The sequence below is a fragment of the Rousettus aegyptiacus genome, unplaced genomic scaffold (genome assembly GCF_014176215.1).
Source record: "Rousettus aegyptiacus isolate mRouAeg1 unplaced genomic scaffold, mRouAeg1.p scaffold_m13_p_14, whole genome shotgun sequence".
NCBI classification, from domain to species: Eukaryota; Metazoa; Chordata; class Mammalia; order Chiroptera; family Pteropodidae; genus Rousettus; species Rousettus aegyptiacus.
Genome location: NW_023416289.1, coordinates 44,002,887 through 44,071,652, shown reverse-complemented (window position 1 = coordinate 44,071,652; position 68,766 = coordinate 44,002,887). Strand labels below are relative to the sequence as shown.

Genomic DNA, 68,766 nt, shown 5'->3' with positions numbered 1-68,766 from the left:
TAATTTAGTCGTTCATGCAATAAGCATTAATCGGGCACCCGCTGTATGCAGGGACTCGTGCTCAGGTGATGTAGGGAGACCATACTTTCCAACCGTCACCTGGTCATCTCCTAGAACAACCTGACTTTTGGATACCTTGTTCAAAGTTCCACCCATAGGAGGAAAAAGAATTAATGAGTTAGCCGAGACAATGTGTTCACTGGCGCTCGAACCACCCCGCCCCCCCTCCGCCGCTTGTTTAGAATAAGAGCCGTCATTCGCTTATGCTCCCCCTCCCCACTGCACCGCGATTGGTTGAGGGTTGGGCAAGTGAGTCAAGCTAGGCCAGTCTTGTCCCACCCGGAACAGAATGTAGGCTGAGCAAACGAGAGCCCTTTCCTGAGCTTACGGATCTGGAGTTTGGGGGCAGGACACCTTTTCCTTTTGAGTGGGGGAGCCTGTGAAAGAATAGGTCCGGAGGTATCTGTGGCCAATTTCCCACTCTCGGGAGGGGAGTATAAAACACACCGGGAGACGAAAAGAAGCATGCGGCGAGAGTCCTATGGGCATTGACTTCCCCGGTTCCAATACTCTTTGAGGCCAGCGGAACCCCATCATGCCATAATTTTTATGACGTGAGCCATTAAAATTTTGCTTTCAACTCAAGCTAGTTTGAGTTGAATTTATGCCACTTGCAACCAAAGAATTCCTGATGCATATGCGCTGGGCTAAACTTTGTCTTGGTCATCTGTACTGTCCCTGAATTGGAAAGCCGCGGACCCAGAAAAATAAGCAGATACGCAAAAAGAAGGCAGGCTCCTGTTCTATCTCCTCCTCCTCCCCCTCCTCCTCCTCCCCCTCCTCCCCCCTCCTCTTTCTTTTCTCTCTCTCTCGCTCTCGCTCTCTCTTATTCTCAATTTCACCAGGCAGATCTTCTGAATTACTTAAGGCTGCGAAATAACAACTACTAATGCCCTTGAGCTCTTACTGTGTTCCAAGCACTTGGTGGGTGTTATCTTTTTTAATTCTCGCAACCTCCTTACAGGCTCATTCCTTCCATCTTCTACCTGATGGCAATGTTTTATTGCACTGGAATTAGATAAGACCAGAGAGTTAGGGGGGCTTAAACAAGAACAAAGAAGTGAAGTAGCTTGGTCCCCTTCAGGTAGGAGGTAGAATCAGGATTTGAACCCAGGCAGTACGATGGAAGACTCCACACTCTCAAACACAACACTATCAGTGGCAGAGATTGTTTTCCATTATTCACTCTCCCTGTCTTCCAGAGTAATGGACTTTAACTGGGTACATTGCCACCGTGAATAAAAACTACATTTCCCAACCTTCCTTGCAGTTAGGGGTGGTCATCTGATTAAATTCTGGCCAAAACGGATGTGAGCAAGAGATGATGGATGCGACTTCTGGGCATGGCTTTAAAGGGCGGAGATATGCCTTCCTTCTCATCTTGCCCACTGGAGCAGCCATTGTGGGCATTGGATGAGAGACAAACAGTAAGCACACTCTCCGGGGACCTTGATGATTTCCTTTTGTTTAAGAGAGAAGTAAACTTCTACATTGCTTAAGCCGCTGTTGTTTCAGGTCACTTTGTCATAGCAGCCGAACATGTACTTGCCCTGCATCTCCGCTCATTTTTGGTTACTGCCTTTACTTTGGTGGAAGACGACTTTTGCAGGCACTTCAGTGAAGGGACATGTGGTTCAGTCATAAACCGATCAGCACATCCTACCTCCATGCCTCTGGTTCAGAGTCAGCTGTGTAACCCTTTTTTTTTTTTTTTTTTTTGCACCTATGGTTAAATTTACATTCAATAAAATGCCACAGATCTTAAGTACTCAGTTCGATGAGTTCCACAATTGCATACAACTCTTAAGTACTCAGTTCGATGAGTTCCACAATTGCATGTAACCACCACCCAAGACAGGCTCTAGGACACTTCCATCACCCTGAAGTTAGCTCCCTGTCCCCTTCAAGCGACTGCTGTTTTGGCCTCTGTCATTAGAGGTTCATTTTGCCTCTTCTAGAGTTTTATAGAAATGGAATCATATAGCATGTATTTTTATTTTTGTTTTGAGCTTCTTTTGCTCAATGTAACATTTTTGAGCAAAAGTTGAATGGGACATATTTATACCAAAATATCTAAAAAAAAATCGATTTTGTTGTTTATCTAAGATTCAAATTCAACTGAAGCCCTGTATTTCTAATTGCTAAATCTGGTGACATTAAGTTTAAAGTACCCCTTTTTCCAGGGTTGGAAAAGGATCTTAGTGACCTTATAGGGGATTTCCTGGACTTTTAGGCCTCAGGTTGTCCTATGCTACAGCCAGGCAAAAGTCTTGGAAGTGGCTTCAAACCTTCTGAGCTTTCAGAATGATCAGTAAACTAACGCTCAACCCCATTATAATCAGGAAGTTCAAATTAAAATGACCACAACACATCATTTGATATCTATCAGCTGGACAAATGCCGAGGCCAGGGGTATTATCTGTTGCTAGAACTATACTACAGTGTGGTGACCCCGTTATTTCCCTGACCTCACCTCCCTGCACCCTTCCCCCCGCTGTCTGTGTTCCAGCCACACTGGCCTCTTTGCTGGTCCTCGAACACTTGCAGTTGGCTCCTGCCTTGGCACCTTTGTCTTGTTTTCTCTTCACGTGCCCTCTCTGTCACAGCCCTGTGGGTTTTCCCCTCCTCGACTTCAAGTCTTTGTTCAAATGACATGTCCTCTGGGAAGGCCTACGATGACACCTCATTTACGGTTCTCACCCAGCACTCCCAATCCCCTTTATCTGGCTTTTACTGTTTTTCGTAGGAATACCCACCATCTCAAATATGCTATTTATTCTATTTATAGTTTGATTCGAGGTCTGATCTTTCTTTTTGGTTCACTATTGTATTTCTGGTGCCTAAAATGGAGTCAGGAACATAGTAGGTGCTCAATAAATATTTTTTAAATGAATAAATAAATATGAGGAGATGAATATTTTTCTCCAATGCCAGTGGGAGTATTTATTGATACAATCATTCTAGTGAGTGTCACAGCTGCAAAAAAAATCTTAGTGAATACAAAATTTCTCACACCAAGTCTGCCATAGGACAGCAGTCCTCTGTGTGGTGACTCAGTGATCCCCACTGTTTCTTCTCTCCTGGAGGTCTCTGTGTTGCCACCACAAGGAAAAATAGAGATCCAAGGTTCTTGTTGCCTCAGTCTGCAAATGACTCACGTGACTTCCGCTTACTTTTTATTATCCAGAATCAGTCACGTGGTCCCACCTCATTGCTTGGGGATGGAGAAGTGTATTTTCTCTTGTGCCCCAGAAGAAGAAACAGGAAACAGAATTTAGTTGCCATACCACAGTCATGGTCACAGAGAGCCGCTTGACAATCTTCATAGGCAGGTTGAACGTGTCCGTTTGCTTGGTCTCAATCTACGGAGTCTGTTCTTAAATGAGTCCTCGATCGGTGGCTTTCACACTCTTTTGAATGAGGTTGACAATAAGAACTACAGAGATGAAGTGCCATTCTTATCAAATGATGTCAAGGGTACATACTATCAGCATGACTTGTCACTAGTGATGTTAACCTTGGTCATCACCAGGCCAACATAGTATTTATCAGATTTCTTCAGTGTAAAGTCACACTTCCCCTCCACCTCCTTCCCTTACTGTCCTCTTTGGCAGAAAGTCACTGCACAGTCCAAACTTAAGAAGTGGAGAGTTTTGCTTCACCTCCTTGAGAGGGTAATATCTATATGAATTATTTGGAAAGCTTCAGTACAGGGAAGCTGCCTGTTCTCTCCCATTCGTTTATTTATTCAGTCGCTTTCTTTGTATCAGTATGGACTTGTGGATATTTATTTTATACTATAGGTTGTAATCCAATACTACATTATTTTGTTGCTCAAATTGTTCCAAGTTTGACCATTGGATGCTCTTTCAGTTGGCTCCTGTGTCCCTCTGACGTGCCCTCATAGCATGTGTGTGTGTGTGTGTGTGTGTGTGTGTGTGAGCACTTATTTTTCTGGTACTATAAGATGTTCCAGGCTCGTCTTGTGTATTTCCTGATGCATTCCTAGAATCAGCCATTTTTCCGAGGCACCTTGGTTCCTTTTATTGGAGAATGATGTTAGAAACCATGAGTGTGCTCATTGCTATTGATGACTGGTTTTTAAACTCTACTTCTTTGCATTATATTTTAATAATTATTCCATGTATCTTTAAATGGTCACAGTTGGTGACCTGTCTGCAATTTTTACCTCATATCGTTTCCTTTTTTTTTTTTTTAAGTATCTCCGTCTCACACCTGTTAGAATAGTTATAATCAACAGGACAAGTAATAACAAATGTTGAAGAGGATGCGGAGAAAAAGGAACCCTCATACACTGCTGGTGGGACTGTAAATTGGTACAGCCACTATGGAAAACAGTATGGAGCTTCCTTAAAAAACTAAGAATTGATCCACCATATGATCCAGCAATCCCTCTACTGGATATTTACCCCAAAGACTTGAAAACTCATATCCGAAAAGATATTTGCACACCAATGTTCATAGCAGCACTATTCACAGTGGCCAGGACATGGAAGCAACTGCAGCAACCTATGATAGATGATTGGCTAAAGAAGCTGTGGTACACATGTACAGTGGAATATTACTCAGCCATAAGAAGAGATGAAATACTGCCATTTGTGACAACATGGATAGGCCTTAAGATAATCATGCTAAGTGAAATAAGCTAGACAGAAAAAGTTTAAAATCACATAATATCACTTATATGTGGGATATAAACCTAAAAGCAAGAAATGAATAGGACAAACAGAGACTCATGGACATGGACTATAGACTAGTGGTTACCAGAGGGTAGGGATAGGGGAGGAGAAAGTAGGTAGACAGTTAAAGGGGTCAGATATAGGGGGGTAGGAGTAGGGAGAAGTGGGTAAAGGGGGTCAAATACATGGCAGCTGAAGGAAACTGGACTTTGGGTGGTAAACACACAATAGAATATACAAATGTCAAATGATAATGTACACCTGAAAATTATATAATTGTATTAACCAATGTTACCCCAATAAATTTAATTAAAATAAAAATTTTAAAAAGTATCTCACATAATAGAAGGTCTGAAGTCAGGGCCAGCTCAGGATGTGTTCAGTGACCCAATTATGTCATTAAGGACCCAGACTCTCTTTTTCATTCTGCTCTGACATCCTCAACATTTTCTATTTTCAGTTTCATTGCTTTATGGTTGCAAGGTGGCTGCCACAGCTCCAGACATCACTTCCTAAGACAGTAATCCTAGTCAGGATCGAAAGAGTAGGGTTCTTCTATTTCTCTTTATCATTGCCCAGAACGCAGCCCTATAGCCAGACCTATTTCCAAGAGGATCTGCGAAATATCTAGCTCTTTGCCCAAGAAGAAGAGTAAACAAAATTTGACGAACCCTGGACAGTCTCTGCTACAGGAGATGACCTGGACGTTGCAAACATCACTTCCACTCACATCTTACTGGCCCACATATTGTTCATGGCCACTCCTAGCTGTAAGGGAGGCTGATATTGCCAACCTAACCTTTTACAGATTTTTTTTTTAAGATAATTGTCTTAACTTTAAGGATTAACTTGGGAATAATTGGCATGCCTCACTTTAAATTTCATCATTTAACTTCTACTAATTTGGGGTAGATTTGTTCCTAGATATTTTCAACTTTTTGTTGACAATGCGAATGGGATCCAGTTTTTCACATTTTCTAGAAGCCCTGTGTGTATTAAAGTTATGACTTTTTACAAGTGCTCTTGAATCCAGCCTCCTAGTGAAGTTGGCCGTATCAAAGTCCTTGATAGCAAAAAGAATGTTTTTTTCCCCTTTAAAAAAAAACCTGGCCGGATCACATATTCCATTTAGTTGTCGTATTGCTTTAGTGTGGAACTGTTCCTCAGTCCTTTGTATTGCATGACACTGATAGTCTTTGAAAACTTTATTTTGTAATATGTCCATCAATTTGGGTTCATCTGATGTTTGCTCTTGACGAGATTCAGGTTGTACTTTTATTTTTTTATGGTGACATTGGTTAATGAAATTTGGTAAGTTTCAGCTGTACATTTTAACAGTACTTTTTATTTCAATAGAAGAAATATCACAGAGGTAATTCTGTGTCCTCAGGATATCTTAGCAGGAGGCCGATGATGTGATTTGCCCCGTTACTGGCGATAGTAGGTTTCTTGCTGGAAAGTTATTCTTCTTCCTTTTGTAATTGATAAGTAGCCTGTGGGAAGATACTTCAACACTGCATAAGTTTGGTTCTCACCAAACCTTCACCCGCTCGCTTTAGATGACTTCATCTTTTCACAGACTGCTTCTTCAGAACCATCCAGTCTAAACAATGGGGATCCTCGACTGACTCTTCAAAAGCAAGGCTGTCACCAGTGCCTTTTTGTCATTATGTGAGTTGTAACCCTCAGCATGTCTTTTTCACCCAAGAAATGTAGGACCACCTAATCTCAATCCTGTCACTGACCTTTCCCAGCCCAGAAGGGGCAGGGACCGTATTTGGCAAAACACTTCCGAGGGTCCTCATTCATGTCTGTAACCATTAGACTGCAGTGAACAAGGCCATTTGTACAGATTTCTGCCGCCTTCTTTTTCCTTCCTAGAAAGGGTGTCACAGATATCAGCTCCCTATGGGCGATGGCTTTGTACTCACCGAGCTCATCGTAGGTGTTGTTTTGGGTTACGCCGATGTAGTTTATTCCATTCACATGGTGCCCGTCTCCGCCTGTGGGCAGTGCTGATGGAGACAGGGACCAGGTGCTTGGATGACCCAGTTGTAGCAGCTCGTGTCCCCACGGGGGCAAGTAGCAGCTCTGGCAGCGATGGAAGTAGGTGCTAGTCACAGCAGGCCTGAGGTGCCCACCAGCAAGACCAATACTGGCCCAGATACCTGGTGCCTCAGACCTCACATGACCCCCCCCCCCACTCTGATAGCCTTTTGATTCTCATTTTACAAATGAGGAAACTGAGGTCGCAATGCACCAGAGAAATGCAGATCATGGTAGGCTTGGCTTTCGTGCTATTCCACCTCCAGAATCACCCACCAGATTGTCTGGAGGTCTTCTGTAAGTCCTTCAATAAAAGCCAGGTCTAGCCCGTGGATCCTTAAATATCCCTCCAAAGAGATACTCTTTCCCCCAAGGACATTATTTTCTTCAAAACAATTCTCAGGTTCTTGGATTCTTAGAGCTCCAAGATCAAGGTCATATGGGGTCTTCAGACACTCATCTTCCCTCGGTAAAACCAGAGCGCGTGTGAGGAGAGGCCAACTGAGTACCAAGTGGGAAGTTCCACTCTATTCCACGTTGACTTTCAGAGTTCTGCAGATTTTATTTTCCAAAGATAGCTGCGACAGTATCTTCCTTCCCGAGAAGCAGAGTGTGACCTAAAAGACACTCACTTCAGATTAAAAGACTCACACAGACTGGAAGTCAAGGGATGCACAAAGATATTTCATGAAAATGGAAATGAAGGGGAAAAAAAAGCTGGGGTGGAAATACTTATATCAGACGAAATAACAAGAGACAAGGAAGGACTCAGTGATCCCACTTCTGGGTATTCATCCAAAGAAACCCAAAACACTGCTTTCAAAGGGACGTGCAAATCCATATGTTCATTGCGGCCATACTCACAATAGCCAAGACGTGGAGGCCACCTGGGTGTCCATTGATGGAGAAATAGAGAAAGAGGGGTTGGTACACACATACAATGGAATCTTGCTCAACCTAAGAAAAGAATGATATCTTGCCACCCATAGCGACATGGGCAAACCTCGAGGGAATTGCGCTGAGCACGGTAAGTCAAACAGAGAAAGACAAATGCCATGTGACCTTGCCTACATGTGGAGTCTAAAGAACAAAACAAATGGAACAGAAGCAGACTCATAGATACAGAGAACATTTCAATGGCTGCGAGAGGGGAGGGAAGGATGGGAGATGGGTGAAAAAGGGTAAAGGGATTAAGAAGTGCAAACTGGCAGTGGTAAGATAGTTATGGGGATGAAAAGTACAGCCTAAGGAATATAGTCAATAATATCGTAATAACTGTGTATGGTGTCAGACAGGTGCTAGATTTATTGAGGTGATGGCTTTGTTGGTTATATAAATGTCTAGTCACTATGTTGTACACTTGAAACTAATATGATATTGTATACCTACTGTAATTGAAAAAATTAAAAAAAAAAGAAAGAAAAAGAAATGGAGCCTGTGTCTCCTTCCTGGAACCTGAGTGGGCCTTGACCATGGCCTCAGTTAAGAAAGTAGAAGTGATACCATACGACCCCAAAGCTAGCTCATAAAAACGTCACGCACTTCTGTGTCATCCTCTTGGGACACTTGCTCTTGGAAGCCAGTCCCCAGGCTGTGAGGAAGTCTAAGCAGCCAGAGGAAAGGCCCGCGTTGGGAGGCCTCAAGCCCTCTGTCCCCACTGAGCTCCCAGACGGATGGCTCGCCCGTGCAGATGCTGACGGTACCCAGCTGACACACCGTGGAGCAGGGCACTGTCACCGCCTTCTCCAAATTGCAGACTTGTGAGCAAGATAAATAATTGTTGTTTTAAGCTCCCGGGCTTTGGGGCTGATTAGTTATGCCACAATAGATAGCTGGAAGAGAAAAGAAGCAGCTAATTAGGAAACAGCAGGACTGTCACCTGGGCTCAGAAGGCACGTGCTGCAGAGTCAGGCCCATGCTGATCCCCATATCCTGTCTTTCATCCTCAATGGGTTGTAGAGAAGAGTAGAAACTTTGAAGCCAGGCGGATATGAGTTCATAACCCTGGTTCCGATATGTCCCAATTGTGTGACCTTGGGCCATTTAAGGGGCCTGTGAACCTCGGTCTCTTCCTCTGGGAAAGATAATTTTTCTTCCTAAAGTCAGCAGGAGGATTTAGTGAGATTATACATCTAAGGTGCTTAGCCAAGAACACGGCAGGTAACGAGGATTCCATAACGACAAGCCCAGGTTTATCATGACTGTTTTATAGCTGGATGTGGAAAGCCTCTCACTCACAAACCCGGTACTGGATAGTGGGTCTCGAAGGTAGATTAGGAGCCTTCTGGGTCCCATGACGCTCTGCGTTGAAATTCTCTGCTTATAGTCAAAGAGACCTGGCTCAAAACAACTCATGGCTCCTCCTGTGTCCGGCTGTGTGGCTTCAGGAAAGAGACTGAACCTCTCTGTTTTCGGAGTCCTCATCTGCAGAAAGAGGGAGAAGCTATCATTCCTTCTGTAAGGAGCTGCAGTGAGGATGGACTGTGCAGAGGGAACAGCACGATGCTAGGCACACAGGAGGTATCCATAGGGTGTGCTGGTCCCTCTGCAGGGTCTCTGGGGGTTCTGTCCTCGCTGCGCCCTTTACCGCAAGCCTGGCCAGGTGGGTGGGGGTGGCGAGCGCTTCAGAAGGAGGGGCCAGAAGAGACCCGGGCGTCTCCCAGCAGCGACCGTCCTGTTGTTCTCTTATTCCCCACCAGGGGGCGCTCCGGTGAAGTTAAGATCGCGGCTCTTCTCCACGTTGACCACAGCTACCCGCGTTTGTGCGCATCGGACTGCGCACGGGGCTGAGTAAATGACCCGGGGCTGAGCGCTTTGGCTCGTTTAGATGAGACAAGCCTCCCAATGTTCTTGTTAACATAAGAAATCTGGCAGAATCATAGGCTTCGATTTCCAGTACGTTTGTGCGAGAAAAGTGCCAATGATCCTCTTCTGTTTGAGAGAGAGAAAACCTACATGCATGTATTCCCTTCAATAAGAGAGAGATATGATGTTATCACTATGGCAACAAATGATCACGGAAGACGACGAATCAGCATTGCAGGCTTCTCTGGGAGATTATTTTTCTCAAGCTATGGCAACAATTTATTGGGGACTCTCACAAGCCTCTTTTGTTCAAATTATCCTGCCAAGGACAGTGGTAAATGAACAGATGAGATTGGTGACAGGAAGTCAAGCCTCCAGCACGCCCAGGAAAACAAGATGGGGTTTCTTGAAAATGGTCTCAGTTTGTTACCTTCTGGGGTAGATGCTTTAGAAAGGCTCGAATATGCAAAACAGTATCTTTCTGTCTGGAGCTGCAGAAAAGAGAGCAGATCCTAACCTCTTCTTTTGATTTAAAAAATGATCTTTATTTAAAAAAAAAAAGTATCGCTTTTTAATACCCCTTTTGTTAATAGCTGGGAACTTGCACTTTAAAAGCGCTGGCTCTGAATTTCCTGGGTTGACATCACAGGCAAAAGGGGCGGACGGCTGGGGGGAGGGGCTCAATTTTACCAGCAGAGCTTTGACCATTTTCTTTCAGCAGTTTACAGACATCCAAGCAGTTATTCCTCATGGTCTCCATGGTTATTCAGAGGAGCTATGCTCAGTGTGGCCACAAGCAGAGATGCTGGGTTCTGGAGCCAGACTCCTTGGGTGTGACTCCCAAGATGTGTGATGTTGGTTGGACAGGTTACTTAACCTCTCTGTGCCTCAGTTTGCTCATCTGTAAAATGGGCATAAAATAGTACCACCTTGTGATGGTTTTAGAACACATTCACAGGTTCTTCACGGTGCTCTCGTAAAAGCATGGGTTCCAATCTTCCCATCCTCTTGAATATGGGCCAGCCCTATTGACCCACTTCTCATGAATACAATGCTGCAGACGTGATGCCGACTGACTCGAAGGCTAGGCCAGAAAAAATGACACGGCCACTGCCTAGGTCTCGCTCTCTTGGGACTTGCACCCTGGGAGCCCTGAGCAGACATGCTGATGAGAACTTGTGGGGACAGAAGAGACACCAACGAGCCTCTTTCACCAGCATGCGAATTAAGAAAGCTTCAAGATGGTTCCAGACCAGGCCATCATTTAACTGCCACCTCCTGAGGGAGACCCTGAGCTAGGACTACCTTGCCGAGCTCCTCCACAGACCCTCTGAGAGACCGTAAATGCTCATTTGCGCCCACTAAGTCTTAGGCTGATTTGTTACACAGCAGGAGATAACTCACACACTATTTCAGGATCATAGTCCATGAGATCATGTATATTAACTGTCTGGCACACAGCAAATGGACTGAGAAAAATAAAAATGTATTATTATTATTATTATTGTCATCATCGCTTTCTGCTTACTCGAGTGTTATGGATTGGATGTTTGTGTCTCCTTCCCGATTCTTTTGTTGAAACCTTCTCTACCAATGGGATGGCATTTGGGGTGGTACTTTGGGGAGGTGGTTAGGTTTAGATGAGGTCACCAGGGTGGGGCCCCTCTGATGGGATTAGTGTTCTTACAAGAAGAGGCAGAAAGATGAGAGCTCTCTCTCTTCTTGCACACAGACTGAGGACAGGTCACGTGGGGACACAGTGAGAAGGTGGCCGTCTGCAAGCCAGGAAGAGAGCCCTCACCGAGAACTAAGTCTGCCAGCGCCTCGATCTCGGACTTCCCAGCCTCCAGAACTGTGAGAAGTGAATCTGTCATCAAAAGGTGTTGTACTCGGTAGAGACGTGGCTCCTTATGTCTGTTTTCTTTCCCTTAGCATCATGTTTTCGAGGTTCATCTACATCATAGCATGTGTCAGAGCTTTGCCCCTTTTTCCGGTTGAATAATATTCCGTTGCGTGGATTCTCTGACTTTATTTATTTGTGTGTTGATAGACATTTGGGTCGCTTCTACCTTTTGGCTGTTTGAATAACGCTGTGAACGCTGCAGTTTTTCTGTTTTAAAGTGATGAAAATGTTCTCAAAATGATTGTGATGATAGTTTCACAACTTGCTGAATATACTCAAAAGCATTGAATAGTACATTTTTAAAGCATGGATTTTACAGGATGTGATTTATCGATCGGTAAAACCGTTACAAAGGAACCCCAAACTGCTTTAACTTAATTTTACGTTTACTCACATAACTTACGGTAGGAGGCAAACGCACACAAAACACATGGTTTCTTCTTATAAGTCCAGGAGTTTTTCAGCCATTTTTACTCGAGGTGAGTTAATTGTCACTGAATTAACAATGATATCATCAGGGGTTAAATATTACGAGCATAAGGAATAAGTTCTATTCCCTGTCCAAAAATAAAATAAAATAAAACTACAATAATTAAACACACCTCCCTGTAGTAAACACGTAAGCCAAGCTTTGTGGTTACCTGGTCCTCAAGGTTAAGGATGAAGTTCCAGCATAGATGAACACAGGCAATCACTGTGCAAGGTGCCTCTCATTGGCAAGCCGCTGGCTAAGAAACCAGTCCGGAAATTCTGTTTTGTCACAAAAATGAAATCATTTGTATAGATCCAACTTTCAGGCATTTATGCTGTCAGGGACTGAGCAGCTACTGTGTGCTGGGCGCTGTTTTAGGACAGACTATCCCAGCTCCCCGCTCTGTTGATATTTGGGTCCTGTGTTAGTTTCCTATGGCTGCTGTGACAAATGACCACACATTTATTGTCTGGAAGCAACACTAGTTTATTCTCTTATAGTTCTAAAGGTCAGAAGTCCGGAATGGGTCTTAGCGAGCTAAAATCGAGGCGTCAGCAGGGCTATTTTCCTTTCGGGGGGCTCTAGTGGAGAGTCGGTGATCCGGTTTCTTGCCTCTCTCAGTTTCTAGAAGCCACTCGCTGTTCTTGGCTTGTGGCCTCTTCCTCCATAGGGCCAGGTCCTTCTCCTGCTGCCATCTCTCCCTGTCCCTGGTCCCTCTTCCACTTCCAAGGACTCTTGTGATTATACTGGGCCCACCCAGATGATCCAGGATGACCTCCCTATTTTAAGGTCTGTTGGCTTAGCAGCCTTAATTTCATCTACGACCTTAATTCCCTTTTGTCATGTAATCTAACACATTCGTAGGGTCTGGGGGTTAGAACACTGACATTTTGGGGGGCTTTCATTCTGTCTATGGTAAGGGCGGAGTCATTCCTCATTGTGTGTGTGTTGGGGGGGGCTGTCCTGTGCACTGTAGGACATCTGTGGCACCATTCCTGGCCTCTGCTCACCCCACCCCGACCCCGGCTGTGACACCAAAAAGGTCTCGTTGCCAAATGTCTCTCGGGGGACATAATTACCCCGGTCGAGAGCCACTCATCTAGGCCCTAGGAATCTGGAAGCGAGTAAAACAAACTTCTCACTCTCCTGCATTTCTATTTTTACAATTGAGCAGGCGCGTTTATTACATCACACTGGGAAACGCTGTGTCCCCAACCCCACCCCCACCCCCCGTTTATACCTCTGGGACTCACACCCTACGATTTCTACAGAATCTCAACCAAGGTCGAATGGGGCTCTGGCAACAGGGCTGGGCAGAAGAGCCACGCAGGGCAGCCATCAGCAGAGAGGTGACACTGGGACCTTCCCGGAGAAGTGGGAGCTCCACACTGCCTACATGAGTGACAGGTGTCAGCCCCTGTCAGCCCCTGTCTGCCATGCTCCTGTTCTCTCTCTAATTGCTTCTCAGGCGCCTCCCTCTGGGTCTCCTCTTCTGTGGTCTGGACACAGTCCGTGGCTGTCCCCTCGCCCAGGTCCTAATGCCATCTTCGCCCTTTCTCCCTGATCTCATTCATTCTCGTGCTTCTGTGGCTAATTACTTCTCCTGCCTGCCCACGTCTTTGTCCTCAGCCCAGTTCTATTCATTTCTGGTTGCTGCTATAACAAATCACCACAAACATAGTGGCTTAAAATAGCACATTGGTATTATCACACAGTTCTGAAGCATAGAAGTCTGACGCGGGTCTCATGGGGCAAAAATAAGGTGTCGGCAGGGCCTGCTGGACGCTCCAGGGGAAAAAGCCCTCTCTAACATCTTCTAGCTTCCAGAAGCCGCCTGCCTTCCTTGGCTTGCGGTCTCTTCCCCGCCTGCAAAGCCAACCTGTGCAGCATCTCCGAATCTGTCTCTCTCTCACCGCTACTTCCACTGTCACGTCTCTCCTCATCCCCTACATCCCGCTTTTCCTTATCATATCAGTGCTCTAGAGCTGCAGTGACAAAATCCCGCAGACTGGGCGGCTTGAATCAACAGATATTTATTGTCTCATGATTCTGGAGCCCAGAAGCCCAGAGTAGAGGTGTTGGCGGGGCCTCACTCCCTCTGAACCCTGGAGGGACCCCTCCCTGGCCTCTTCCAGCTTCTGGTGGTGGCCTTGGTGTTCCTTGGCTTGCGGCTGTGTAATGCACTGTCTCCCTGTACCTTTGCCTCATCTTGTAAGGACGCCAGTTACTTTGCCTTAAAAACCCACCCTATTCCAGTAAAAACTCATTTAAATGTGACCAATTACATCCGCAACAACCCTATTTTCAAATAACACTGCATTCAGAGGTCCTGGGGGATGAGTCAACATATAATTCTGGGAAACGCCATTCAACCCACAAGACTCATAAAGACCATTGTGTTTACAACGGGCCCACCCAGATAGCCCAGAACAATGTCTCCTTCCCAACAGCCTCAACTTAATCACAGTTGCCGTTCCCTTTTGCCACGTAGCGTGACATATCCAGTTTCTGGGGATTAGGACGTGGATGTCTTGGGGACCCATTATTCTGCCTGCCATTCCAACCCTCTCTCTCAACTCCAGGCTGGGTGGCCAAAGGCCTCTTGGATACCCTTTCCTGGATATTCTATGAGTTATTTTTAGTATAAGTATGTCCCTCTTATTCCCTTTTTCTTATTGGTTTGGACCTTGTTTTTCCCTTGGGGGTTCTCTTGTCTTATGAATCCTGGTGTCCTATAATCTTGTCATGGCTCCGGAGACAAATATTTTAGCAGGAGAACACAGCCAGGTTGATCATACCTCCAAAATCAATCCCAACTTGATAAACTTACCTTCCTTTGTCCCCAGCTCTATCCAAGTCACCACAATCTCTGTCCCAGTTGAGGAAATGACCTTCTCACCTGGAGCCCTGTTCCCGCCCTTTCCCTTCGGGGATCGAATCCCCACCCTCAACCAAAGTGATCTTTCTAAAGCAAAATCCAGATGGGTCACCCTGTTGAAGCCCCTCCAATGGCTCCCCATTTTGCATGTGATAAAGAGAAATCTCAATACCTTAATTTCACCTTGGCTTCATCTCAGGACTCTGTGGAGTCTGCTCACTGAGACTCCTCCCCCTCCTCTGGCCTCTCTCGGACCCTCCAGTTTCCCAAGACCTTCCGCTCTGAGGCCCTCTGCACTTTCTCTTTACCCAGCCTGGACCTCTCTTCTCATCACCTCTCACCCCTGCCATGGCCACTTCCCTTGCCAGGTCTTCTTAATTGGTGTCACCAACTCGAGACCTCTGGGACCCTGCTCCCTGGAGGAGCAGACCTCTGCTACCCCCAGTCAGTGCTTCCCACGGCATCACCTCGTTTGACTCTCTCTGCAGCACCTCGTTGCTCTATGAAATGATTGTGTTTCTAGTGACTTATTTCATGTCCACTTATCCCAGTGGAACAGAAGCCCCAGTTGAGCCTAGACCCCGTCTGGCGAGGGATGGGCCTCCAGGGCCTGTCTCGTGAATACCTGTGGAATCAGAAACGAGTTCTCCAGGGCCCACATGAGCGTGCGCCCCCCTCACCATAGGCTCCCTGTCCCATCGGCGATAGTGGCATTGCCCTCAGTGTCCAGGACTAGTCATGTGGGCTCAGCACCCCCGGGGCCCTCGATAGGAGAGGCAGGGCTAGGGTAGGATGGGAGTCCAGACGGCTGTTGCCATTCTCCCTAGGGGGTTCTTGGATCAGAATAGAAAGAAGAGATCATAGTGAATAAATAACTGGATCCTGCTGTATCTTGTGCACGTTCTTAGTACCCTCAGTCCAGAGCATTCCAGGGTTCATTCCCCAGGTTTTCAAGACAGGGGCATCGGTGTTGTAAATAAACAAGGAAGACTGTTGTGTAACTGTGCACTACCCTGGAACTCTGCTCAGTTGTGGGAGGACGCCTGGTTTGGTGCTCAGGACACACCCTTCCTTCCATTGTGTACTTGACTACCTGAACTACACATCAGCTTTAGCACCCTGAGCTATTAGTTGTCCCACCCCTATTGCTCTGAGGCTAAGAACGCAGCTTCCGCATTGCCACCTCCTCCGCTGGCTAACAGGCACTCTACCCTTCTGATGGGTCATCATGGCAACTGGCTATGAGCTTTTCCATTTGATCACTCCTGGTCATCACCATGACCTCAGCACTCAGCAAGGGACCTGTGATTCCTACGTGCTCTGTCAATGTTTCTCGAAGGCACCAAACACGTGAATGAGAGCGGGAAAGGCATCGGGGTGTGGGGCTGAGCTGTGTGAACTAAAACATCCCAGAAGCAGGAAGGATTGCTCTCCGGAGAAGATTCCGAACTGCAAAGCTCGAAAAAGCCTCTCACTTCTCCTATGGAATTTGTCTCTTCCAAGTAACACCGTTGTCAGATGGGCAGGTTTCCTGGGAAGCCCTCTTACTACCTCAGGGGTTATCCTCAACTCCATCCTTAATATCGGTCCTGACTCTCTTTGAGGTTAATAAAACTGCATTTTGGACCTTTTAATTTCTTTATTAAGTATTGCTAAAGCAATACCTGCTCATTGTAAACACTCATGTAAGACAGACTCGAAGAAGAGAATCTCTTCATTGTCCAGAAACCTCGGCCTTTGCACTTAAGGCCTTCGACTGATTGGACGAGGCCCACCCACCACCTTGTGGAGTGTTACCTACTTTACTGCAAGTCAACTGATTTCAGTGTTATCCCATCTACAAGATCTCTTAACAGCGATGTCTGGACTGATGTTTGACCAAGCAATGGGATACCATCCTTTGGTCAATGTGGCATGTAAAACGAGCCACCACCACACCAGAAAGGCAGGTATCTGGAGAAAACAGTAGGCAATGGAACCTAATGCTCTATCACCCAGAGAGCCATGTTGTGACCAAGGTGAGTTTATGACAGGAATGGCCCCAGATCAGAAAATCTGTCCACTTGATTGCCTGCTTTAATAAAGAGGAAAAATCATGTTGTTATTTCAGTTGATACAAAACACGCACGCTCGGGGACAGATCCGTGTATATGCGGGGATTTCACACACCATGGAGGGGGAATCACAATCTAGAGTAGTTACAGGATTGTTTTGCCTCTGAATCAGAAGAACTTTTTAATCCCCATCTCAAAACCATGGCCCACGAGGCAGAATGCTGATGCACCCACATCCATCTGAGCTCTGGATTTCTGCAGCGAACAACCCCACAGAGAAAGCCAGCAGACGTGACTGATTGGGAGAAGTCACGACTGTCTGAGGACTGCTGTGGACGACAGTGGTTCTCAATGTGTGATCTGAGGAGCCCGGGGGTGGGGTTCGCAGGACTTTCTGGTGGTCTGCAGCATCATGATGGTTTTATAACGATACTCAGACGTTATCTGTGCTTTCCTCTCTCGTTCTACGCGACAGGCTGAATGCAGACGCCGATATGAGGACCTGTCTTCTGTTTAGCCAGACATTCTGCAAAAATGGAAAGCAGGGCTGCTCCTCTCTCACAGATTCCGCCCCCCAGAAGATAGGGCCATGTTTTTCTACAAGTCCCTCTTTTCCGCTAATGTGTAATGGATTTATCGTTGTTATATTTAGGAGACTTAGTGGCCATCTTTTTCAAATTTCTCAGGTTTAATTTCTATTATGGAAAATACAAGATGAATAAATACATAAATAAAATATTTGTATAAATAAATTCTACATAAATATAATGCATATAAACAAAAGCTCTTTGGGTCCTTAATAATTTCCATAAGAGTATATAAGAGTCCCGAAGGTATGTGTGTCTGAATTTCTTTTCTCTCACAAAGACAGCAGGCACTGGGTTTGGGCGTCACCTAAATCTAGAAAGAATTCATCTTGAGAGCCTTGATTAATAACATCTTCAAATACCTTACTGCTGAACCAGAAGACTCTCCGATATTCCCAGTGGACATGAAATTTGTGGGATGCTATTCAGCTCATGTGCACAAGGTTAGGAACGCTCTGGATGAGAATAAAGAATGCGGTCCTCATTCTTTCCTGTGGGCTGGGGCCCTGTTTCTGTACAACTTCTTGCCACGTAATGAGGACTTCTATTTCCTGATTGTGACTATGCAGTGACTATGCAGTGACTCTTCTGTATAAAAGGAGATTGGCTTGAACCTACTTTAGCCAGAATCCAAAGAAATCCAGGCCCTGCACAATCTTCATTTACAGCTCCATGGCCAAAGTCCTGCTCCTCCTTGGTATGTAGTCCACGTTCCAAACTTCCTCCTCCCCACCCAGCCCCTGCTCCTAGCCCCTGACTGAAACTCATCTCTAACACAATCTCATCTCCAACCCCCATCTCACTTCATCCCCTTTAATCCAATCCCTTGGCACCTACTCTCCCAACCCCATCCCCAACTCCAAACCTAACCCCATTGCCAACTCAACTGCATCTCCAACCCATTTCTATCTTAACATCCTATCCATCTCTTTCTTTCCCTCCATTCCTAGCCCATCCCACCGCTAACCTTGTTCTCAGACCCTATCCCGTCTTTAACTTGCCCTTCTTTTATCTCGTCCTCACTGCAGCCACAGACTTCAGGTCCTCATCTTTTCTCTCCTCTAGCCAGCTTCTGCCTCCTGTTTTCCGGGGGAATTCATGTCTACGCCCAGAGCCAGGAGAAACCAGGTGGGTACTGGTGGTTGTGTCTTCGACGATTGCATTGACCCCGTCATGGCATTCAAGGGCCCTAGAACGTCTCAGGTTGGCCACCCCTTTGAATCCCTAACAGGGACAGCAACCGCTTAGGAGGCCAGTCCGGTCTTAGATCTCAGGGCCACTCCCTGAGATCTCTCTGGGGCCTCCAAATGTTGTAGCCACCAGCCCCCGAAAGGCACATGGACCACCAGAACTCAGTAAGTTATAGGAAACACACTCTTTATTCAGCCAGCTGGGTCTTCCAGTGGTACGCAGACCCCAAATGAAATGTAGAGATACAGGGTTTTTAAGCCCTAAACCCCATTCTTCATTCTGTCTGAACACAAAGGTCTATTTTTCTTCTATTTACTACCTGTCAACCCACAGGTCAGGTGCGCGAGCGAGGGTACAGAAGCAGAAAGCTTTTTGTTAGAATGTTATGTTCCTATGGGTGACAGCCTATGTTCCCATGGGTGATAGCCAAGCAGTAATTTTCCAGCCAGCACACTTTATAAATGTCCATTGGATTTTTGAATGTATAAAAATCCTTCTTCTCAACCACCTTCCTTTTAGCTTCTAGTGTCTCTCACTGTACTTCTCCATCACAACTACCCCATCTTCTTGATAACTCTCCTTTCTCACCTTGAGCTCCTATTCCCCACTTACCTCACCTGATACAGGTGATCTCCAGGTTTTGTCCTTGACCTTTTGGTATTATATTTTCTACCCTTTTCCCTAGGTGAACTCACCTGCCTCGATGGCTTTCTAAGCATAATCTTCAAATTGTTAAAGAAAATAGTGCTCATGCAAATAGATCATGGGTGCATTTAAAATTTTATTGATTATTCATGAAGGACCCAGAAGGATTATAAGCTGATCCAAAAGGGATATGAAAGACTGAGATTTATATAGACAATGAGAAATGATGGTGAATTAAGGTTGCTAAGTAAGATACAGAAGTATTTCATGTCTTACAGGGCAATTCGACTTTATCTCTTGAAGTTATCTTCTCTATTAAATAGACAAGCAATTTAAATAAAATCTGATTAGTGGTCTACAACTTTACCCAACTTTACCAAGTTATAAAACACCTGGTCCATATCAATTGTGAAGAGTAGATTTTTAAAAGTATATTTCCAGAGAGATTCTCAAAAAGGTTTATTATAAAATTTCTTAGCATGACATTGAAAATTATGTTTTAATCTTATTTTTCAAGTTTGAAGTAATTTCCCTGGACAGAGCTTCTGAGATCATAAGTTATCTCTAAAGGTAATTACTGATAAAGTAATGGGCTTGTCTAAATCTGTTTTGTACTCGCATCATTAATTAAAATATTGGAAGACCCACAGTTGTTATAGGAAATAGAATGCAATTTGGGGCTTAATTTATAGCATATATTCCTAATCCCAATGATCAACAATGTTTCTATATTATTTATATTAGTGTACAAATTCAGGGGTGGCTATGTCATGTGGTCTGTGAATTGTCCTTTTGTGTAATGTATGATCTGATTTACTTGACTTGATAATTTACTTAGAGAAAACAGAAATGTTAATTGGCATGCATATGACTCCTTGTTACATGTCTAATAAATCTAGAATCATCAATGCTGCTAAGACCAGAGAATTGGCTTTTGTCTAAAGATTACGTAAAGAACCAGGGTTGTATATCTGGACTGGACTCTGTTAGCCTGGAATTCTTGCTTTTACTGCCTACAATTGTGGGTGAGTTCTGCTGAAATTCCTGGTCCCACTTATTACTCGTAAGTTGAGATCCTATAAGTCACCATGTAGACACTGGTATACCTGATTAAATAGAGTTTATTATCAGATATGACATTCCCAGTATGGCCTTGGTTGTACAATTGATTTGTCCAATTATGTTCTCGCAAAAAGTAGGGTTAATTCTTATTAAACCTATGCAAACAGCTACATTGCCATAAAAAACGAAGTTATTTGTAATAATATCTGCCCACAATACTAAGCAGTTGTGCAGAAAAGGCCAATTGATATCTCTCATATCTCTCATAAGGAAATTTAGTTCTTTATAAATGAGGACCCTTTGTAGTTAAAAAAATAATTTAAGAACATAACAAAAGTCAGCATAGTAATGGGTTCACAAGTCTGTTTTCTAATTCTTTTTAAAAATCTCATGTATAAATGCACAATTAGAAATTGTCTAGGTGTTCAAAGTATTCATTAAGTAACTAAATATTAGCTCGAGGTCCTAAAGTGGTACAAGAATCTTTGGTAGTATGTGTTTAATCTGATAATACAAAACTTCATGCCTTATTTTCCAGAGTATATATTTCTAGGTTGAAAGTTACTTTTTTCCAGCAATTTAAAGATGTGAGACGTGGTTCCATAGTGTAGCAGTTAGCACGTCTACTTTACATGCAGAAGGTCCTGGGTTCAGGCCTCAGTGGAGCTACGGTCCACGGTCTATGGCCATGCTACCCTGAACAAGCCTGATATCTGATCTCAGAAGCTAAGCAGGGTTGGGCTTGATTAGTACTAGGGTGTGAGACCACCGAGGAAGACAAGGTGCTGTAGGCATAAATTATAATAAATAATAAAAATAAAAAATAAAGATGTGATTCATTTTCTTCTGGTTAAAAAATCAGCTGTCAGTTTTAATGTCGTTCCTTTGAAGGTAATGTGTCTTTTTTACCCGGCTGCCTTTAAGATTTTTTTTTCTTTGTCTTTGGCTTTTGGGAGTCTGACTATAGTCTGCTGATATGTGACTTTCTTTGTATTTAACCTATTTGAGGTTTGAAGAGCTTCTTGGATTTGTGGATTTGTATCTTTCATCAGTTCTAGAAACTACAGCTGTTATATCTTCCAACATTGCTTCTGCCTCATTTTCTCTCTCCACTCCTTTGGAGACTCTACCTGTGTATGTTAGACTTATATGTGTTGCGCCATGTATTTATAGTGCTTGTTTCTTTATTTTCAATTTTTTTTTTTGGTCCTTCAGTATGGATATTTTCTATTGACATACTTTTCAGTTAACTAATCCTTTCTTCTGTTGTGTCTTGTCTGATGATAAAACCATCTGGTAAGTTCTAAATTTCAGTTATTGAAAATTTTAGTTATAGAATTTCCATTTGAATCTTTTTACACATTTCAGTTATTTAATAAATTTACCTATTTCTATCTATTATCATCTTTTTATCTATTATCTCTATCTTTTCTTCTATCTTCTTGAACATATCAATTATAGTTATTTTAAAGTCTTTGTGATAACTCTGATATTTGGATATTTGTGGGGCTGTTTCTAGAATCTCTTTCTTCTTTTGGTGTTCTGTCATATTGTCCTTTCCTTGGCATTTCTTAATAATGCTTAATTGGGTGCTGGTCTTGGGTATAAAGTTTTTAGATATTTTAGATAATTTATCTTCCTTCAGAAGAGACTCAATCTTCTCCATGATACTACACTAATCGAGTTGTGGATGCTCACCTCAGTACAATCAGGAACTGTGCTAAGTCAAGGCTAGGTTGAAGTCTACCTTCGGTTCACCCATAACCTTTCCAGGTTTTCATCTGAGAATCTGGTATCTACTCCAGGGCTCTTCTCTGGTGAATCATAAACTCTATTTTTATCTGCGAAACCATGGTAAGTTCCAGTTTGCTTTTCAGAGAATTTTGGCTTAGGTTTTCAATCTCCTGTACTATATAGTGTCTGCTGGTGGAGCAAAGTGTAATGGCCGTTGTAATGAAACAGTATCTTCAGACTGAAAAACTATGTAGGCAACTCCATAGAATATAACAGAACTTATTATAAGGTAATTCACTTACAGGGAAGTGAGGTCAGAGTGGATAAACAACCCAGCAGTTTTGAACAAGTTAATCTCTGCTAACAGAGCTCTATTACCATACTTTTTGTCCCCCATAGTATAACTCAGGTACTAAAGATTGGTAAGACAAAGGGACAAAGAATGCAGTAGCGCCAGGGACCATATCTCCTGGTGGTCTTGCAATAGCTGATTGTGAGGCAGGATAGTTAGCCTTGTGAAGCTCCACTTCCCCTCCAGGATGAGGCTCTGGAATTTTTCCTTAGTCCCTTACTCAGCCCTCTCTCTGTTTCAATTTGGAGCTGAGACTCGGGCATAAGAAACAGGCCAAGGCCAGGAGACAAGATAGATGGCTTTGGAACATAGACTCTGAGGGTTCCCGCTTCCCCACTTGCTACTTCCCTGAAAAGACGGGGTTTGGTGGAATCCAGGTGGTAAGAGGCTCCGCTCTGGGTATGTCCCCCAGACTGGGTCTGGCCACTTCCTCTTGTAAAGAAGGGTATATGGGAGAATAAGGAAGGGGCATTGTAGGATAACAAGAGAAAGGAGTGGAGGGCGACTGAGGAGTCAGTGACTCTGAGTCTCTCATTCCTTCCTTTCTGGGCAATGGTGATCTTGAGAGGAGAGGGTCATCAAGGAGGTCAGTGCTGTCTGGTGGGGGAGTAACAAAGGAGGATAGGGTATAACAACTTCTACAAAAGCCTTGCTTCACTGGGTCCTATTATAGGGCCATAACAGCCTGGGTATAGGGGACTTCCATCCATTTGTTATTCTGTCTACAAAAGAGGTCTAATTGTAATGTTCGTTATAGCTTAAGGTCCTATTTTCTGGTCAAACCTCCTGATCTCTCAGTTTGTATTGGGGTCAGATCATATTACAGAATAAGATCAGCTTCTTCTGCTTTAAACCATCTAGATTAAAGGCTTTCTAATTCTTCAGACTGCAGCTGAGAGGTGAGTCTTCAGGTATAGATGCAGCATTTCCCGTGGAGCACCAGACGGAGGCATGGAGGCACCAAGTGATGATTAATGTTGACTAGTCCTGGCTGGCTCATCATGAATGATACCAAAGAGCTCAATGGGGCTGGAATCCAAAGAGGGACCCTGACTTGGAGCTCTAGTGACCAGGTTCTTGTCTTATGCCATGAGAAAAAGTTTAAGGACACGACAAACAACAAGCAGGTAGTATAAGTTTTCTTAAAGCAAAGGTACACACTTAAAAGTGCAGGCAAACTTGGACAGAGAGTTTGCCCTAAGTTGTCTGAATTACAGGCTCTTGTTTTCTTGGGGATAAGAGTGTCCCAAGGATATCTATACTGTCTTCCCACCTTGGCTTATTTCTAAGCCTAGAGTCTTGCACTTGAAGTCAAAACAGGGAGAGAGCGGAGTAAGGGACAAGGGAAAAATTCCAGAGCCACATCCTGTCCCCCTTGGCTAACTATTCTGCCTCAATTTTATAAAATACCCTGAATAGGCTAACTTATAGAGACAGAAAGCATATTAGTGGTTCCAAGGGACTGCAGGAAAAGGGCAATAAGAAGCTACTGATAATAGGTGTGGAGTTTCTTTTGGGGGTGATCAAAATATTCTAAAATGGACCATGAAAGCGATTGTACCATTCTATGAATATACTGAGAACCATTGAATAGTATACTTTATCATCATTTTATTTTGTTTTTTTTCTTTTAAATTTTAAAAAGTTAGACATTTATAAATGGATTTACAATTCATGAATTGTGTATTTTAAATGGATGGATTACATGGTATATGAATTTTAGCTCAACAAAGTTGTTAAAAATAAATTACAAGGGGGAAAAGGAAAGAAAAACTTTAGACTAAAAGAGATTTGAAACATATTTATCAAATGAAATATGTAAACTTTGTTTTGATCCTTATTGAAAATGATTTAGAATTGTGAGAAAATTGGACAACTTTGAAAACTGACTAAATATTTGCTAATATTATTAATAATTTAGGTGTGATAATGGTATTATAATTATTTTAATAGGTCTTATCTCTTGGATATACATACTGAAATGTTTAAAGGTTAATTATTATGCCTGGGATTTGCTTTAAAATAACCTAATCTAAGAGGAAGCAAGGGAAATACAAAGCGAGATTGACATATATTGACAATTATTGAACCTGGCTGATGGGTACCTGAGGGTTCATTATACAGTCTCCCTACTTTTAAATAGTTACAAATGTTCCATAACAAGAAAGAAATAAAAATAAAAATCTGAACGCTTAAAATTATAAACAGAAGAGATCATTAGGTATGAGATTCATACATAGAACTGACTAGAAAAAAATGAACCCCAAACCCATCCAGTGTTTGAAAGAATTTTATTATAAAAAAATCATAAACCTGTTTTATAGAAGACTGTAATTGCTCAATATCTCAGAAAAGTAAGCTGACTTCTGCAGCTGCTTTTACCCTGGGGCATTTGCAAATTCTGGATGTGAGCAGGAAGCTGAGAATCTGGGTTTTGCACCAACACAAAATTACTGCTAGGGGACAGAGCTATAAAATTGGACACTTTGGCAGAGAGTTGGGAAGCTTCAAGGACACAGGTGTTTTTTCCCCTTAGGCTGTTTGTGAATACTGGATCTATGTGTATAGATAATATGTGGTCTTCCATATAATACGTGGCCTTCCATGACTTTTTTCACTTAGCATAATGTTTTCAAGATTCATCCAGGTTATTACATGGATTGTTATTTCCTTTTTTGCCATTTATTTTTTGGGGGAAAAAACTCCCGATTCATTTGTCCTGTAGTATCACATTCTGAATGTTGCTGACTGCATCCCTGTGGGGTCTGTTAATGTATTCCCCTGTTCCCTGTTTATCCTGTAAACTAGTGATCAGAATTAGAGGCTTGATCAAATTTTAGATTCCATTTCTTGGCAAGACAACTTAACAGATGATGCAGTGAGACTCTGAGGTGTCTATAGGTCATTGCTAACTCCTGTGATCACCTCATTTTTATAGTTGCTATTGAGGCCATTGGAAACAACAATATTGTGCGGAATGATATATAAAATCTGACCTTTGCTACTGATCTGTTTCTTTTTTCAGGTCATGAAATCTTAATAGTGATGTTAAAACAGGCTTTGAGCCTATCACTTGCTATTAGAGGGGTGATCTTGTCAACCTACAGGAGTACATGTCTCTGAACTCATAATAAATGTAGATTTCACACTAAAAGACGAAAATGCCTCCTCTTCCTTTTGATGAATTTTATTTCTGTCCACCTGTTTGCAAAGTGTCCAAGTGTCCAATCTTGCCTGGGATCATTTCTGACCTTTGACTTGTTAAAAAGATCTGGAAGCAGCCAGCATACACTCATTCTCTGTTTTTTAAAAACCATTCTCCCGTAGACATATAGAACAAGGGAATAAAAATAAAAGTCCAGAAACAAACCCTTACATTTATGGTCTATTAATTTTTGACAAGGATTTCAAGACAGTTCAATGCAGGGAAAGAATAGTGTTTTCAACACATGGTGCAGGAATAATTGGATACTCATATGCAAAAGAATGAAGCATCCTATACTTTACATCATATATGAAAATTAACTCAGAATATTCAAAGACCTAATTGTAAGAGCTGATACCATAAAACTCTTAGAAGAAAACAGGAGTAAATCATCATGACCTTAGACTGTGTGATGGTTTCTTAAGTACGGCACTAGAAGCACAAGCAACCAAAGAAAGATAGATTAGACAGCATCAAAATTAAAAACGGTTTGCTTCAAAAGACGCCATGAAGAAAGTGAAAAGAATATACCGAATGAGAGAGAATATGCGCAACTTATATATCTGGTATGAGTCTAGTATCTAGACTATATGAAGAACTCACAACTCAACAACAAAAAGAGAAGTATTGCAATTTTAAAATGGAAAAGACATTTGACTAGACAAAGAAGACATACAAATGGCCAAGAAGCAGAAGAAAAGACGTTCAATATCATTAGTTCTTAGGGAAATGCAAATCAAAAGCACGATGAGCGAGGTAGGTGAAATGGGTGAAGGTGATTAAAAGTTATAGACTTCCAGTTATAAGATGAATAAGCCCTTGGATGTAGTGTACAGCATGGTGACTATGGTTAACAATACCATGCTGTATATTCGAAAATTGCTAAGAGAGTAGATCTTGCAAGTTCTCATCACACTCATCACATACACACACAAATTGTAACAATGTATGGTGATGAATGTTAACTAAACTTATCGTGGTAATCATTTCACAATATATACAGATATCAAATTATTATATTGTACACCTAAACATAATACAACATTATTTGTCAATTATACTGCAATCAAAAAATGTAAAAGCCCATGAGAAGTACTTGAGGACTTGCTTCCAGGCAATGTCATCAGTTTGGCTCAAAGAAAATCTTATAAAAATTCAAAAATAGTACAAACCCCATGAGATACCATGTAACATGCCATGGGATGCCTATAATCAAAATGACGGACAAGTCTTGGCCAAAGTGTGAAGAAATTGAAAATTTCTTACCTCGATTGTGGGGAGATAAAACAGTATGGTCACTTTGGAAACCATTTTTGCAGTTCTTGAAAAAGTTAAACACAGATCTACCATATGACACAACAATTTCACTCCTAGATATATGCCCAAGAGAACTAAAAACATGTTCACAGAAAAATTCATACATGAAATTTCACAGCCGCGTTATTTATAATAGTCAAAAAGTGGAAAACAGAGAGAAGTCAAAATGGTGTAGATGATAGAGGCTTTTTTTCCATCTGCTATTAAGACCGCATCAAAGTTGAGATGGAAACACGGAGCAAACGGTGAGCAGAGTCACCTGGGGTCTAGGTGAACAAGCCACATAACTAGGAAGAAATTAAGCTGCAATGGGAGGAGGTAGGGCGAGGCTGCGAGGCTGCCTGGTCCTCAGTGGATGAGTGGGACGAAGCTGTGGGCGTGGGGCAGCTGCAGACGCCTTTTAAAGGGGCCAAGTCCACAAGCGAACTTTTGCAGGGAAAGACCTGCTTGCTCTGAGCACCAGCACAGGGTTGGCTGCTGGAGGTGGAGGTGGGAGGCACCAGGGACTTACAGGGAGACACGGAATTGTTGAAGCAGGGCGGGAGGCAAGGCTTTCTCCTGGCAGAAGCACTGGCAGTATCCATGGTTCCTCTGTGGCACCCTCCCCGCTGCACAGTGCCACCATAGCTGAAACATCACCAAACTGGACAACAGAGGTCACTCTGCTCAGAGGATTCCCTGAAACTCGCCTCCCCACTCACAGCCCCACCCAAGCCACATCCAGGCGTGTCCTTGGCAAGTCAGGTGCTCCTTGCTGAGAAGAACCAAGACTCACACTGGTGGCAGCTAGTTGTGTTTTCTGGAATGGTTTCTTGAGGTAACTTTAGGCACAGCATCTGTAATAAATATGTAAGGGGATATATGGCCATGCCACCCTGAACAAGCCCGATCCTGTCTGATCTCGGGGGAAGCTAAGCAGGATCGGGCCTGGTTAGTACTTGGATGAGAGACCACCTAGGAAGACCAGGTGCTGTAAGTGTAAAAAATAAAATAAATTAAATTAAATTAAATTAAATTAAAAAGGATCGCAAGCTGACGAGGTCCTTGCAATCTGTGAGGTCAACCAAGGGTTGCCTCACCTAAAATTTTATTTTTAAATTTAAATATGTAAAAGGGAAGAGGGGTTTTAGATTTAGTGGGGGTGATCACTTGAGCTCTAATCACTGGACTATACAACTGAAACTAATATATTACTGTATGCCAACTATAATTTTAAAAACTCATTGAATCATACAATGTAAATATGAGCAACTAATTGTCTATTATATTTCAATAAAGCTAGGGGAAAAAAAAACAAAAAAACCCCCAAGTTTTGGGGGCACTATTAATTTGTAAAAAAAAAAAAAAAAAGGAAACAACCTAACTATTCATTAACTGATAAATAAATTAACAGAATGTGGTATATCCACACAATGAAATATTATTCAGCCACAAAAAGGAATGAAGTACTGACATCCACTACAACAGATAAACCTTGAAAACACTATGCTGAGTGAAAGAAGCCAGACGCAGAAGGCCACTTATTATATGATTCTATTTACACGACACATCCAGAAGAGCCAAATCCACAGAGACAGAAAGTAGGTTAGTTACTGCCAGAGGATAACAAGGAGTAACTGCTAATGGGTACAATATATTTTGGGGGATGTGATATTCTAGAATATTCTAGAATTAGATAGTGGTGATGGTTACACAATATTGTAGGTGCAATTACTGCTACTGAATTATACACTTAATATGGTTAAGATGCCAAATGTGTGTATATATACACTGCCATGATAAAAAATTATTTCTAAAAAGACCTCTAAATCACTACTTTACAAGCACGCAGCCTGTCTTCTATGTCATCATAGATGACTGTTCTATCAAATAGTTTTATACAGCCTCAAAGGAATATTTGCCTTGCAGTCTGCAATATCTGGTTTTTTATTGCTTGCTGCCTGGTGGTTAAGCCAATCTCAAATACTTTAGGTTTTTGTTACAGCAGTGCCTCAATTCAAGGTGCCAATTTTGGTATCAGGGTAGAGGCTAAGTTATTAATACTAAAAGACCTCCAAATACAGTGACTAATGCTTCTGGATTTGTTGGAGTAGTTTATAGAATACCAACAGTGCTGTCAAGAATAATTTGAAAAGCCAATTAAAAATGCTAAAAGCAACAATGTTTATCTAAAGCATTGATGAGCTAGTGAGGCAACCTGGAGTTGAAAGAACAAAATAACAGATAAGGAAAGATAGTACGGAGAAGTGAGATGAGCCAACATTTTGCAGTTCCTTCTGCCTTCAGGGTATTTGATGTTTCTGGGCATGAGGCAGGAGACTGAGGATCTGGGCAAAAGAGTTGGGTAGAGGAATCCTTCTAAAAGACAGAAAAACAGCAGAACTTTGGACATCTCATGTGGTTGGAGAGACGAAATTAGAGATTCAAAGGACAAGTATTCTGGTAAGAAAGAAGAAATAGTGATTTTTCCCTCTCAGGCAATGCAGAATTCTGAAGCCGCATGAGGCAGAGTCTAAGAAGTTACTGAAATAAACCTCTGGAAACCAGAATGGACTTTTCAGCAGACTCATGATGATGAGAAACAAGGAGAGAAATTCAAGAGCTTCCAGGACCATGGAACCCCAGTTAATATCTCAGACTCCAAATTCAAAATCCATGAGCAAATCTAAACTAGATATACACGGAGCCCTTCCAAAATGCAATCCAGACTAGATTTAACCCTATTTTTGACTGGATTAAAGTGATATTTCCCACCCTATCTGCATGAGAAGAAAGGGAAAAACCTTCTCTGGAGGATATTCCTCCAGAGCCTGTACAATTTTTCATAAACAGTGCCTGGCACCCAATAACCAAGCACACTAGAGTCAAGGCCAAAAGATTGAAAATCAAGAGAAAAATACAGATGGTATAAAGAGAGCACAGGTAATCCAGAAATTAGAGTTAGCAGACAAGGATCTTAAATCACTATAACTAATAAGTTTAAGACAAATGAGTAAAAAAGCAGAAGTGAGATAAAGGAACGGGTAACTTTACCAGAGAGAAGGCAATTAAAAGTACCATAACTAAAATTAAGAATTCAGTAGATGTATTTAATGACAGATTAGACACAATAAAAGATAGCATCAGTGAACAGAAATTAAGACCACTAGAAAATACCCAGACTGAAGCACAGAGTAAATAAAGGATGGAAAATACAAAAGAGAGTTTAACGCAGTAAGAACGTCTAAGAAAATATTATGGCTTAACTAAGGCAACCATTTTTTCCTCCTCTCTTTCCAAAAGTAGGTGGCTGGTCTGGGGTGAGTAGATCCCTTTTCTCTATGAGGTCATTCAGGTGAATGAATTGGCCTTAATCCCTTCAACAAATGGCTTCTATTTTTTAGATATGCTCCTTTTGTAATTGTTCCTCAGCCAGGAGAAAGGAAGGAAAAAAAAAATGAAGGGCCAGCATCTTCATTTAAAAGAAGTTGTACACATCACTTAGGTGGATGAGGGCCTGACTTAGGCACACAACCACACTGAACAGCTCTGGGAGGGAGATGGCAGATGTTACTAACTGGGCCACCATGAGCATCTTATTACTAAGGGATGGAGGTGGAGAATAAATTTTAATGGACAGAAATCAGTTTCTACCACTGGTTTGGGTTGCTGTGTAAAAACCAGACATACAAGGCTTTAGACTGCAGCAATAAGTGTGAGTTTAAGCTGGGGAAGGAGGAAGTGGGAGTTCCAGCAGAAAGGAATCCTAATTGTGCAGATTAGGAACTTGCCCCTTGGGTCTCACACTGGCTGTGGTTTCCCATTTCCAGATTCGGTGATGGCAGTCAGATTCCAGAGATGGCGAATCTGTGGAATGATGGCCCTCGACTTCACCAACTCTGATGTAAACTGTTGTGGGACACAGCAGGTCTTTCACAGACCCACCCAGCGGTGCTGCCCTGTGAACAAGGGCTTCTTTGTCATCCAGAAGGACCCAGAGAAGACTGAGATTGAGGACTGCCGTAGTTACACTGAGTAAGACACCAGATACACCTCTTTATACTCTTAAAGACTTCTTTCCTTAACATCTCCCTTCTGGGTCCTGTCTCTCCCACTGCTGCCATCCTTGGACTCCTGTCAATAAGTGGTTAAAGGGGCTTTGGGTCACAAGGTCTTGAAGAATTCTTTTGACAGGGCACTGGGGAGGTATTGATTAGGACTACTGATACTCGGAAATCTTTTATTTCTGTTTTCAGGTAACCATGAAGAGCTCAAGGCTCTGAGAAGTAAGGCTGCTGCTTTGGTCTACCAAAAGCTCATCTCCACTTCTCCAAGAGCTGCCTGGCTTGCAGACTATGTTTTCTATCTCTGAGCTTGGCGTCAATTCCTTAGATAAAACTTTATTTTCTTTACTGCAATCTCTTGTTTGTGTCTTGTTAGGCTTGGATGCGCGCAGGCAAATGGATACTTTGAGTCTCAGTGACACTGGCTATGGACACATGGCTGGCTTTTTCCTGATGGCATGCAAGCAGAAGTGACTGATGCAACTTCCACTTTACTCGCTTTCTAGGGAATCTCTTTCTCTGAACTTTCTCGTTTCCTGGAGTTCATAGTGACCTAGCATCCATTATGCAGATCATGACAGTGGCACCGAAAGTGTGCATAAGAAGAACCCAGAGGGTTTATTAGAGCCGTTGGACTCTACCTGTAGAGTTTGTAACTTGGTAAGTCTGGGGTGGGACCTGGGAATGTGCATTTCCTACACATTCCCGGGTGATGCTGCTGGTCCAAGGGCTACACTTTGAGAAACAACCAGAAAGAACCTGGGTCCCTGAATGATTGCCAGACTCAGAGCTGCCCTGCTGCCCTAGGCCATCCACCCTGGAACTACCATGGGAGAGAGAAGTCAACTTTTTTTCCCCTTTAAGCCACCAAATTGTCTTACAAAAACATAGACAGTGACTCCCTTATTCTGCTTCAGATGGTTTCATTTGAATTTTTGTTGTTTGCAACAAAGGATTCCCTGATTAATACAGGTAACACTGCAGGCTATGGGGGAAGTGTTTTTGCTACTGGATAAAAGAGGAAGGGAATGAGAAGAAAAAATTGTCAGGATCCTGTCTCTGGGCTTTTTGCCCACTGTGTGAGAAGGTGACAGTCATCTCATTACCATGAGGCAACAAGTTGAAAGGCAAAAGCCAACAAATGGAGGAACAGAAAGATTCCATGTCTCAATAACATGCTTGATCTGCTAATTCAAACCAGAAGCCTCTTTACTCCAAATTTTAAGTAAGAAGCTAAGAAATATTTTGATGGTTAATGCTTGTTGTCAATTTGGTTTTCTGTAGCCAAACTGGTAGTGAAAATATCCATGGCTTACCCATGCTCCTTCCCAGATTGCACTAGAGCAGGGTCCCAAACTCAAATATCCACAGAGACCGAGCAGCTGATGTGAGGAGAGAAGTCATTTTGGACAGGGATTCTGACAAGTGAAGGATTTTTTTGTCCTGTGGAAGGGGGACCCTGGACTCGGCTCAGCAGAAATGCAGGCTTGGTATTGGGCATCTTTTAATTTCCAAATGTTTTCAGTGAATTCAAAATTTAAGAGCACCGTATGGCAAAGAAAACTTGTCTGTGGGCCATCTCAGTCCAGCCAATGTAGTTGGGCAGCTCGCGATGGGTAGTCATGCCCCAGGCATATAACTTCTTTAGTGAAAGGTTATCTTTGCATTAAGCAAGCCCTGCCCATTGTTCTTGTGCATCTAGGTTAACATGCCTTTGAAATGTCAGAGTAATCCTGTTTTCCAGACCCCTCGGAAGCATAAACGCCCTCGAGAGAGCACATAATCTTAACTATCCTGTAACTCGATCCCTGCCTTACTTTCTCCCACCTTTATGTAATCTTCCTTACCTTTCCTCCTTAATTCCAAACGCATGAAAGAAACTGCGAAACTCATTCAGCATCACTGTTAGATCATTTCACAGATGAGGTTATGAAGTACAGAGTGGGTTCCGGACAGGGCAGCCCTGCTGTTCTGTCGCCGTCCAGCAGAGGGCGCGCCACACACAATCATCACCTAAGAGACCTTCCCAGCCTCTGGCTCCTAACATCCTCATAACCAGGGCCTAGGTTTACCATGTGCCCCGGGCTGTGCTAAACGCCTTGCGTGAATGATTACACCTGAACTTCAGAAGAGGTTGAGTTTTACATCTGAGAACGTTGAGGTATGGCCCAAGGTCGCACACACAGCCAGTGGCGGTGCGAGACTCAGTTGAGGACAGTCTGATCCCAAAACTCAACGACTGCACAGCCTAGTGGTGGAGACAAGATCTGAAAAGCCACAAGAGAAGAGGTTTTGTCTTTGCTGTGAGGCGGTGGTGTGTTGGATTATTCTATCGTTCTAGCCACTGCCTCTCTAAGGAGGATACACATTTCTAACCTTTGCCGTGTAGCCGGCAGAGTCCCGCTCGTGGGAAGTATGCATCCGCACCCGAAAGACACAGCTGGCTTATGATTTGCATCTGTCCATATCGTATGAGGGGACGTGCTGAGCACCCCATGCAAGCAGAAGTTGTGACAGCCGCTGGAAGGTTCAGCCATTAAACTGTTACCACCAGAAGAACATACCCGAAGGAGGTTGCCCCTTTGGTCGCTGGAATAAAGAAGACCTAGACCCACTGTACTAATGTGTAATAACACACGTGAGAAATAAACTTTCGTTGTTGCGTGCCACCGAGATGTCAGGGGTGTTTGTTACAGTGACAACCACAGTCACGGCTCTCGAGGTAGAACGAGTTGGGAACCGAAGCTGCTCCACACTCCACTGTGTCTCTAGCAGGTCACAAGAAAGGTCCTGCTAAGCCAGTATCCAAGTCAGTGAGGGATGCACTCAATATCATAAACCAGCGTGGATTCAGAACTGCTTCTTGAACAGCCACGCTCTCACCTGCTTTCCTTGTAATGTGCTTTCTGGAAAGAGCTGGAGAAGGCGAAGATACATCCAGAGGGCTGGGAGTTGCTGAGCTTAATGGCTAGGTGAGGTTTTGGAACCCAGTAAATTCAGGTTTAAATCCCAGCTCTGACGTGCACCCAACATGTGATGTTGGGGACGCCTCTAAATTTCTCTGTGCCTCACTAACGCGGGGATTGTGGTAGCTCCATGGTAGGGGTGCCGCGCAGATTCCATGGGATCAGGCGGGAAAAGCGCTCACACCACTTGTTCGGAGTCCCCGCATCAGTTAGAATGGTTTCCCTGGTAACGGCCAGCGCTGACTTGCCAGACACGTGAGTGAGGCATCTTAGAATCCTTAGTTCTCAGTAGAATCACCCCCAGCCAATGCCACGTGAAGAGACGAGCCTTCCTGTTGGGCCTTGCCCCAATTACATTTTCGTGCAAATAAATGTTGATTTAAGGCACTGAGTTTTAGGGCAGTTTGCTATGTAGCAATAGGTAACCAGAACATGTATGACATACTGTTTACTGCCCACCCACAAAGCTATCGCCCACATTTTTTCTTCCTAACAGAACCTGGGTTTTGTTTAGTTATCCAGGAGAGCTTCTTTAATGAGCCCCACCCTTGGTAAAGGGGTAGCCATGTGACTTAGTACTGGCCAAGGAGATATAAAAGGTCTGCTTGGGGGTTTTGGTAACAGACATTCCCATCCTTAAGGGGGAGAAATTTCCTGCTGTCTGCTGCTCTCTGCTTTTTGTCATTGAACAAGGAATGAGAACATGTCTTAGCACTGCCGCAGCCATCTTGTAAGTATGAGGAAAGGCCAGGAAAATTGCAGACTCTGAAAGTGATACTGTCACACTGCTAAACCAACCCCAGTGACTTCCACTGCCTGAGTTCTTGCTATGTTTAAGCCACTATTAGCTGAACATTCTGTGACTTGTCCCTGAAAATCTTCCTAATGGTGCACTAGGCTTCCTTTGTGCCCTGTAGTGAATCTCTGCTATAATTTCACTGCCCGTCTCCCTATTCCTAGATCTAGGAACTGTGTAGATTCTTAAGCAGCCAGAAGGTGCTGTTCAGAAAAGAAAGATTTTGCCCAGGAGCCAATTATATGCCTTTACCTTTTAGCCCCAAGTCAGATCCTTATACACATGACTGTGCTGGAGTGGACAGTGGAGAAAATCCACTAGAACATTGCTCTGCCAGGAACTACCAAGAGAACGATTCTTTCTCCTATGCATAAGCTGCTTTCATTTTTATGGGTTTGGGAGCATATGAGCCAGGAGACGATGAAGACCTCCCTGGTAGTTTTGCACTATGTCCACAAAACTTTGATACTCTTTCCTTCACAAGGTGGAGCCTAATTCTCCTCTTTTTGAGTGAAGTCTGGATTAAGAAACTCACTTCTAACAAACAGACTATGGCAGAAGTGGAAGGGTCTGACTACTGAGAGTAGGTCGTGTAAAGCATTATGGCCTCTAGGCTCTCCATCTGTAATCACGTACTCTGGGGGAAGCCAGCTGCCCCCTTGTGAGGACACTATAGCAGCCCTGTGGAGAGACCCACATGGTTAGGAACTGAGGCCTCCAACCAACAGCCATGAGAATGAGTCCTCGTGGAAGCCCATCCTCCCGCCTCAGTCAAGCTTTCAGATTACAGCAGCCCCAGCCGACATCCTGACTGCAACCCAAGAGAGACCCTGAGCCAGAACCAGCCAGCTAAGCTGCTCCCCTATTCCTGACCCTCACTCACTGTGAAATAATAACTGTTTGTTATTCAAAGCTTCTAGGACCCTTGGTAATTGCTAAACTAGAAATAGATGCTGAATACAAGCAAGTTCTTTAGGGTGCCCGTCCTATTTCTTGGAGGATATGCTCCTTTAATTTTGTATCTTAGGAGCAAAGTGTTAAAGTTGATCATCCTCCTGGGGGATATATGATCTGTCGTTCTCAGTCCATTAGCTTGTTTTATTATTGTTTCCTTCATCTCTCATCACCCACCCCCCTCCCCGCCCCAAAGAATCCATACCTGAACTCCATGAGACCATCAGCAACTGGATGCCCAGTTGGAGTCAGTGATGGCTGAAGGAGGCACAAAACCAAGCCAAGACTTTGACATTAACTGGACAAATCAGATCTCTGTCTGCCTACACCTCCCTCCTCCCCATCCAGTACAACCAGGAGCAAGATCACCAAAGAGGGGAGCAAGGAAGAAATGAGGATGTGCCTGCTACACATCCCAGGGCCAGAGCTGAGGGAGGAGAAGAAGGGAGAATGGAGCTTTAAACAGGACGGATACACTAGTTTCCCCTCCTCGCCAAATGCGGTTGGGCTGGGCCTCACATGTCTCTGAGGGATGGGCAAGGAAGATTCTAGGTGGCCCATATGGGCACAGAGCGCCTGGAATAAAACTAAAATGTTTCATGTCTCAGTTAATTGTTGGGAAGAGAACTGGCCCCTTCTGCTAGTTATGGTTCTTCTGGAGGAGACAGCTGGAGGTGGAATGTTAAAAATTTTTAAACCGGTATGCTCAGGACCCGGCCTCAGAGACTGTTGGCTGAAACCAGCGCTGTAACAGGACCCAGGGACCCAGGTGGACTATTAGACTGGACTCTGGGGCTTCTTACACTGCAAATTGCAGCAACGCCCCTGCTCTTGGCCTTTCTAGGGCTGGGCTGGGTGGGATGATTCTAGGGGTGGGGACTGAGGGCTGGGAGCGGGGGCACAGGCACCGAAGCAGAAAGAACACCTGCCGAAAATCAGTGACAGGGCAGTCCCAGGATGTTCTGGCTGAAAGTCACAAGGGGCGGGGCATCTCGGACGCTCCCCGGCCCCGCAGCCCGGAGGACAGAGAGACCAGGCCGGGATACTTAGTTCACTTTCCTGGGGAATCCTGGGTGACTCGAGTGCACGAAGAAAGGGGCCTAAACTGCCCCAGGAGAAGCAGTCGCATGCGGGACCCTGCCCAGTCCCGGCACCTCTGGAGGCCACTGCGCCCAGGGCCAGGCCCTGAAGTCCATGAGACCCCAGGGAGGCGGGGCCTTTCTCCCCAGCCCCACTCTGCCCCCATCCATGGTAAGCTCGTCTCCGTCAGAGGGTGGTGGTCCCTGCAGCCCAAAGGGGCCGACTCCAAGAGCCCCGAGTCTGCTTCTGCGCCTGGGCGTCCCAAGGTGGGGCTCAGCTCAGACAGTCGGGTTGGGCAACGAGGACACGCCCAGGCCCCGAGGACCTTCCCAGCATGATGGCCGGTCACCTCCCGGGGACGGGAACCGGGACACAGATACACACACAGCCCCCAAGACTGGTGGGGTGTCTAGTGGAGGTCGCTACTGAAGGAAAACATTGAGAAGGGCAGAGAGGGCCGATGCACACGTCACCACACGGACACTGAGAGGACACGGAAGCAACTGCATTTGGGACAGCAGGTGACGACCCCAACGTCATCGGGCCAGGTTATTGGGGGGCGGGCGGAACTCCAGAGTTGACTGCACCTCCCTCCCAGGGGCGTTTCCTCCCCTTTAAACACAGGACCTGGGGCAGATTTTACACTGGCCAGGACCAGCCCAGTAGCGCGTTAAGCATCGGTTGTTGGTGTTAATCATTCTCATTATCATAATTCCTATCTGTAGAACAGGCTGTGGCGCTGCATTAGGGATTTGCTGGGTCAGTGCGCCCTCTGGTGGGCACAAGGAGACACAGCTCAGGGAAGAAAGACGGAACCAGAGGATTACGTTTTAGAGGCCCTCCTTTCCTCTCTCCCCCTCTCCCCGTCTCCCTTCCTTTCTCCCTGCAGTCTTTCCTTTCTTCCTTCTACACACATTTCCTCAGGACATGCTCCCACCTAGCTGGAGACCCAGAGATGACTGAGATATAGTTCGGCCCTGCCTTCCCAGGGTTCGCCACCCAGTTTAGGGGGGGAGGTGCGTGGGGGACACAGCCATCCCTTCTGGATAAAGCTTAGCACCGGAGCCGGACCCTGCAGGCTGGACAGATACCCTGGAGGAGTGCGGGGCCTCAGTGTGCAGGACCTTGGAGGCCGTGGAGAGGAGTCTGCGCTTTCTCCCCAGGGCCTTGGGGAGCCTCAGAAAGATTTAGAGTAGGGGAGAGGCAAGGCCAAGTTTGTGATGTCTTGAGGAAAATGAGTGGGAAGAGATGGAGTGAGAATGAATCCAGGGAGGAGGCTGGGCGGGGGGCAGGCTGGGGTGGGGGTGGAGCAGGCATGGGAGGGAGCAGGAAGAGGGCGTCAGGATCCCACCTCATTGGAGGGAGGAACCCCCTCTTCCTCCCTGGGATGTCGTCCTATGTCCAGTAGTCTGATGGCGGGGTCCCTGATACACACCCCCAGCCCCGATGTCCCCATGCAGAGCTCCTTTTGCCAGTGGTGCCACTTCAACCCGAGGTGGGGGCAGGGTCGGAGCTCCCACACAAATCAGCAGTGAACTTAACTCTCACGGTTCAATTATAACCCAAGGGAGGGCCCCCCCAATAATCTTTTTCTTATTTGAGAAACATTGTGCTGTAATCTCTAACGCAGCGGTTCTCAAACTATTTATTAGGTGGTCAAGGACTGCAAGGAGCTTCTGATTATGTGGGTTCAATCTGTCAATGTTTATCGTATTAGGAATTCCAGCTGAGAAATTAAAAGTATTTATTTATGAACTCTTTTTAAAATAGCAATAACAAGCATGTTACACATTTATGCAAATAACCCATATATTTAAATAGCTATATTTTCCAAAAGAAAAACAAATTGAGAAGAATAGTATTGTTTTACGTATCTTTGTAAATCTCTTTCATGTCTGACTTCACGGAAGATGGCTGGATCTGCGTACCTGCGTCTACATTCAGTCGGTTGCAGGATTGCACACCATGTAGTTCCTGGAAAATGCCACTGAACACTTGTGAGAGAATAAGAGTGAAAAGGGCAAATGTTGTCTTAGCATCATAATGAAAATGGGCTTGGACCCATTTTCAGCTTGGTGGGGTGTCCCAAGGTCATGGAAAATGTGTACTGACTCTAAGTTCATGACCATTCCTGGGCACCCCACACACTGGGCACCTCTGGAGCGCCCACCCGGGGACTGTGGTGCCCGGAACATGTTTGTAAATTGCACCCCCAGGAGGTCAAACTGCTCCAGATAGGAGTTCCTGAAACACACACACTTCAGGTACCCTACACAATCTGCATGCACCCCAGTGTGTTACACCGTCCTGTCCCCCGGTGAGAATGAAGCCTTAGTCCCAGTAACACTCAGGGCTGGGCATTGTTCCAACACACATGCCATCTCCCACGCCATCTCCTAAGTTCTTGATAAAGTCCCCACTTCACAATAAAGTGGGGACACCGAGGCAGGAAGAGATTGAGTGACTTGCCTGGTTAGTGGCTGCACATTAGACAATAGGGCTGCCAGGCAGCAAGACAGCACCTTTGTGAGGAGGTAGAAAAAGGCCCCTGCTCTGAGCCGACTCTTGGACTCTTGTAAAAAGTGCCCCTTCAGCTCCTCAGCTGGGTAAATAGAGTTTCCATGTGACTGAGCAATTCCGCTCTTAGGTATTTCCCACGAGAAATGAAAATGTATATCTACACAGAAACTGGGACGCGAATGTTCGTAGCAGCATTACTCACAATGGCCAAAATATGGAGACAATCCACATGTCCATCCACTGATGGATGGATAAACAAAATGTGGTATATTCATATAATGGACTATCATTCAGCCATAACAATGAATGGAGCACTGACATGTACTGCAATATGGGTGAACCGTGAAAATATGCTGCGTGAAAGAAGCCAGGCACAAACTCACCACGTATTGTATTCCATTTACATGCCATCTCCAGAACAGGCAAATCTACAGACAAAAGGTGGGCCAGTGGTTGCTAGAGGTTGGGGTGCAAGGGAGAGTTGGTGGGTGATGGTTAAAGGGTACGGGTTTCTTTTGGAGTGATGAAAACGTCTTAAAATTGATTGTGGTGGGAGTTGCACAACTCTGAATACCGAAGCCCCCGAACTGCACACTTTAAATGGGTGAATTATACGGTCTATGAATCTTCATTTTCATCAGCACCTTGCCCAAGTGACAGCTTCCTGTTTCTCCTTTTGTTAATGGGTTTTCCAATCATGCAGGGCTATATATAACACAGGATGAAGACACGCGTGCTGCCCATGTCTGTACACACACACACGCACACACACACTCTTACACATGCATCACTAATAAATAAATTCCCAATGGCCGTATGCAGCTGCCAAGCCCCTGAATGTGGCTGCTCCAAAGGGCCTTATTATGAAAAAGAGAATGTTCAATATCTCATTAATAATCGTTTTATATTGATGACAAGTGCAAATGATAATATTTGGTCTGTTTGGGGAGAAATGAAATCTATTCTTAAAACTCACGTCACCTGTTTCTGTTAATTGAAAGCAACATTGCACGTGCAGCTCGTGTCTGGGGCCCGCATGGTGTTCCTGTTGGGCAACGCTGTTCCAGGCAGAGAAGGCTCACATCCATTTGGGGATCAGGAGGGTGAAAACGGAAGAGAAAAGCAGGCAAATCAGAGCTGCAGCCTGGTCAGTAGGAGAGTGAATAAGCCATTCCGTTTGCCATAGGCCTAGTTGCCATGGTAACCTTGCAATAGACTCTTCTTCCCACATTAAAAAAGAAAATGCTTTGGTTATTTGTTTACTTAGCAAATGCTAACGTAATGGTTTAAGTTCTCAATAAATAGTTCCCATAACCACCTTTTATGGAGCACCAGCTCTGCGCCAGCCTCTCCAACAAGTACTTTCCTGGGTCATGCCCTCAAATCCCCCCGTAGGAACCCTATGAGGTCATCACTGCCATTTCACAGAGGACAACAGCGAGGCTTAGAGACGCTGGGGAATCTTCCCAGAGTCACAGCCTGGGGGAAGCGGTAGGAACAGACACCCAGCATCTGTGTGTGGGAAGAGGGGACAGGGCGAGGGATGGGGGAGGAAGACGGCGAAATGAAAGTGTCCCCATGTCCCAGTCGATGGACGCGGTCAAGGCAAATGCTTCCTTGCAGAACTCATGTCTGACGTCACTGATGACCAGATGCCTATAGAAACCATATCCGAAAGCATGGGGTTAATTGCACGTGCTTCGTGGCGAATGCAGGAACGTAGGCGAGAGCGAGGCCTGATTTTCTCGAATGAGACCTGCACCGCCTTGGCGAGGTCCGCGCACCCTGAATGGTGCCTGCATCTCACAAGTGATACATTGTATATATCCTTACTGAAGTCTGTTTCCACTGAGTGACACCCGTAAACTCCGAAGAATGAGTCTCAGTCCCATCGTGTGAAGCTAGAGCCCCATGCTTTAGGTCTCTACATCTTCGCCCCGCCCGTGAATTTGGCCTTTTTCGGCCCATCACTGAAAATGGTGCTGCCGACGCCTACATCTTGGTTTGGTCCTGCGGGTTAAGGGCTGCTTGCCAAACCCCCACCCGGCTCTGGCCGCGTTCCCATGGAGACCGGGCCCCGCTCCGGGAGGGGCGATCCCGTGTGCGCAGGCGCGGGGCCGAGCAGACGCGTCGCAGCGGAACTGCTGAGGTTGGAGCGGAGGGTGTGCGCCCAGACGCGGCTGGTGTCTGGCCCCGGAGGCTCCCCTCCCCCGCGCCGCTCCAGGTGCCACAGCGCCGCCCTCCCCTGCACCTGGCCCGGCGCTGCGTCACTCAGACCGGGGACAAAGGGCGGAGCAGCGGGGCCCGCGGCATCCCCGGGTCTGACACGTAAGCCCCCTGCGGATTGTCGGACAGTCCTGGGGAGGGGACCTCGGGAGAGGCCGCTGCGTCAGCGGGCCAGAAGGTGCGGGAGCCCGGATCCGCGAGCCCTCAGCCCAGCCACTCACCTGAACTTGAACTCCAAGCCCTGCGGGGCGCTGTTCCAGGGCACTGCAGCCTGCGTCCGCCTCGGGCTCGCTCCTGCGCTGAGACCAGCGCCAGCGGGCGGCACCATGGCCGTGAGCCTTTTGCAGGACTGGTGCAGGGGGCTGGACGTAGACGTGCACAGGGCCCTACTGGTCACCGACATCCCCGAGGGCCTGGAGCAGGCGGCCATCGAAGCCGCCCTGCAGCCCGCCTTCCTGCCCCTGGGCACTTTCAAGCTGCGGAACACGAGGGCCGTGAGGGACGAGAAGGCTAAGGCGGCCCTGGTGGAGTTTGCGGAGGACATTAATCACTCCGCCGTCCCTAGGGAGATCCCGGGCAAGGACGGCGTCTGGCGGGTTCTGTGCAAAGACCGCGCGGAGGACACAAGAGTCTTGACGCAGATGAAACGCTTGCTGCTGGATGAAAGGCCCTCGCAGGCGGAGGCGGCCAGGCCCCCCGCGCACACGCCCACCCCTCCCACCTCGGAGACTGAGGCCCAGGGCTCAGAGCCCACGGCCAGGGAGGCCGGCCTCCCTCCCGGTGTAGCCGGCGGGGCGAGGAGGGGTCGTCGGGGTCGCAGAAGCAGAGCCAGAGGCAACAGGTTGACCCGGAAGGGCAAGAAGAGAGGCCGAGGAGGGCGGCCGTGCACCGCGGCCCGGCGTGAGTCTGAGGACTCTTCCAGTGACTCCTCCGATGACAGCCTGGGCATCGTGATAGAGGAGATCGCCGAGGACGACCTGAGCGGTGACGATGACCAGAGGGCGCTGTACGCCACGCTCCAGGCTGCCGCCAAGGAGCTGGCGAAGAAGTGGGCCCTGCAGGCAGATGCAGATGATGGCGACGGTCCCCGCGAGTTCCTGGCCCTGGTGACGGTGACGGACAAGGCCAAGAAGGAGGCGATGGACCAAGCGCCCGCTGGGGCTGAGTCGGTCAGCCCGAACGTGGCAGACCCGAGGGCGGTGCCTGACTTGGTGGCCCTGCTTGCTGTCAGGGACACGTCGGACGAGGAGCCGATGGAGAGCGACGCTTCCGAGAGCGAGTCGCAGGAAAACGGGGACCAGGACCGAGAGGGGGTGGGCAACCCTGAGTTTGTGGCCATTGTGGCGTATACAGACCCCTCAGACCCCTCCGCCCGGGAAGAGATGTTGAAAATCGCTTCGGTGATAGAGTCGCTGGGCTGGAGCGACAAGAAAGACACAGAGGATGTCCTTCTGGAGGTCTTGTCCGTCATGTCCAAGGACACCTCCGGACCGCGCGTGACGGTGGAGGAGGCAGGCCGCCAGGTGGACGCCATGGTCCTCAGGAAGGCCAAGGACGACGGGAACCTTCTGGAATGCATTTCTACCTTGGCCGAGCCGGAAATCACGCCCAAGGGGAAGAAGGCCCCGCATGGCCTCCTCGGAGGCTGGGGCGACGATGAGGAAGATGAGGGGGGCCTCCTGGAACTGGTGGCGCTCCTGGCTGCCCAGGACACGTCTGAGGTGATGAAGGACGGCAAGGAAGAGGCCTGGGAAGGCGGGAAGTTCAAATGCGCCAAGGGCAGCCTGCGGGAGGTCCTGGCGCTCCTGGCCGCGCGTGAGAACAGGGAGTCGGAGGAGGAGTCCGAGGGGGCTTCAGACGGGGGCTCGGACGAGGCGTCCGAGGACACGGAGAGCGAGGAGTCAGAGCTCGAGGACCGGGCGTCCAGGAAGCCCCGGGCCAAGCGCGCCCGCACGGCCTCCAAGGTCCTGGGTCAGGCCGGCGCCTCCTCGGGGCCGCGCAAAACCCGACGCGGAGGCCGAGGCCGCGGCGGGCGGGGCGTCACTCCCGAGAAGAAAGCCAAGGACGAAGCGGCGGGCGACAAGAAAAAGAAACGGCGTGCAGGCGCCGGGGCGCGCGCGAAGGCCGGCGACGCCAGAGGGCAGCCGCCCGCCGGCTCCAAGTCCGCCCGCGGGAAGAAGGCTCGTCGGGGCCGAAGGCTGCCCCCCAAGTGCCGCTAGCGGCGCCCAGAGACAGCGTGGCAGCGGCCGGGGATGTGGCCTCTCCCTCCGCGCTCCCTCCGCCCTCCCTCCAGCAGAGGCCGGTCTCCCGCTTAACCGTGCTCTCTGTGCTCTGCTGTGCGCGCGGCGCGCACCGCGGGTCTCACCTTTACCTTTCGGTTCCTCCTTTGCAGGTGGCGCGAGCGACCCTGACGGACGAAGGAGAGAGACACCGGCACCCCTGGGGGCAGAGGCCCCAGGCGATGGGGTCTTGTTTTAGGGGCACCAGGCGGGCGTGGCTTTGGGTGGCCTACGAGTGTGTGTCCGTGGACACGGGCACCTGGGAAGGTCAGCAGTGCCAGAGAGTTCTTTCTGGTTCCCTGTGGGGCTTCAGTGGTTCCAGGCATATGCTTTTGGCCACTGTCCCTCCGCCCCAATCCGTTGGAGCCTGAGGTCTGTGCTGAAGGCTTGGCCACCTGCTGGGCAGTGGGTGTCGGGGTGGAGCCGTGTTCCCTGCCTGGGGGAACAGATGATCCGGGATATGCCTGGGCTAGGAAGGGCCCCGCGTGTAACTGCTTCAGAAAGAGAAGCCTGGGAGGCAGAGGGGCCCACTCCTGGGAAAAGAGAGGAGAGGTGAGGAGGGGAGGGAGGAGCGGGGACGGATTTCCAGGAGCTGGAGAGGAGGAGGAAGAAAGGGAAGGACCAACCAGCCCGCCCACCTCAGGTGCAGCTGAAACCAATGACCCAGCTACTCAAGGCGAAGGCCACCTGCTGGTGTCCACAGGCTGGCTCTGTCAGTCAGATCGCAGAGTTTTCCAATGATTTGCCAACGTTTTCAGTTTGGGGCAATTCACACCCAGATGACTGGCTTCTCTCTGCAGTGCCAGGCGGTGTCCCTCCCACAGACCTGCCACAGGCGTGCCCGCCCCCTCCCTGTGGGCTGGCCAGTCCCTGATTTAAGATGATAAGGTCTCCCAGTTCACCTGCTGAGTGAATTAAATACCAGAGGGGACCCGAGGGGACCCCTGAGGGGTGGAGACTGGTCCAGCCAGCGTGGGAGCTGACCAGGGTCCTGTGTTTAGAGAAGAGGAAATGCCCCTGGGAGGGAGCTGCCGTCCAGTCCTGGAGTTCCCCACTCCCCCCCCCCAGCCCCCCAGTAACCTGGCCCGGCGCTGTTGGGGTCGTCACCTGCTGTCCCAAATGCAGTTGCTTCCGTGTCCTCTCAGTGTCCGTGTGGTGACGTGTGCATCGGCCCTCTCTGCCCTTCTCAATGTTTTCCTTCAGTAGCGACCTCCACTAGACACCCCACCAGTCTTGGGGGCTGTGTGTGTATCTGTGTCCCGGTTCCCGTCCCCGGGAGGTGACCGGCCATCGTGCTGGGAAGGTCCTCCCTGAATGTCGCGAGGAAGGCAGAGGGGCCTGGACGTGTCCTCATAGCCCAACCTGACTGAGCTGAGCCCCACCTCGGGACGCCCAGGCGCAGAAGCAGACTCGGGGCTCTTGGAGTCGGCCCCCTCGGGCTGCAGGGACCACCACCCTGTGATGGAGATGAGCTTACCATGGATGGGGGCAGAGTGGGGCTGGGGAGAAAGGCCCCGCCTCCCTGGGGTCTCATGGACTCCAGGGCCTGGCCCTGGGTACGGTGGCCTCCAGAGGTGCCGGGGCTGGGCAGGGCCCCGCGTGTGACTCCTCTGGCTTCTCCTGGGGCAGTTTAGGCCCCTCTCCTCGTGCACTCGTGTCACCCAGGATCCCCCAGTAAAGTGAACTAAGTATTCCGGCCTGGTCTCTCTATTCTCCGGGCAGTGGGGGCGGGGAGCGTCCAGGATACCCCGCCCCTTGTGACTTTCAGCCAGAACATCCTGGGACTGCCCTGTCACTGATTTACGCCAGGTGTCCTTTCTGCTTCGGTGCCTGTGCCCCCGCCCCCAGTCTCCTGCCCTAATCCACCCGCAGAAGTTCTGCCGCATCCTCACGTCTATCTGCTCTGTCCCTGGCCTCCCCCTGCTCCAACCTCAGCTGTCCCTTGCCCTGTCATATCTTACCAGGTCCCACCTGCCCATCATCTTTAGGTCGCTGCCACGAAACCCCCTTTGCTGGCCCGCCCAACTACACCTTCTGGGGCCACAGCCCTCACCCTCAGTCCTGGCGTCTAGCTCACCTTCCTTCCCATGTCCCGGTCAAACCTCTGCCCCGTTCACTAGCTCCCGTGTCAGCGTCCAGCCAATCCTACCTCTGACCGCAGCTTGAATACACCCCACACCACCCAGCTCCCGGCTCCCCACTCAGCCCGCTCAAGGCCGGCACTGCGCTCAGCTCATGCCACCCTCATTCCTCTGATCCTGTCACTTACCTGACACTTCTCTGTGTCTGTCACCTCTGCCCAGCCCAGCTCCTGTGCTTCATCTTAAAGACTCCTCCCTGGACCTCAGACTAGGAGGCCTCCCCTCCTGCCTGGCTCCCAGTCATACCCCTATACATGGCTACAGGGCTGCTGCAGGGGTCCTCTTAGGACTTACATCTGACGTCCGATGGAGTTGCCCCCCTCTTCCAACCCTTTAAAGACATCCAGTGTACCCACAGGTCAAAGCCACAGACCTTATGATGGTCCAGATCTTCTCTGTCTAACGCCACTGGCTAATTTGGGCCATTTAAACTTAAAATTAAACTTGGACATCCATTTCCTCAGCCACAACAGGTGCTCAAAGGCCGCACGTGGTCAGTGCAAGTAGAGGACATTTCCACCACCACAGAATGTTCTCTGGGACAGCACTGGTCTGCTCGCTCTGTCCCCATGTCAGCTCTCTGCCTCGTGGCCCACTCTCTCTGACTCCAGCCACCCCCTTGCTGTTCAGGGAACACGTGGAACATGTTCCTGCCTCAGGGCCTTTGCACTTACTGTCCCCACTGCCCGGAGTGCCCATCCCGGGACATCTGCATGGATCTGTCCTTCGTTCTGTGCGGGTCTTTCTTCACACGTCACATGTCCAGGCAAGGTCACCCTGACCGCACCGTTAAAAGTCTCACTCTTCCCGCCCATCCCCGCCTGATTTTTCAGAGTCCCTTTGTTTCTAAATAGCGCACTGACTGTTTTCGTCGGGGGGCTCACTAGAGGGAGTTGGTGACACGAGTTTTGCAGGCAACGTGCAGAAGGGGAAGCCGCTGCCCAGAGCCCAGGGCACGGGGCGGCCGAGGCTCCGCGCACAGAGGGAGGAGCCTGGAGAGGGACCCAGGAGCCCTGGCTCAAGTCGCTGCTGCCGCCACCGCAGCCCCAGCCGCCTCCACACAGCGTCCCGCCTCTATCGCTTCCAGCTGCCACCAGTGCCCACGGGCCACCAGCAGCCGCGCGGCGGGCAGAGGAGTCGGGACGTAGCTGAGGCCGAGGGTCCCAGCCAGTGATGGGGCGGGGGTGGGCGGGTGAGCGAGGGGAGCTGGGCAGGGACGCTCCGGGCTCCGGAGACGAGCGTGTGGTGCGCCTGGCGCGTCCCCAGCGCCAGGCCAGTGCCCGCGCACGGGGGCCGCGCAGTTTCCAGGTGTCGAAGGACTGACGGACGGACGGGCTTGGCGAACCCGACCCACAGGCGCTGGCGAGGAAGGCGCTGGGACGCTGCGCCCTGGCGGGAGGGAGCCGAGCGGCGCGCGCGCCAGCGTCTCGGGTCCAAGGAGCAGCCGCGTCCAGGCCCCGAGACCGCACGGGAAAGCGCGGCGCGCGGGGCCCACGCAGGCCCCTCAGCAGCGCGGTCGTCCCCGCGGGAGCCCGGGGACACGGTGGAGCGCGGCTGCCTCCGGAGGGAGAAGGCAGCGTCCGGGAGGAGGCGACGGCCCCGCGCGCACCTTAAAGGACGCGAACCCAGGCCCGGGGCTGGGCGCTGCGGCCGCGGCGGGAAGCAGCACGGACAGACGCAGGCGCTCGGGAGCGTCACCCACCGGGCACAGATAATAAGTCTCCTGGAGACGCACGGGGTCCCGCATTAGACAGCGACGTCCGCGCGGAGAGCCATCGTGTGGGCGGGGCCTGAGGACTTGAGCGCGAGAGGAGTCGCGATCGTCACCTGTTCGGCTGTGCGGGGAGCCCTCACTGAGAAGGTGACACTGGAGCGAAGACCCGAAGGAGGCGAGGGGTGAGGCAGGCGGACCCCTCAGGGAAGCGCTTCCAGGAGGCGGGAACGGCCGGTGCCAACGCCTCGAGCCGGGGCTGGGACGGTGAGGGTTGTTCCGGCGTCGTCACTGACCCTTCCGTGCCCGGCCTCGGTGTAGGGCCAAGGGGGGACGGCCATCAGCTTTCATGAGGTGGCCGTCCAATTGGATTCCTTGTGGCTGGTGTTCAGAAGTGAGCCAGGCTTGAAATGAGCCTGCAGTCACTTGGCTCGGGGAAGGGGTCGGGGCGTGTGACAGGCAGGGAGTGCCTCCCGGACCCTCTTCCCACGCCCCCGCCCCGCATGGGCCAGCCCCAATGGAGACGGGGTCGTCCCAAGATCTCGGGTTCCAGAACGGCCCGGAGAGAGAAGTCAGAGTCCGGGAACAGAAAAGGACATCCTTTCCTCTCCCGAGGCTTCTCCAAAGCCTGGTGTCCGCAAGGCCCCGCCTTCCTCAGCGCAGGCTCCGCCCCATCACTTAGGACGCTCCGCCCCCCTCAGGCTCGCCCTGGGGAGTTAGTCACCTCACGCGAGTTGCAGCGCCCCACCTTACCACCAGGAGACGCTCCAAGACCGCTGGTTAAAATGCCTCACAGCCCCGCGCCCCCTCCCCCGCCCCCCACGGCTCTCAGGGGGAGCCCACGGCCTCCACCAGGAGGAGTTCCGGGACGCATGCGTAAAGTCGTGCGGCGGTGGTGCGCGTCCTGAGTGCTCAGGACGTGTGGGACACTGGTCTAAAGTCTCAAAACTCCAAAGCCCTGACTGTTCTTTGACAGAAAGTGGACTTTCCTGTAGAGCAGAGGTCTCTCAAAGTGAGACCAGCTGCATCAACACCTGGGAATCAATTAGGCACCACCCTAGACTTATTGCGTCGGGATCTGCATTTTAACAAGGTACCTGGATAACGTAGATAGATACACATAACCCTTTGTGCATTACCACGAGTTGCCAAAAAAAAAAAAAAAAAGGAAATTGGCATGTGGCTGGACAAAAGATCTAGTTCGCATTGTGTTTCTGTAAAGAAAGAACCAACAGCCCAGTGGTCAGGAGTCTAACGTCTGGAGGCGGGACCTGGGTTTGAGTCTTCACCACCCTACTCCCTGGCTGTGTGACCTTAGGTGAGTCATGTCACCTCTGCAGGCCAGGGCTTCCAATCTGATAATGGAGCGACGCAGGAAGTGGCCCCTCTCCCGCGGGACCGCTGTGAGGTTTCGATGAAGTGTTAAGCACGAAGGACTTCGGACTGGACGCAGCAGTGAGGAGTCCACACATGCGGAGCTGCCCATCCCTCGTGCCACGCTCATTTTGTCATCAGGTATAAATAGTATCACAAAAAGCGAAACTTCCGTCATGAAGAGGTTGACTCTTTTTTGAGGTGTGACCTTTGATAACCTTTAACTTTCCCGCCCCAGCTCTGGGAAAACTGATCAAAAAGTTGACTGGCTCCCACCTTTGGCGTGGGTACGAAGGTCAAGACTTGCAAACAAACCAAGGGCCAAGCCTCCAGCCACTACAAAAGCCCAGCCCCTTGCCTCTGATTTGTTTTCAAGCCACCAGGATCGGCCTGAGCTTGCCCCTGTCTCCCCAGAAAAACCCCATCCCGAGAGTAATAAACCTTTTGGTTCCTTTTTGGTGCATGTGGCGCCATAGGTCTCAACATCCCAACCAATTTTCCGGAGCGGCGCATCCGCCCAACTACAAAATGACCTATCAAAATCATGTGCTCATCCAGGATCCTGTTTGTACTCACCAGAGACTCATAAACTCATAGGATGTCACAGCAGGGAGAGAGTTAACTACCACTGAAGGCAGTGGTTCTCAAGGCGTGTTGCCCTGAGCAGCAATATTTGACTGGGACCCCCTCCCCAGAGACCAATGACTCAGAATCAGAATAAGGACAGTGGTTCTCCACCTTGGCTACATGTTCCAGTCCCTGGGGTATATTTAAAAAGTGGGATGCATCTAGAGTTTGAAGCTATAGTCTGGGGTGGGGCGTAGGCATCGAAAAATTTAAAGGGCCTCCAGGTGACTCTAAGGAGCAGCCAGGGTGCTGAACCATTTTTACTCCAATTCTCCATTTCATAGGCAAGAAGCTGACACCAGATTGGCAAAGGAATTTGCTGAGATCACAGGGCAAGTTGGTGACAGAGCAGGAGTAGAACCCAGGGGTCCTGAATCCCACTCAAAGCTTCATATGGTGGCCTTGGGCCATATTAGGTAATAAGAATAGTTATTATAATTATAATCATAATAACAATTATTATTAATGGCCCTGGAAGGCTGATATGACTTACTTTAAAGGCTTCCACGGTCTTTGAATTAAAGCCAATGTTCTAACTTTAAGAAGCAAAATGTTCCATAATAAAATGTTAATTGTATGTGTGGAAAAATGATGGGCAAGTTTTCCATATTTATTGAGGTTTTTCTATATTAATCACACATCACTTTATAGTCTGATGAAGAATGTCTATATAGACACCACTGGGGAATAAAACAGAAACAAGGTGACTAAGCAGGGTGAAAGGGACACAGAGCATTTTCATGGCAATGTTAGCTCTAGCCAGGAAAAAAAAAATGTGTACAAATGATTCATTTTCCCCATCAACCTCTAAGCTGAAAACCTTCCTGGTGTGTGAGGGGGTGGCCCCAGAAGGCAGCCTTATTCCTGCATAAATCTATTTCAGTTGAATAAAATTTTTCTCCTCTGAGCCATATGTATGTTTCTCACTTGGATAATCTCTCTGACCTAACAACCTACATATCCCATTTCCTAGCATTCGGGGCTCTCATACGTGTGATTTTTGTCCCCTCCACATGACACGTCCCAGGCCCACAAGAGAATGCCATCTCCTTCTGTAACAAATGGTGTAGAGACCCTCTCTTCACTCTATTTATTAAATTTGGTTTACCCGTTGTTTTTCTGCCAAGTTGCCATTTTCAAGTAGATATTTATAACTTTTGTCAAACATAAAAATACGTTTAGAATTCAAAGACTATAATAGACATCTTTCTTTTTAAAGTAAAACAGTTCATTCTCTTTCTTTTTTCTTTTTTTAAGTCTTCAGACAAAAAGCAGGATTAGTCACTAGCTAAAACTATTCTGACCATGTGACATTTTCCAAACACCAGGAAAACATACAATCAGCTTCCATAACATACATGAGAGAAGCTTCGCCTGACTATTCTGTGCATTTAGTTTATGAGTGTTTTGAAAATGGGCATTTGTACTACTGGGTTCAGATTTTCATCCATGGAACGTTCTAGAAAATAGGTATAACATTGATTTCACTGCTGTACCCTGAATGTGTGACTGTTTTTTAAAAACATTCTAAAAATTGGAAATATGTAGCACACAGACAGGAATGTGATCCAAACACAAACATACTGTTTAAAAAATAACTACATAGCAAACTCCATGATAAGACAACCCATCAAGAAATCGTCAGCTCAGAAGCCCCTCCTGTGTCCTGCTCATCACCAACTCCTCCTTCCCCTAATGTAAACGATATCCTGTTTTCTAATAAACACATCCTTGTTTTTCTATAGACACTATGTTTATTACCAAATATGTAATAGTTTGGAAATAAAAATGTATCTCTTAACACTGTAGACCTCGTCATTTTTAAACCTTATATTAATGCAATCTTACTAGATGGATTATCTTGCTGGGTGCCTGATTTTTTTTTAGAAAAAACAAATTTAGCAAAGAAGAAGAACGCGGGATCTACGTCTCCTCACTTGGAACCTTGTTCTCTTGATTTGAGCATGGAGACAGCTGCTGGAGTTTTGTCCAGAGGAAATTCAGGGCCAGCAGCTGGTGGCTGTAACCCGAGCCCCAGCTCAGATGAGAACACATCTCTTCTCCCTCCACATAATCCCGGGGTTTTGTGGATTATGTCCAGCGAGAAAGAGAAAACGCTCAGCATGGCCCCAGGGAGGGATAGAGTCACCAGGTCTGCGGTGTCGAGCCTGAGGCTGTATTTTAGATTCCTGTTCTGTGCAGTGAAACGTACAAACCAGACACTGTGTCTTAAAAAGAATCATCACTTCAAACAAGTTGAGAAGTCACATCTGAATCCAAGCGGCAGAGAAATTTATAGGGCAGTATCCACCAACTCTTCAGCTCTTCATTTGAAAGAGCTAGCGATCAGAAAAAACCTGCTTATCCAGCCAGAGAATAGCTAATTCACCTATGACAGTGGCTGTCACACATGATGGACCATGATCCATGGTAAAAAACAAAAAACATTTTACTGTGACCTAGGACAGACAGACGGCAATACACGCCCTGTAGAAAACAATGCTTCATAAAAAGTATTACTACATGAGATGAATTCATATATTTTGTATTCTGTTGTTTCTATAGGGAAACTTTTTGAAAGACTGAAATGTGCCAAAAAACTGCCTGATGTCTTTGCTGGGCGGGGGGTGGGGGTGGGGGGGTGGGGGGTGTAACAGAAGATTGCCCTGGCCCTGCCCTCCCAGGGCTCACAGTCCAGTGGGGGAGACAGACCCACCTCCAGGTGGTGAAGACCCAGAGACCGGAGGAAGGAGCCTAGATGGGGCACTGGGCACCACTTAGGCAGTCAGGGAGGGCTTCCTGAAGGAGGAGGTAAATAAGCTGAGACCTGAAGGGCGAAGGTGTGATCTGGGTCACAAGTGATCAATACTTTCGGGCGCCTTGGGGGTGCCAGGAGAGTCCAGAAAAACTAACAGCAAGTAGAGGAGTCCAAGCCAAACGATCCAGATAAATTCCACATTCTCCCAGAGTGCTTTCAGGTAATCACATATTTCAGGGCTGGCCATGAGGCTTGGTGTCTGGCCGGCAGGTGATGAGACAGGAGGGTGTATGGTGGGAGCGACTGTCCGTCTCTACCCAGCCCAGCCCTGCTCAGAGGACTCCAGGGACCTTTGTCCTGCCTGCTGTATATACTCTGCTCAGTTCCAGGGCCAGAGGTGCCAGGCCAGCCTCCTCCTCTTCGGTTGGGGTGCAAGTCCTTAAGTCCACAGTCAGGAGTACAGGAAGCCAGACAGATGCAGGCGCGAATCCGGGCTCCCCTGTGAACCGGATGTGTGGTCCCAGCCTCAGTGCGCTCATCCGTATTGCAGGCCGATCGTCCCCATTCCACGTGCCCGTGTGAGGGCGGGAGCAGATGAAACCGCACCTCGGCTTAGAGACCCACAGCGTCCCTCGGGTTCCGCTGAGGAAAAGCCAGGTCCTCTCAAGGCCCTGCCCCATCTAGTCCCATTTCCTCCCCTCCCTCACTGCACACCGGCCACACTGGCCTCCGGCCTCCGTGCTGCTCCACAAGCATCTCACCATCTCCATCCCCTGCGTCTTCTCCTACCTGAAAAGCCTTTACTCCGCACACTTGCAAGGCGCCTCTCCTTTAAACATCCACTCTACCGCAAACACGCTCTCTTGTCACTCTCCCCTGCCTCTCTTCCCAGCGTTTATCTCCTCTGCCACAGGCTGTGGGTTTCGCCTGTTTCGTTAGCTGCTGCATCTATAGTGCCAGAATTGTGCTTGATAATAATAGAAAGCACGGCAGTAATTTTATATTATGTTTATTAACATGTTAATAGAGTAACTGAGGACGGTGATGACGATAATGATTGCAAGCCCATAGGCACATTTGAGACCCATGCCTGACCCTGCAGCTCTTACTCTGGCTCTGCCTCCCTCTGGACCCCAGCATGCACTGCAGCCGGGCCGCAGTGGGTCACCCTTGGAGGTGGCTCTCAGTGGCTCTTACATCCGGTGATTCTTTTCAGCTGGAGGATCAGTGAGAGGGAAGTTTTAAAAATCCACTGGGAAAGCTTGCCAGGCTAAAAAATAAATTTCGTGGTAAGGCCTAAGACATGCGATGGAGTTTTTTTTTCAGAACGTGTGGGGGGGGATGGGGGGCTATGAAGAAGGGGATTGGAGCTGCAGATTACTCCAACTGGGATTTGACGAGGGAGACCTGAGCTTGGAGAGAGGAGGCAGGGAGTTCCCATTGGAAAATTTCCCTAGAATGGCCAACCACAGGATTTATGGCCACCCGGAGTGACTGGCCTCATTGATGGTCATGGGGAGAAAGCGCCTTCCCCGGGAGCTTCTCACGCAGAGTTTACTATTTACCTGTCTACACTGATGAATAAGACTCCTTTGTTCCGGCTCCCATCCCAGTGCTGCAGACAGAACTGACCTTTTTACTTGCTGCTGCTTCTTATTTATTTACTTTTTTTAAAGATGATGTCTCATCCTCTCTCTGGGTTTACTTAGAGTTACAGTGGTAGTTCAAGTGACTCTCTCCATTTCCAGTCCAGGACAGTCAACAGACACATTCATTTGTTCATTCGACAGATAATTATTCAATGCCTCTCTGCAGCGAACACTGTCTGGGTTTTGGGGATACGATGGTGAACAAAACAGAGAATGTGCCTAACCTTGGGGGCCTTACAGTATCATGGGGAATACAACTTTAGATAGGGTAAGTACTATCTTTAAATCATTTTGTCTGGGGGTTGTTTGTTATGCAGCCGATAGTAACTGCTACACTAGTAAACCAATGCGATGCGATAGTGATTTTCATGTGTGCATCAGGGGGAAACTACTTTAGATGTGTGGAGTCTGGTAAGGCTTCTTAGAGGAAGTGACATTTGACTCAAGGTCTCGATGACAAGGAGGAAGTCACACGTAGGGCACAGGGAACAGCAAGTGCCAGCATCCACACAAATTTTTGGTTTCCCAGCCCATATGTAAGTCACATTACACTGTAGAATATTAGATGTGCAATGGCATTATGTCCCCCCTAAAAAAAAAACCTACAAAAAAATGGTATACATAATTTAATTAAAAATATTTTACTACTAAAAAGCGTTGATCATCATCTGAGCCTTAAGTGAGTTATAATCTTTGCTCTGGTGGAGGGTCTCACCTTCAATTTGTAAAAAATGTGGTTTCTGCAAAATGCAATAAAACGAAACACAAAAAACAAGGTATACCTATACCTGTCCTCATGTGTCTATGTATTTAATAATGAGTTTTCTAAAATTATGAGAGTAATTATTTAAATAGAGAACACAGTACATAATAATTTGATTAAATATTTCAATAAAATAAGGAGAGATCGCACACCTCTTTCTTCCCAGGTAACAGTATAAATTTTATCTTTTAAAAGTTATAGGGTGGGATAGTTTATGAGAACGATTAGAATTAAAACCAGAAAATCTTGTAGGGATGCATTTTATTCTTTCCTTAAGCCATGTTAGCAGAAAAAAGAAAAATAAAATAAAATACCAAAGACAGAAAGCATTTTAATTTTTTCCTTTTTAACAATGTTCCTTATGGAAACATTGTTAAAAATGTAGACAAAAATAGAGAGACTATTATAATGATCTCTAGCTATAACAATTGTCATCAACTCATGGGCAATTTTGTTTCATCTACCCCACAGTCCTTTTTTGTTTGTTTGTTTTTGTTTTTCTTTTCCTGGAGTAGTTTAACAGTCATTTTAAAAAAGAGGGAGATAAATTATGGCTATTTAAAATAGTCTCCGCATTACAAAATGATTATATGGGATGGGGAGATGTATGTGCAGACTCACACCAGATGTTAGGTTAGAAGTGAGGGGAAGCAGTGTAATTGGGGGGTGAGGAGGAGGAAGAGGGGACCTTTTGCAATCACAACCTGAAGAGACTCTGGTGCAGGAAGGAGCTTGCATGGCACAAAGTGGATAGAACATACCAGATGAGTTACAGAACCACCGCTGTGGGTTATTGCAACTTCCTCTGGAGGAGGAATTTGTGAGGGAGCCCAAGGCTCCCTGTACCTTCTCTATGTTTAGTATTTATGGAAATTCTGTGGGGTCTTATTTAAAATACACAGAAAGACAAAATAAAAACGCAAAGGTAACACAGAGGGGGAGAGGACGGAAAGGTGACATTAAACCCAAGTGCAGAGATGAGTGGAGGGGTTCCGGATGCATTGCCATGGAAACCACAGGTCCACGTGTTGTCATAGAAACCATAGTTCCATGCGTTGTCCTGGAAACCACAGCCACGACTCCTACTCCTATCAAGGGTGCTTCAAAACTATTTTTAGACCTGGTGGTAATCAGGGTAGCTCCTTGATGGGAGAGGGGGCAGGCAGCTGCCTTCACTTAAAACACACACACACACACACACACATACATATATACATGAACAGATTTGTGTGTATATACATGCTTATAGACACACATATACACATATAATTGTACATTGGAAATATATACGTACACATTCCTTTTTCTATGTAGGCAATTAAAAAAGGTTTTATCTCTCTTAAATATTTATTTATCTCTTAAATATTCTACAATGCTTAATTAACTCACAGTACTCTGCTTCTCTGATTGATAGGCTCACAGGCATCTGTGCAGCAAAGGGTTAACCAACAGCCCCGGGTCTTCCAAACCCTGCACATTCCAAAGAAATGACTGGTCCTTGCCTGTCTCCTAGATAACCTCTAAGCCCTTAGAGATTCCTGTACCAACAATGTGATTGGTGGTGGGGGCCTTGGGCCACACAATATCAGTTTGACCTCTGGATGGGCTGGAGGCTGAGTAACTAAGACCAGTCACACCGGTAAAATCCCCACACACCAAGGCTCAGGTGAGCTCTCATGGGTGTTGTCACGTATTGTTGCTGTCAACATGACTCCACTGGGAGAGGACAACAGGAAGCTCGTGCCTGGTCTCTCCTAGACTCTATCTCATGCACCTTTTCCTTTGATGATTTTAAACTGTCTCTTTTTGCTGTAATAAACCATAATTGTGATACAATAATTTTTGCGTCCCATGAATCCTCCTAGAAAATTATTGAACTTGAGGGTGGTCTTAAGGACCCTTGACACAGCATCTTAAACTCAACGTGGCCCCAACCGAATTTCTGATTTGTCCCCTCCTCTCTTCCCCAAATCTGTTCTCCACCAACCCTTCCCTGTATAAAAATAAGTGGCATCATCCAAAAACCTAGGGGTCACACTCACTTAATTTCCCTTGAACCTCACATCAGTAGAGCAGCAAAGGCTATTACTGAGTATAAAATAGTTACAGAAAAGTGCTCATCTCATGGGCAGAGAGCGTGCTGAATTTTCACAACCTGAACACACGTGTAAGCAACACTCAGAACAAGAAACAGAACTTCGCCAGCCCTCCCTCCCGCTGGGAGTCACACATTTCAAGTCAGTAGACAGTACACAGGAAACCACTATCCTGATTTCTAACAGAGTAGATTAATTTTGCTTGTTTTTGTACTCCATATAAATGGATTCATACTGTATATGCTCTTGGGTATCTAGTTTCTTTTGCTCAGTGTTTTGCAAGATTCATTTATGTAGGTGTGTGTAGTCGTAGATCATCCATTTTAATTGTTACTATTTTATTTTGTGAACATGCCACAATTTATCTATTGGCATTTGGGTAGCTTCCAGATTTTGGCTATTATGAATAGCGCCCATAGCTTTTAGTGAATATATTCCGATTAGAGATATAGATAGAGAGAATTCCTAAGTTGTAGGGTTTGCGTGTGTTCTGTTTAGTAGATGTGGCCAAAGAGCTTAGCAAAATGGTTGTACTAGTTTACGTTGACACCAGCCGTGTGCATGTATGTGCATTCTAGTTGATCGACACTTGGTATTTTCTTGACTTGTTTTTCATTTTACCTATTCTCAATCAGCAAATTTACAACAGCTCTCTGCCTAGTGCTACATTTTAGCACGAGTTGCCACAAACTTTTAATAAGAGTACCCCATTACTTTTCTGGACCAGATGGTTCCACCAAACCAAAACAAACTCTAGGTCACCAGGAAGATGGCGGGAAAACATCGGGGTCTTCCCAGAGGGGGAAGACACAGGTCAGGGCCTTCCAAAAGGGGGGAGGCGATGTTTTAACCTGGTGTACGAATGAGTGAGTGCATGAGCATCCCGGCTGTTCTGATTGATCAGGTAGGAATTTGTGGCTCCACGGTTGGGCACTCTTAAGGTCCCCTAAAGGCTACAGAGTCTGAGTGGGCTCATCTGCGGTTCTGTGGTATACGGCATACGGTCCAGGGTGGCACTGGACCAGTGTCTGATCATAAGTCACAAACCTGAGTCCACTACGACTAGGACACGGTCAGATGAGCACCTGAGTGGTCTCCTCTCTAGATGAGGCACCCACCCTTGTTAGTTTTTGCATCTCCGACACAGGGTGACATACACAGTGGGGGAGGGAGGTGCAATTAACCACCGATTTGGCTTAAGAATTGTCTATCTCCAAACAGCCCTTTGGACATAGGGGCCCTCTGTCAAATTATTTTCTTGAAATTTTAAGGTCTACTTTCCCCCTCCATTAGGAAGCTCCCTAAGACAAATACAGGGGGCGGTTCCACCGAGCCAACTGTCTTAAATTGTATGTTGAAAAATTTTTAAAAAGGCTTCTCAGGGACTTATAGAGTCAAGCTGACCCCAGGAAAACTTCATATTCTTTGTGAGTTTGAGTGGCCCACGTACAGGGTAGGCTGGCCTTCGGAAGGGACCCTGGACCTCCCCACTGTGAGAACTGTGTACGGGGTAGTGACAGGGTCCCCTAGACATCCAGCCCAGTTTCCATACATAGACTCATGGTTGCAAATCCTACTGTAGTGCCTGCTTGATCCCGGTTCTGCGTAAATAGGCAGGGACAGAGTAAGGTACCTGTGGCCCGACCAACTTTAGGAAAGAATAAGGAATACAAAAACCGCGAACTATGAGAAGCTTAGAACCCATTACTCAAGAAAAAGAGGAGAAGCTAGCTGGAAGTATCCTTTAGGAGGCGTCCTAATGCAGACCCCACCTCCCCTGCTGGGTTAGCTCTGTTAGGCCAGCATTTTAAAGCAAGTCAGCCCCTGATATCAGATACAAGCTTCAAAAGCTGCAAATGCGGCCACAGCCTAATCAGAATCTATTACTATATACAGTCTTCATGGTCTACAACACTCAAGATCTTCAAGAGGAAAAAAGAGAATAGAATAAAGAAACAAGACAAGCCAGGATTATGGTTGTCACAGGCCCTTGGTATCCAACAAGCATCCCTTAAGAGACCGGGGAATAAGGAGACATTGAGTTCTTGCTTCAAATGCAAGAAAGTAGGATGCTGGGCAAAGGACTGTACAGAAAAGTCCCCCCCAAGTCCCCTGTCACATGTGCAAAGAAACTGGTACTAAACCCTGGCATTGGAGAGTTGACTGTCCACGCTCTCAGAGAGAAGGGCGGCCAGCCGACACCCTAGTAGCCCAGATCTGGGAACTGCGCAACTGAAGAGGCCCAGGGCCGTCCTTGCTGACCCTGTCTGGGAATGTGGTCATCACTACCGAGGAACCCCGGGTAACTCTGGATGTAATGGGTAAGCAAATTCAAGTTCTTTTAGATACAGGGGCAACCTATCTTGTTCTCTCTGCATTTGCAGGAAAATCCTCCTCATGGACTACGATTATCATAGGAGTAGGAGAAGATAAGGTCAACCATTTTACTCCATCACTGACTGGTCAATTTGAAGATGAGACCTTTCGGCAGGAGGTTTTAAAAGTTCCAAGCTGCCCAGCTCTCTTGTCAGGATGGAATATTTTAACTAAATTAGGAGCAACATTACAACTTGGGTGTAGACCCCCCAGTATTTTAATGTATTGACAACGAGTTAACCCCAAGGCTTGGTATATGGTATAAAAGTTCAGCTTCTATGCTCCCTCACCAAGACCCAGACTTATCTGGCCCACTGATAGAAGTGCCTTCCCAGAGATCTCGGTAATCACGAATTTTCTCCCCCTTCACCCTCAGATGCTGAGAAGGGAAATGAGTTCTCTCAGCACCCCATCTATTTCATCGCTTCCTGAGGAAACTAGATGTGTACCCCCAGGGAAGTTACAAATACTGACGACGGGGAAATATGAGAATGTGCATGGCCTCTGATCTATATTTGTCTGTGTTCTGTGTAATATGGTGGTGGTTCAGTTAAGAATTCTAATTATGATGGAAAGGAAAATGGTTTTGGTAACAGAAGGTATAAAGTATGGAGACTTATTTTGAAGGGAATTGGAGGAAGGGTGTTTGTCTTCAAGTTGGTTATTTCCGAATGAGTGGAAGGAGGCAAACTGAAGGAATAAGGAACGTGGTAGAAGGTTTGTGAAGAGAAATCCTGAGAGGAAATCTGAGGTGATTAAGCTAAACAAGATTGGAAATTTAAATGCCAACAGTAAGCTAATGCAAAATTAGAATTGTGTTTTAATGTTTCATAGACTCTTGGTCCGCTACTGATGTTATGGAAAAGTTTTCTGAGTAGAAAACAAGGATTCCATACTTTATCGAAATAATTAATGTGTTTTACGTTGCCTCGATCAGTTTGCTGAGACTTTTAGAGAATATACTAACATTGGTCCAAAGTCTGAGGGTCAAACACTCTTGTCTCTGTACCTTTCACAACTCAGCCTGCGTCCAATATTCAAAGGAAGCTCCAAAAGTTGGGCCTAGACCCAAATTCCACAGGCTGCCTTGATGCCAGAGGAGGAAGCAGAGTACAAAAAGGCGCAGATTTTAGCTGCTGTAATACAGGGACCACCTCAAGGTGACCGTAGGCAATAAAAACCTTGCAGGCCTGGAGGGCCTTGATCTCGGTCAGCCATGATTGGCATCATCAGGACTGAGGCCTCTTGCAAACTCTAGTCCTAGAAAAATCCACCACGATCACAACAGTGGAGCCTCAGATCACCCTCAACATGGCAGGAAGGAAAAACTGAATTTTTACTAGACACTAGAGCTACCTACTCTGTCCTGACCCATTCCATGGGCCTCTCTCCAATGGTGACTGCACCACACATAAGTGCAATCCATTAGAATCAATCATAACCGAGCCCCTGAAACCCCGTTGGAAGTCTGGGGAAGTAAGCATTGACGGGACGGGGCTAAATCCTTATGTTCAAATTCATATCAGAGGTCAAGTACTAGACCATGCAGCTCGAGCCTTTCAGGTTTATAAGTCCTTCTACAAGGAAGTAACTGAACCCCTACCCCCACCGCCATAATTAACTAAAAACTTATTTCTCAAAAGGCATGAAGGACTAGCTCACTCCCTGAATGTCACTTCCTGCTATGTATGTGGGGGACTCTGATGCGGGATAGGTGGCTGCGGGAAGCCACAGAACTAGTTCCCACCAAGACAATGCCAAATATAATGGCTCCACACACCTCTGATGATAGTCAATGGATTTTAAAGCATACTATTTATTATGCAATACTGCCTGGCTGGAGGTAAAGGAAATCTCATGGAGTCAGTTGGAAACTTAATTTGTCTTGGCCAATGGTATTATAATGCCATCTCCAAACAAAGCGTGTGGTGGGGAAGCAGGACAGAGAGAAACCCATTGGCCAGATTCCTAGAGCTAACTGGAGCCAGGCAGGGTCCGAGACTGGATCGCCCCACGTGGCCTTGACTGGATTTGTGGAAACCAGGCCACATCCACCTCCCCATAAATTGGGAAGGGAGCCATATATTTGGCATGAAAAAGCCATCCTTCCTCCTCTTACCTCTGAAAACAGGGGGACTACTTAGTCACCCGGCCCCATAACCCTTACAACAGGTAAAAAGAGAACTCCAAATAGGGGACTGGAAGGATGACGAATGGCCCCCAGAGTGGATAATCCAATACTATGGGCCTGCCACTTGGGCAGAAGATAGATCTTGGGGATACTGTACCCCCATTTACATGTTAAACTGGATTACCAACAAGACTGGGAGAGCCCTGGGCCTCCTTGCTCATTCACAGACTCAGATGAGAAACCCCTCTACCAGAACAGGTTGGTACGAGACTAGCTGTTGGCAGCAGGAGGAGGCGTGTGTGGAAAATTCAATCTCACCAACTGTTGCCTGCAGATAGATGACCAGGGCCAGGCAGTTGAGGACCTTGTTGAAAAGGTGACAAAACTGGCATATGCGCCCGTGCAAGTACGACACGGATAGCCTTTTGGGGGGATGGTTTTCCGCTTTTGGTGTGTTAAAAACCTTAATTGGAGCAGTTTTACTACTCCCAGGAAGCTGCTTGATAGGGCCGTGTCTGCTGCTCCTGCTAATAACAACTTAAAAAGCATGGTGGAAGCCACAGTACAGTTGCGAGCTGCTGCGCACATACACTGTACCCGCCACTAGCAGGTGAGATCCCCCAGGATGTTTTAGATGGAGAATGTGAGACTCCAGCATAAAGACAGAATGTCTGGAATCTCAAAGGAGGGAATAAGAGTGGAGAGGAGGCATCTGAAAAATGCTATAGAGCTCTGATGGCCTTCTGGAAACTCTTGCCACACCAAAACAAAACGATCTACATATAGATAAGACCAGTGGTCTGAGAATTCCTTCCCCTTTACAGCCCCCACCCGAAACTCAGGAAGGATAAGGAAAATTTCTGCAATAACACCAGCAGAAAAGTGCGTAACATTTACTAAGTGTACTAACCAATGTTTTAACATCTAAGATAATATGACCTTGAACTGCAGCTCCACTACTTCTGTAAGCTATGCAAATGCAGATGTTAAATTATAGGCTGGATGGTTTCTTATTTATGGAAGAACTATTTATTCTTATGTTCCTGCTAACAGTACTGGAGGACCTTGTTCCCTGGGAAGACTAACTGTATTTATGCCTCAAAAGTCTCCAACTAGGCACCCCAGGGAACTCGCCCTTGCAGGAAATGATATGGGACATCTCTTGCATAGTTCTTAATCTTTTTAGTATACCCAGTTAAGTTTTCTTCCCTCCTTTCTTTGGGAAAAAGGCCCTCTCCCCCAAATCCAGATAATGACTGTGAAACTGGTAATTCAGGTCCTCTGGGTTTTGATAAGGATCATGGGCCCATCATGCGGGAATGGCCCTAGGCCAGGCAGGGTCCTTGGAGTCTGAGAGGGGAGGGGACTTCAGGCCAAAGGTCTTTTACTCTTTAAAAAATATATTAACCAAGTCTATTTCCCTTTACTCGCTCATGGGCAAATCAAAAATAGAAATTAATAGATATATGATTTAAATAACAGTTTGTATCTTCTCTTCTTTGTCTAGGGACTGAGGTGGCACTTCAGCAGGAAACCCAAGATCCCGCCCTGATTAAGGCAGAAAGGGGAAGAGCATCATGAGACCCCAGTAGGCAGGGACAACTGCCCTTCTCAGCAGGAAGCAGATACGGAGGAAGAGACCTCCTGTCCCTCACATCCATACAAATAATAAGGGGGTTCATGGCTCTTAGAAAAGAGTTAAGCAGGAAAATTAGTTAGGGGGTTTGGGGGCTGCCTGCAAAGATACTGACGTCATCCTATCCTAGAAGGGGTCCGCTGAAATCCATCAACAATTAGATCAGTCATGGGGGTACTGGTCCAGAATATGGAGTTGGGGATCCTGGTTTCTCCCACTTCCCGCTCCTCGCCTCATGCTTCTCATAGCTCTCTTGTTTGGTCCCTGTATCCTGACCTGTCTTGTCAAGTTTGTCTCCTCATGCCTAGAATCCATAGTTACAAATAGTTGTGACATCTGCACCACCATTATACCAGCCCCTAGGCCAGGAAGATCAGGAGGTTGATGCCCTATAAAAATTTTTTTAAAGGACATCAAAAGGGAGGATTGAAGAGGAATTTTTCACTCAAAAGGCTAATCAGCTCTTTGTTCTGCTTCTGTAGCTATGTTTCCTGCATAGGCCATACTCTAAAGACTCATCTTCCCTTTCGCTTCTTCTAAGTAACAAATGTACCTGCCTGTACCCGCATCAACTCCCACACTTTGTAACTCTTTGTAACTGCCTGCAACCAATAGCAAATCACGGGCTTTGTAACCATCTGAGGACGAATTAACCAATCAGCCCATGCAAATAAGTTCTATATAAGCAATGTTGCAACTGAGCTCTGGGCCTAGATCTTCAGAGCAATAGCTCCTCTGGGACCTAATAAACCCGAGTGCTCCAACTGTTCCAGTACTGCTTGGTTTCTGATTTTTGCAACTTTTCTGCAACAGTTGCCTATGAGCAGCAAGCTGAGGAAACGATAGAGAAAAGGTGAGGCATTATCCCCATATTTTGGGTGGGGATGGGGTGTGGAAGCAAGCAGTTTCTGGAAATTTCTGGAATCCAGGAACCATAGTGGAGTGAACCCAAGGGGGATTAAAACGGCCCTTCCGCCTCCCTCTTTGACTTCTGGTATCTCCCAGGAGTCCTGTTAGCTGAGGATAGGACTGGAGGCGCCGCCATAGAAGCTGCCGCCACCTACCTCTTCCCCCCCGACGTCGGTCCCCGCGGACCACGCTGAGTAGAGAAGGGTATAAAGAGTTGGCCTGGACCGGCGATGGGGAACTATGCAGACCCGCGGCCGGGTGAGCAGCCGCACCACGCCCACTCGCACCCGGCCCTGCAGGCCCTGGAGCAGAGCTCACGCGAGAGGCGGCCAGGGCGGTTGCCATGGAGACCCCCGGCGATGCGCGGCCCGGCGGCGCGCGGGCCACTGCGCAAGCGCATACTGCGACTCCGGCCGTGGCTCCTTGGCGCTTCTGAGAGCTGAGCCGGACGGCGCGTGACCCGCCCGGGCCAGAGTGAGACGGCCGCGGGCTTCCCTGGACCCCTTCGGCCCCGACCCGCCGCGTCGGGGTCGTCCGAGGCGGCGCTGGGCGACCGGCTGCGTCCCGGCGGTGTCTCCCGAGCCCAGCTGCGCGGTCGCAGGCGCGGCCGCCGGATCCCTGCGCGCAGGGCCGACAGCCGGGGGTGGAGCCGAGGGCGCGCGTCGTGGCTGCCAGGCCGCAGGTGAGCGCCCTGCGCCGCGTCCGGGAGGGAGCAGGGGCCCGGGCAAGCGCGCGGCCTCCAGCCTGCCAGCCGCGGAGGCACAGCCACGGGCTCCTGCCGGGACTCTGATTTCACTCTCTTGTTACCGTACAGATTTGACATTCGGGGACCGCCGCAGTCTCATTCTGTTTGGTAGACTCTTCGCTGCACGTGGAGGTAGAGCTGCCAGGTGGTCGCAACCATGTCCATGAGCCTCTTGGAAGACTGGTGCCGGGGCATGGAGGTGGACATTCACAGGTGTCTCTTAGTCGTTGGCATCCCGGAGGACTGCGGCCAAGCGGAAATCGAGGAGACCTTGAATGGGGTCCTCTCCCCGCTGGGCCCATACCTCGTGCTCAACAAGATGTTTTTGAGGGAAGAGAATGCCAAAGCCGCCCTCGTTGAGGTCGGTGAGGGTGTGAATCTGAGGGCTATCCCCCGGGAATTTCCGGGAAGGGGTGGTGTCTGGAAAGTGGTCTGCAGAGATCCCACCCAGGATGCAGAGTTTTTAAAAAACCTGAATGAGTTCCTGGATGCCGAGAGGCGCACCTGGGAGGACGTGGTCCGCCTGCTCCAGCTCAACCACCCCCCATCTTCCCGGAACCGGAATCTGCCCCAAGAGAACTGGGCAGAGGCCTTGGGGGTGCTCCTTGGGGCTGTGGTGCAAATTGTCTTTTACATGGATGCCGAGATCCGCAAGCGGGAGGAGGCTGGGGCCCTGGAGGCCTACGAGGCCCAGTTGGTGGCAGCCTCAGCTGCAGCCACAGGACGGAGAGTGAAGAAGGAACCTGGGCGGGCTGTCGAGGTGGGCTCCGCCTTGAAGATAGAGAACCCGGACAGCTGGAATGACGCGGAAGATGAACGTGACGCCCCCAAACCTTTGGTTCGTAGGGCTGGAGCTAAGACTCGCTCCAGGAGGAAGAAGCAGAAAAAAAACTCCAAGCAGGAACCAGCGTCCTGGAAGAAACCCAGAGGTCACTGCTCAGCCTCCTCGGAGGATCCCGAGGCTGCCGACGGGGAAAGTGTGGAGACCTCAGAATGTATCAGGAGCAGCAGGAAGCCCTGTGTGAAGCAGGAAGAACTGGCCTTGAAGAAGCCAGTGGAGAGAGGTCCCTGGAAGTTCCCTAGAAATGCAGCCCAGGTTGCAGAGCCAGAAGCTGGGGGCCCTGCAGCTGCCTCTGAGTCAGACCAAGATGGCGGCCGGGACGGCCCCCCGAAGAAGAAGGCCATGGGCTGGGCCTCGGCGAAGAGTCCGGCCTCCGGAAGGAAGAAGAAGAAGGTGAGCTTGGGCCCCGTCTCCTATGTCCTCGTGGACGTGGAAGACGCCAAGAAGCCGCCGATTCCGAAGAAAGGGCCGGGCGCGAGAAGGGGCGCAGCGGCCCAGAGGACCCCGCGAGGCCCGCAGCCCACCGTGGGGCCGGCTTCAGCGTCGCAGGGGGCAAAGGCCAAGCCCGAAGGCTCTCCTCATGGTGAGCATGACGACGGGAGTCATTTGTGCCGTGTCCACAAGCAGGGGAGAGGGGAGGAGCGGGAGCGGCAGGTGGGGGCTGATGAGCCCCAGGGACCCACGCGCCACGTGGTCAGTGACGAGGACCCCAGTGCAGCGGAGGAGGTGGGTGACACAGGAGTGGAGGTTGTAGAGGGCGAGAGCCCTCACCTTGCTCCTAGAAGCCCTTGAACATCAGGGACACCTGTGGGGACAAAAGGCAACAGAGCAAACCCACCGACTTGTCTTGTCGGTGAGAATTGCTGTGCTGTTCCCAGGTCATCCTGCCACTCCACCTGTCCATCTCCCTCGCTGAGAATGGAATGGTTTGCAGTTGTAAAGGTTGCCAGGGCAGGCGGCTTTGCGGGTGGAATGTTCTGGAGGCCTGGTTGGGGGATGGAAATGTTTGAGAACTTAGTCCCAGGAAGTAAAACAGTTCTGAATGACAACCCTCCCTGCTTCTCCTCTTGAGCTGTTCTGATTTATCCACAGAACACAGAAAGCTTTGAGTTTGGGGGACCACCCACACCCGAGGAGTTGGAAGAAGACCAAGGAAGAAGTTCCAAGTTGGGAACAAAGTGTTCTCTTGTCACTGAGTGAACCAAGGCTTTCGACTCTTTTAGCGACGTGGCTCTCAGAGGTCAATGCCACGTGAGATCCTATGTAGGAGGGGGTGTCTGTACCCCTGTGATTTTTCTCTGCCAGGCCAGCTTTCCCACCTCCTAGACTCACCTTCAATAAGCAGATTGGGAAAATTCTAGAACATTGATCTTGACACATGGGTAGAGTCACAGTCACACTTATCCACGTTTGGCCTTTTCCCCCCCATTTCCTGCCACCTCTTCTGATGGTCTGTGGACCCCTGCAGGGCCTGGCGTTTTAAAGAACAGAGCGGCTCTTTCTCCCTGCCACCTGCTCTGTCCCTTGACTGTGGATAAGGTAAGCTGAGGTCTTCAGTGCGGACCCGGATTCTTTACTCCTCCCAGTGCTGAATTAACGGCCTCCAGTTACTGACCCGAGGGTGGTTAGATCTCAAGAGTTAGTTTTGCGGAAAAAGAATGGCCACGGAGGCCTTGAAGTATTCACGTTTTAGGTTCTATTCATAAAAATGGTCCTTGGATTCCCATTTGGGGTAAAACCCTCTCAGGAGCCTGCAGGGAGGAGGGACGATTGGTCAGGAAGAACTCCGGCTTCCTTGTTGTGATTGCATCCACTGACATCAAACTCTCAACGTCTTTGAGGCGGAAGACACTTCTCACATTATAGTAAGAGGGAAAAAAATTCTAAAAATGGCTGTTGATTTCCATCCTCTGACTAGACCAGAGTACCGTGTGCTCTGCGTGTGCGTGTGCAGGGGGAGGGACAGGATATCTGAGATCATTGCTTTCTAAACTCTCCTGGGGCGGTCCACGGTGTGCTTAAAGATGTGATCCAAATCTACTTTTTGATGTATTTAAAAAAAAAAAAAACAAAAACGATTACTTGAATATGTCGGAAGCCAAAGCACATCACATCGGAGACTATCAAAATATTACATTGTGTTTGTTCATAAGTTAACTTGTTTTTGTACAGGTCTCAAATGAAGTGTATCTTCCATTTATTTGCATAGAAATGAATTTCGTGTAAATGTGACTGACGAGAAAGGAGGATCGGGAGTTCGGTCCTGTGCATGCCCCCGTAACGTACACTTCGTAATGCGCATGCTCATGCCCTCGTCCTGCTGTGATTTTCAGTTGTGTGATAGCCAGTAGCTGTATTAACATGGAGCACAGTGGTATATTCTATCACAGTTTATTTAGCCCTTTATGTTTTCAGAGTCTCTCTTCGGACTTCAGTTTTTGTGATAAAGAATGTGAACAGTCGGTAGATGTTAGTGATTCAGCTTTAAAAACAAAGTTCTCGTGATGATTGTTTTCAAAGCCCGGGACGAACCTAACCTGATGGTGCAGAACGGAAGAAAATGCTTCTCTCTGCATCTGCTCACTTGTGGGTATCTCGGTTTTCCTTGGTGTGAGCAAAGCAGAGCACCGGTGTGACTTGGCCTCTCAAAGTGACGAAAGCTTCTGACTCTCTGGCACCCGGTTTCAAAATCAGGTCTACTGGGGCTTCATTGTGTTAATAAATTGACACCATGATTAGTCACTGTACATGCTATGAAATAAAGTTTAGCAAATTAAATGTCCTTTGAGTGTCTTTCATATGTGGAGGTGGCATGGAGTATTTATTTAATTTGAGGAAAGGGTTCCTTCTGCTGAACAATACACGCGGTCCCAGACTCCCAGCCCGGTGTGAGCTGGTGTCAGACTTGGGTTCAACCTTCAAGGATTGTCAGCTTTCCATGAGAGAAAAAGTCATTGCGATATCTGTCCTATTTGCTATATGGCCTTCCATCAATGCAAAAGGATCTCCCATAGATCTTGGGGTTTCTAGAAGTTTCTAATCCAGGTAACTGGTGATGTGAATTATCTGAAAATGTGAGTTTATTTTTAAAAGCAGTTGGATGATTAAAATGCTTACCTCAGACAAAAGCTGAG

At 47.5% G+C, this 68,766-nt stretch overlaps 2 protein-coding genes and 1 pseudogene across 3 annotated transcripts; all 3 read left to right on the top strand.

The window, feature by feature from the left end:
* Positions 1 to 27,868: 27,868 nt before the first annotated feature.
* LOC118611833 lies at positions 27,869 to 27,990 on the top strand (annotated as a pseudogene).
* Positions 27,991 to 39,642: 11,652 nt separating this feature from the next.
* PNMA8B (PNMA family member 8B) lies at positions 39,643 to 45,569 on the top strand. The gene has a single exon (XM_016155455.2). The coding sequence runs from the start codon at positions 41,434 to 41,436 to the stop codon at positions 43,813 to 43,815; it is 2,382 nt and encodes a 793-aa protein (XP_016010941.2). The 5' UTR covers positions 39,643 to 41,433; the 3' UTR covers positions 43,816 to 45,569.
* An 18,289-nt stretch (positions 45,570 to 63,858) lies between these two features.
* PNMA8A (PNMA family member 8A) lies at positions 63,859 to 68,414 on the top strand. Of its 2 annotated transcripts, none has more exons than XM_016155445.2 (3): positions 63,859 to 63,990; positions 64,861 to 66,215; positions 66,725 to 68,414. In XM_016155445.2, the coding sequence occupies exons 2-3, from the start codon at positions 64,949 to 64,951 to the stop codon at positions 66,739 to 66,741; spliced, it is 1,284 nt and encodes a 427-aa protein (XP_016010931.2). In that variant the 5' UTR covers positions 63,859 to 63,990; positions 64,861 to 64,948; the 3' UTR covers positions 66,742 to 68,414. The 2 variants fall into 2 exon arrangements, with proteins under 2 accessions (XP_016010931.2, XP_016010930.2); XM_016155444.2 differs by lacking the exon at positions 63,859 to 63,990 and adding an exon at positions 64,453 to 64,728.
* Positions 68,415 to 68,766: the final 352 nt, after the last annotated feature.

Bases quoted from the DNA above. Each gene is read 5' to 3' on its own strand.
- PNMA8B (XM_016155455.2), top strand. From the start codon at position 41,434: ATGGAGACCGGGCCCCGCTCCGGGAGGGGCGATCCCGTGTGCGCAGGC.
- PNMA8A (XM_016155445.2), top strand. From the start codon at position 64,949: ATGTCCATGAGCCTCTTGGAAGACTGGTGCCGGGGCATGGAGGTGGAC.